This window comes from Struthio camelus, chromosome 1 (genome assembly GCF_040807025.1).
Source record: "Struthio camelus isolate bStrCam1 chromosome 1, bStrCam1.hap1, whole genome shotgun sequence".
NCBI lineage: Eukaryota > Metazoa > Chordata > Aves > Struthioniformes > Struthionidae > Struthio > Struthio camelus.
Genome location: NC_090942.1, coordinates 31,132,847 through 31,204,764, shown reverse-complemented (window position 1 = coordinate 31,204,764; position 71,918 = coordinate 31,132,847). Strand labels below are relative to the sequence as shown.

Here is a 71,918-nt window from a genome sequence, read left to right as displayed (position 1 = left end):
AATTACACAAGACTGTAACTTCATATATGTTGTCTAACAACTCTTTCTCAGTCCTAGTCCTACTAGTTATCGGAGGAGTTTCTGAGGAGGAATAACCCCATGCACCAACACAGGCTTTCAGCCAACTGGCTGGAGAGCAGCTTTGCAGAGAAGGACCTGGGGGTCCTGGAGGAAAACAAGCCAACGACATGCCCTTGTGGCAATGAGGGTCAAGGGCCTCCTGGGCTGCCCTAGGAGCACCATCACCAGCAGGTGGAAGGTGAGGTGATCGTTCCCCTCTCCTCAGCACTGGGAGGCCACAGCTGAAGTGCTGGACCCAGGCCTGGGTTCCCCAGGGCAGGAGAGACATGGACCTACTGGAGCGTGTGCAGCGAAGGGCCAGGAAGATGGTTAGGGGCTTGGAGCAACTGCCCTGCGCAGAGAGACTGTGAGAGCTGGGCCTGTTCAGCCTGGAGAAGAGACAGCTCCCGGGAGGATCTTATCGGTGTGTAAAAATACTTGATGGAGGGAGTAAGGAAGATGGAGCCAGACTCTCCTCAGTGGTGCCAAGGGAAAGGACAAGAGGCAATGGGCACAAACTGACATACAGATAATTCCATCTGAACAAAAGGAAACACTTTTTTTACCGTAAGAGTGATCGAATACTAGAACAGGTTACCCAGATAGGTTGTGGAGTCTTCATCCTTGAAGATATTCAAAAGCCCACTGGAGCAGCCTGCTCTGGTGGACCCTGCTCTGAGCAGGAGGGTTGGACTGGACAATCTCCAGAGATGCCTGCCAGCCTCAGCCCTTCTGCGGTTCTGTGCTCCGGGTTCTGCTGCTGCCTGCTCACGAGGGACTTCACAGTCATTGCAGAGATTAGGAGGTGGCCTTTACGACCTTGCACGTTCATTTGCTTGCTCCCACGCTGCAGACCACCCCCCATCCACAACGAACAATCAGAGATCCTGCTGTTGCCTTGTCTTTATTTAATCAGATTTGGCCTGAATGACTAACCCTTGCCTACAATAACCATCAATTTTAGGTTCTAACTCAGCGATGCAAGGCTACATAGGATAAAAATGAGTGCCTGAAGGCTACCATCAGGTTATAGTCTCTTCTGGGTTAGCACCTTAAGGGAATGGCTTTTAGGAAGTTCAGCTGGTGACACAATGCTATTTTAAAAGTTGCTGACTGTGATATTTTAACTAACTCTGCCGCATTGTAATGATATCAGCATGGACTTTGAGATAGGATTGTTATTTTTTTCAGCTTGAGACATGAGTTTCAGTGAGGCTTTGTCTCATTACTTAAATGGAATTTAAACTAGAATGCAATACAAAATGTACGTGTTTGAGCATCCAAAAGTCCACTTCTCACATAAGCTTGTGATGTGGGATGATATGGTGTGACTTAATGCAATACATGAGAATAAATCAAAGTTGAATTGCTCCAAAGAAGGAAGAATGGGGCAGGATGGGAGGGATGAGGGAATAGCCCCTGCTGAGAATTGGTTGCCATTGATGCCTAAGGCAGCTTTGTTAGGTGTCATATGGCAGCTCTTCCCACAACTAACATCGTAAACCATTTGGGTCACACATTTTAGGGACCAGTAGGGTTGTTAATTGATGGAGTCAGGAGTTTCTTTTAGTTTCGTTTACTAATAAGATCATCTTTTTCCTGACCCTCCCTCCCCAGGAGATTTTCTCTGCTCACAGTTCCACATCTGTTTCTAAACTATGTATAGACCACCAGTTTCAATGGCTTTCTCTCATACTCATATTGCTTCTCTGGCTGAGGCCCTTTCCTTCCTTCTTGCGCGCACACGGCTCCACCACTGAAGGCTTGTCCCCGCATTGGTCATCAGTGCCTGGGGAAACCCCTTGGGGATTCAGATTTTCTTGGCAGGCTGCATTGCTGCATTTTGGGTAAGGCTCCTACTAACGCAGCTCTTGGTCTGTCACCAAGATCAAGATCTGTCAGCAGATCTGCTCTGAACGCCGGGCAGCTTCCCATGAACCGCCTTTGGAGGGTTTAACCCAGCCTGCCAGCGTGGTTTGTGCCAGCCACGCAAAAGTTGCGGTTTTCTAAAGCCTGACAGAGCTCCGTGCTTCCTGTAAAGGCACAAGCCTCGCCTCAAAGACCGTATGTTTAATTCCTGATTTCTGTGAGAAACCTCAGCGTTTTCTTGCTCTCGTTTTCTCTAGCAAGCGCTTGCGTGTAGCCCCCAGCGAGAACCCGCTTTACCCACCAGCCGTTTGTCACGGAGAGGAAGCGAAAGCCGCCCTTGCCTCAGGCACGCGGCGGTGAGGGGAGAGCCAAACGCCGGGCGCCGGGCCCCTGGCAGCGCGCCGCTGGGAATCGTTAAAAGTGATGCACAAAGCAAGCTCGGGGAGCAATAAGGCCACAGGCGTCAGCCCAGCCTTCTGTGTCAGCCATTTACATGGCCAGAGGGGGCAAAGCGAAATAAGTGCAAGGTAGAGCGACCCTGGGCAGGTTCAACCTCTGCGAGCAGGAAATGTTTCTCTGTCCAGCCTGCTGCCCCAAAAGCACTCGCTGGTTGGGACCAGGACCATTTTTCAGCGTGGTCTCCTCGGCTCTCGCAGCTCTCGGGCCGCTGCCAGCCCTGCGGTTCGAGGCTGGCGTGCACGGCACAGCCGGCGGGTGACTCCTTCCTGCTCCGTGGCCCGCGGGGAGGTGTCCCCCAGCGGGCTGCCGTGCCGCGGCAAGGTCTGTGCATGCCCCTCGCCTCACGATTTCCATCCGTCCATCTCCCCGCCGCCGCGCGCGTTGCAAAAGCTGAGCACAGCCAGACGCTCCTCGAGAAGTCACTCCTGCCGCAGCCGGAGCAGAGCGAGACAGCTCCCCTTGCCTTGCACAATGAAGAGCCAGATATAATTTTACGTGTTCAAGCGCTATGAGGCAGCTCAGGGCGGAGCATCGCTGCCCTAACGGAGCCACGCACAGGAGGTGGCGCGGGACTTCTCCTCGCGGGGTTGCAGCTGATCACGGTGTCGCTTTTGAATTCAAAGTCTATCTATTTTGAGGGAAAGCTTTACAAAGGTGAATGCCGACTAACGCTGGGTAGTTAGGTGGCTGGTAGCGAACCCTTGACTCTGTTGTTGTATGTTATCTATTTCTGTGCCCTGCCAAACACAGAATTCACTGGGTTCAGACTAAGGGTAACAGCAGGTATCCAAAGTATGTATTGTGAAAAGGCGACCCACACAATAAAAACACAAAAAAAACAGAGCTTCTGTGAAACTCCCCAGCTCCAGCTGGCTCCCACTTTAGTGGACATTAAACCTCAGCAATAGTCTCCATTATCTCGGGGATAGATTATGGGCAGAGCCGAACAATGATTGCGCAGATTTGAGGAGTGTTTAATGGGCTACGAGCCTGCCAAACCTTCAACATAGGAACATAATATTCCCAAGAGTGGAAATGATGATCCAGCATCATATTTCTTCCCTACTCCTTTCAAAAAAGACAAGAGGAATTTTAATTTTCATGTGAATAGCCACATGAAGCAGGCAAATTTGATGTATATCCTGCAGGATAGTGGCCATAAATATTGCCATAGTTCAAACCACTGAGAATGGGATTACTCATATCTATTTTCAGTGTTTTTCTTTTATTCATCTTAGTTAGATGTTTAATATTGCCTTTTCTTCCTATGTGAGCTAATCTCGATCTTTCTGCTCTCCGTGTGACATATATGTGTATCAATCGTTTACCTTACTGCTCAAACTAACAAGAAAGAAAATTTAACTGTATTAAGCTGATCCATTATTTTAAGGTCTCTCTCTCTCTCCCCCCAGGCACTGAATATTAAGGTCAGATTTCAATCGCTCCATCTTGCTTCAAGCCACCCTGGAGATGCTATTAGTGCATGATGAACACAACCTTTCCTGCTTTCTTATTTCATTATAACCATTGCCGCCACCTCAGTGCAGCCAGCCAGCGGGTGACCTTCTCTGATCAGCTTGCAGATTTGTAAGCAAATCTGGACCGGCGCTGGCGTTGTTAAGAAGTCAGGGTTTCTTTCACCGCATGGCATTTATATTTTCCTGCTTGAGCGGAGTCAGCAGAGTTGGCAGAGCGCGTGGCGCCCGGGAGCTGTCGTTGCTGGGCTCGCGCTGGCGGGCAGGGCAGTTTTGCTCAGGATCTGCTGCTCGGAGAGCGGAGAGAGGCACGCTCCCTCCTGCGAGCCCTGGCCAAAAACTCCAGGGCGGCAGATGTGGGGAGGTGGCCTGGCACGCTTCAGTGTCAGGAGGTCACGACAGCAAAAATCTGTCAGGGAAAAACAGCAGCTGGGGAAGAGGTCAAGGAGCAGTTTTCAGCACTTTCAATCATCGTGAAGTTTAAGTCTACTGGCTCCAAGTACCAGACTTTTAGAGCAATTTTGTGAAATGAGATTGCTGTAAGGAATTAATTTAGTCAAAACCAGTATATTTCTCTCAATTTTTACTTTTGTATCACTATAATGGGAAAAACAGAGCAAAAATGCCTCTCTTGCCCCATGGACCTTGCAGTCTAAATTGAGGCTGAGAGGCAAGAGAAGGATGCTGATAGATGGATGAGAGGTGACAGTGAAACAGCGAGGCAATGTTGGCACCTGACTCCAGCTCTTTAGGCTCCAGTTTCCAATATAATTCATTTTTAGGTTGATTTCCTAAGGAATTGGAGCTACGTAATTGCAGTGGCTGCCTATCTGTCTTCCTGTCTGCCTCTCCACCCCCTAAAGCCTCTTGAACCTGTTGGCCTATTTTTACCAAATATGCCAGAGAAGTAGAAGTCTCAAAGATATTTTAACTCCTGCAAGCATCATAAAATATCAGTGGCTGTGCAGAACAGAGCGTAGCAAAGGGTTGCCCCCGAGGAGTGGAGGAAAGGGCAGCTCAGCCCTCCTCCAGTCCGAGTGGCAGCGCTCAGCGGCTGAGCAGCACGTGCGCGCTGGCACGTTAGCACGCTTGCAGCTCGCAGCCTGCCAGAGCATATGTTGCCTCTCGGTCTGCCAAAAATGTAGAGGCGTAAGAGGAAGATGAAGCCCTGCAGCGAGGAATCAGGGAAAACACAAGAAGCAGCTGAAGGAATTGTGGAAAAGAGTAAGGGCAATGGAGACCTGGGCAGTTACATTAGAGGGGACGCAGAGCCTAGGAGGAGGCAACTGGGATTATTGCAGTGTGGGAGGATGCAGGGAGATGTGTGAAGTGATCTGTGAGAAACCAGACCATCCACAAAGCAACTAAGGATCTTATGTTTGCATGACATAGTTGTGTGCTAGACTGAAACACATGGCAACTAAGGTCTCTGATTTAGGCAGAGAAGAGACACAACTGAGTCAACAGCAAATCATCGGCCCCATTTGTAGGAAATATCTTTAAGGAAAGGTGAATACACCATTCACCAAACGTCTCAATCTTCTACTTCTTTGCTGGGCTCAATAATAGAACTGCTAAACAGCATAACTGTAGCAGAAATATTTTGGAAACTCTGTTTTGAGCTGTATCTGCAGAGCCATTAGAGAAGACTATGCTTCCAGTATTCCTGTTTCTGCAAACACATATACACATATCTAACTGAAATGTTTCATTCAGGCCATGCTTCACTTGTAAATGCTCACAGGCTGAGAAATAGTTAACCATCTTTTTTTGCTTCTGCTAAAGATAAAGGGAATGTTCTCACCAGGCAGATATGTCACTCACATACAGTAGTTATGAAAAGACAAATAAGCCAGAAATATTTTATGTTGTCTTCTGTGCACTTTCATTCTCATCCGTTCTATAAGAAAGCTGAGTCTGATGTCCATTGCTGTAAGTTGTCTTGAATCATATTAGACGCCTGCCTGCCACCACTGCTACCACTGGAGTGTCACTGTGCCGTTATTTCTGTTCGTCGTGTTGTACTACGTGAGCAGATTAGACCATACTTGTCTCTGATAAGTGCTAATTCCTTTTCTTTTTGCATACCCTTTAAAAGTGTCCCATTAATGTGACACGTGAATTAAGGAAGCCATATAAACAGCAAAGAGAAAGGCATCTTGGGGTAGCTTATTCTGTACAGCAGTGATAACATATACAAAAAGAAGTCCAAATTCTGATCTCAGGGTTTCTTTGGGCAATTTTATTAGAGTCAGTTGTATTTCACAAGAGTAACTGCGAGTGGGATTGGCCAACAGAGAATGATAGATAAAGCTTAATTCATTCCATGGGGTAGGTCAGAGGATCATACACAATGTTTTATTCAAGACTATTACTTTACTCCCCCATGCAAGAAAAAATAGCTTTTCCTAAGATCATGTTTTACTTTTCCGGGATTTGAATTCATTGTTGTATGCAAAAAAATTTGCTGGGCATAAACTGCTATGCACCAGAGAGTGCTGTCAACTGCTAAATCATTCCCAATCCCACAATAATTTAATCATACGGATCATATGGAAACCATGCTGAACTCAAGCAACATGGGTAGGAGATTGGCAGGTGGCCAGGCAGCATAAACCAAAGGCTTTCTGTCCTTGGGGTGGGAAAGGTACATTGTTGGCATGAGCTCTAAAAAAGTCAGCATCAGGAAGTATCCTGGCCAAGAGGAACTTGGCACAGCATTATCTTAGTTTTGCTGAGGGACTGTGTATGCCCATTGAACTCGTAACATCTGTGGAGGAAGGGTAGAGTGCGCAGATACAATGCCGTTTTATCGCAGCCCTGCTGAGTCAGGGAAAGTGAATCCAAAGTGAACCGATGCAGCCAGCTGGCTTTCGGATGAGTGTAATTGTGGAAGAGATCAAAAAGCTAACTAGTGCTCTGTCTTCTTGGATGACAGTAGTGATACGAATTTCTGAGTATTAGTGAAGCTTGCAGCTGAAGTACATAGGTGTCATTTTAGCAAACACTGAGCACTTTTTGGATTCTTAATCATTACTCTTAATGATTCATGACAGCAATGAATCATGACAGCAAGGGATAACAACTCCGCAAAAATGAATTTGCTGTCTACAAAAGTCTCCTGAGCAGGCCAATGCAATGACAAAGGTTTGAACAGAAGAATCTGAAATTCAGCATGCATGAATGGAATAAAGACATAGTACTGTGCTTTTCTTCACAAAATGAGGACAGAAATTACACGTTTTTTATCAGAATGATGGATCCCCATTGGATTCAGTTGTGCACCTCATGGTGTTACTCTCTGTGCAGTGCAGAACAAAGGCTAGTGCTTGCTCTGAAATGTGGTGTGGTGTGCCGTGGAAATGCTCATTAATGATATTTAATTATTATTGCTCAGGTTATTGCATTTTTTATTCTGCCTTTACTGAACTTTAGGAAATAAAATTCATTCTCTGAAATGGGTCAGTACTGCATTTCTGTAAACGCTATGTTTACTGCAGTTACTAGAATCAGAGTAACAGTAGAGACATTGCCAACTGACCAATTTCTAAAAAGTAAATTAAGGTAATTGCTAACACTGCACCACTCTCTGAATTTCCCTGGGTAATTCTCATTGTTTTCCAGATACTGTCTAAAAGCAAAAATGTTCTTCCTTTCTCTTTTCCACTCTTTGAATGAGCTATAAAAACAGCGAGGAAATGACTTTAGCAAAACTAAAGAATTGACTGCAGAGCCACTGTATCAAATGCCCTCCAAAACACAGAGAAATAGATCTTTTCTAACGTCTTTTAATAAGATCATTGTTGTTATATTGGTATTGCAGCAACGGGCAAGAAAATTCTAGAGAGACTTGCAATTTCCAGTTGGCAATGGTCCTTCTGGTGTGTGTTACCTTTAATGCTTCTCCGGCACCTAACAGCTGCCTTCAGGAAGATTTATATGGCATTTTAGTTTGTTTAATTTCTCTGCATTGTTAATGTGTCTTTGTTATTGCTGCATGGAGTTCATTAAATGACCCAGAAGATGGCAGCAACACAAACTACTTTTGTGCCCTCCATTCATAAATTACATTTCATGATGAGCACGGCAATCAGCGATGGGATGATATCAGTCAGTGTTTGAAAATTGTTTTTAAAATCAGAAAAATTGTTTTAAGAGCAGCAGGCTAGATGACATCACTTTCACTGCTGTAGATGCTGAAACATGTTAAGATGTAAAGTGTAGAAAGGACTTTGTTCCGTTCTTCGGATTTAATGGTCATTTTTTTCAGTGCCTAAGTTACAAAGATCAGGGTTAGAGGGGTAAATAAATAAACAACTCTGTTGAATGGCATGATTTTCCCAGGTTACCATGGCTGACGTAGTTCCAAGTAGTCTTAATGCATTGACCTTTATAGCATGCAGCAAGTAGCACTTGATTCTTGAGCTGAGGAAGATGGAGATTCTGCATAGGAATCATAAAGATCGTAAGTACATTTTGGGGCCGCTAGATTTTGACATGCATTACTGGTTAGGTGAGAAGAGGCACCAAGAGTGAGCTGTTTGTATAGCTGTGTTTATAAAACATGTGAAGGAGCACGTAGAGCCATGGAGAGTGTTTCCTTAGGAGCCAGCGTTTACACTGGCAAATTAACATACATATTTCCCACAGGACAAAAGGATTATAAGGTGTGTTATAAGCTTTGGCAGCAACCACCGAGGAAGAAGACTCTTATTTACCCTTCTAAATATGGACCAGCCTTTGGGGCAATGCTGCTATTAAACTTCACTGACTTTGGCGCTTGTGTAACAGTCAGGATTTATCGCGCAGGATAAATGCAAAAGTGTCTTTGAGAGCCTTCAGTGCCAAGCTGCCGCTCCCAGCCTAAGCATGTTATTGCCCAAAATAAAGGGCACATGTGGGAAACACGACTGTCCCCGCTGGATATTGTTCTGTGTTTGGGTGAAAAAGAGCGAGAGATCAGAGAAGCTGAGGGACCAGACAACCCGTGATGCTGCGCCGAGCCGTGCTGCCTGCCGCGCAGCGCGGCATGGGCAGAGTTAGCTCAGGGACCAGGGCAGCCCGGCTCTCCCAGCCACTCTGACCTCTCTGGTCACTTGTCACATATCTTGCTGAATTCAGGGACTTATGTTTTCTTTCCTTCTTTGTAAATGGAAAGGAACTCCCATCCCGAGGAAGCAGCTGCCTTCATAATCAATTTATCCTCACAGAAAAGTCTAACACCAAAAGTTGTGGTTAACTGCTTGTTTTAATGAGATAACATAGCAAATCACATTCACAGAATTAAATCTCTTTTAATTCCTGAGAAATTAGTTGTGACTACTGGAAGCAAATGATGCTATGAGTTTTTATGAGGCCTTCTTGAGTTAGAAATGCGAGTATTTCCAGAACAAATAGAGGGTTTTTTTTAGCTACTAGCCATTCCAGTCACAGTAGATATTCCTGAGAATTTTTTTCTTCTAAAAACTAAAGATACACAACCGATGTCTGGGTATAATGATCTCCATTGCATGAAAATCTCACTAACACTGCTTGGAGATGCAGCCAGGTCACTGATTAGGTTGATATAAAGCACCTTGATCTAAAAGAACAACAGATCAAAAGCAGCCTACCTGAGTTATACAAAAACCTGGATCTATGAAGTTACTTAATTTGCAAAACAAAAGATCGCAGCCTCTGAGTTTGTTCAAAGTTTAATCATTCTGTGTCTGAGAGCACACAAGCATGAGGAAAAGGGACTTCTGTGTCTTTAATTGTTGCTGTGGTCGGTCTGTATGAGAAGGGCGTTCGCTTAAGCACCTCACGCGTCATTACGTGCTATTACTACCTGTGTCAAAAATGTTGTTACAAGCTGCAGCGAGGCGTCATCCTACTGGGGTCCATAATAGTTTAGTAGGTAAAGCTGTCTCTCTTCCTTATTTCTAGCCACGCCGCTGCATCAAAAGGCAGCCAGAATTACATTTTCAGCACGTCACCCTATGGCTCCTGTCGCGTTTTCCAATCTAAAGCGGAAGGGATGTTACTTACAAACCAGCAGGAATGCTCTTACTCTACAGGGCATTCCTCTTTCCCCCGGCCCTCTGTATAAAGCACATAAATAGACCAGAGAGATTTAAAGAGATTTGAACAGTCCTAGACGAAAGCATGAAGAGACAAATTCTGCGACGCGAGACGAGGGAAAAAGCGTCTAACTGTCCTCCGAGGACGTTTTCCGAACAGCGGCAGAAGGGCCGGGCAGGCACGTGGCTGCCTCCCACACACGTGCAGGGGTGCTGGGTGGCAGCAGCACCCGCGCGGTGCCCATCGCTCCGAGTTTTTTGCTCCCAAGGGCCGTGCAGGCAGGAGCGGGGGGTGAAGGGGTTGCTTGGTGGCCTCGGAGCACCAGCCCTCTCCCAGCCGCGAGCTGGGCGCCAGGAGCTTCTGCAAGTTGCAGCACAGACCTTTATCGTGAGCCTTTTTGAAAAATGCGATAACCTGTGAAAAGGCTGAATTTAAATGCAGCTTTGTTGCTCAGACCGGAAGACTGGTCAGCTCCCTCCAGTGCCAGCAGGCAAAAGGGATCTTTCCCTGTACTAAGCAGTGAAATCTCAAAAAAAACCCAAAACAAAACAAAAAAACCCACAGAAATGAAAAATAAACCCCAAAGCACTTTTTGTCTTCCCTTGTCTCTTGACCAACCTAACGCTCTCCTAACAATGGCAGACGTTTGGCTGTACAATATCTTCTCTTCTTCGTTCTCGCCGTAACCCCGTTTGGTCCGGAGCCAACAGGTCTGAGCAGGGTTTTGCTGCTGACTCCCTTGGGCGGAGGATTCGGCTTTCAGCGACGCTGCTGGAGGGAGGTGTGGCGAGATGCTGGCACCGCTCCGGCCTGGGCTGCTGAGGTGAAGGCGGAAGCAGCCTGGCTGCGCGGCACGTTGTTATTACCGCGTTTAATGACCCGGTTTATGAGGCACTGCATTTCCCTTGTGTCTCTGCTATGCTATTCCTGACTGTCCCCATTAGAGCTGCAGTTACTGAGTAGTTCAAACCTCCTCAGGAATGCCGGGCAGTTCCCCTGTCGGTGCCTGAGAACGTGTCTGCCGACTGCAGTTAGAAACTATCAAAGGGAATTGCGTGGCCAACGCAGGCGGCTTTGTGAGCCTGCAGACAGGCCGGCTGCCTGAGAGATGCCATTTTCACGTTCCCTTGTGCACGGCGACTGCCTGGCAGGCAGCATTTTCAGCAGGCCATGCCGTGCGTGAGGAATGAGCCACTGGGCAGCAGAGATGGCCAGGGTGCATCCAAACACTCAATATGAAACTGATACAGGGACGTGTATTTCCCTCTCTTCTTTTCTTCTCTATAGTTTCCTATTCCCCTTTCTTTCTTAAGATCCTCTTGCTGAGCATATTCGAATAGCAGGAAGATAGTGTATCCTTCCCACAGACCTGGCCCCAAGTATGGTTATGAATTTCCAGAGGCATGTAAGGTGCAACGTAAGGTAGTATATTTTCCAACAGTTTCTTTTGGGGATGGGCATTTACGCAACACTTTTCATGATAAAATTCTGTTTTTCTCCTGTTTTTCTGCAAAAATTGCTTGCAGGCTAAAGAAAAACCCTGTAAGGACAGGGAGACCACTATGGCAAAGAGTTTGTGCTTCAGTGTCCTCAAGGCTTAAACCCATTTGAGAGCTGATGAGAGTTTGAGGCAACTGCGCTGATCGGTGCCTGGGTGCTGAGGCTGGCCCTAAGAAAGCTCTAACTAAGAAGTTAACAGAGTTCTCCTAACTAAGAAGTTAACAGAGTTGCGACAGGCAGCAGAGGCTACTGACCTGGCAGAAGTATTGTGGCTTGTCACGTGTCACTGAGCAGTTGGTTGTGAAAGACACTGTTTAAACAAAACGGTTGTGTACATTTCCATTCTAGTACCAGTCTGCCCAGATTCTTATTTTCAAAGTGCATACTTGAACGAGTCATTCCTGCTGGCTAGCATCGAGACCAGTTGGAAATCCTAAGCACGATTGCCCTGCACATCACTTGCACAGGGGATTTCTGTATGGGTTGCATCCTGTTTCTGCTCCATTCACACTCTCTTTTCCCAGTTTTCATCTGAGAGTACTCCTGGCACAAAGGGTCCTGCAGGGTTCCTGTAGGACATATATATTCCTCCCCTCGGAGCAAAAGCATCTCTGTCTAGGTGCTTATTGAGCAAATATGAACTACTTTCCAGATTAATTAATTTACAGAATATTGGGGGAATGTTACAGACATCCTTGGGCAGAAACTGCTTGGTTTTGAGGACAATCAACCAGAAAGGGATGGTCAGAGCCCCTAGTTAGCATATCAAGCAGTTTCAACAATATTTGGAATTGTCTACTGCTCAAAATATAAATTGATAAAATCTTCCAGCCTAAAAAAGTACTCAGCTCTTCTCAGTGTAAGTTCAAAGTGTTTAAATAACTCCAAGAGAGAGAAAGGGAAAAGGATGAGACAGGGGATTCGCAGTGGCCATGGTGCAGGGAAAAGGAAATGGGGGACACAGAAGCCCTTGAAGGAAGAGAAGTGTACCCAGATGCAAGGCAACACGGACGCTTTGGCATGAGGGGGTACTTGGAGACCGTGAATCCTTTAAATAGGCAGGGATGGGAAGGGCGCACACAGTCATCTTGCAGGGAAGACGAATGCAGGAATGCTGTAGGTATCTGGGATGTGTCAGGGCTTTCGCTTGAAGGTACAACAAGGTGTACAACCTGTTACTAAATGATGTTTGCTTATCTTGACTTGGGCCATGTAGCTATCAGATCCCTTGATACAACATAAAGACATCAACTCTCCCTTCTTTGGAAAAGACCTTTGTCCCTCCTCTCCCTGTCTTGCTCAATCAGCACTCTGTAAGCCAGCAGCTGAAACAATCTTCCCCCGGCAACAATCTTCCCCGGCAACTCTTGATATTTCCAGTCTTTGGTGCAAAGGGAAGTATGAAGTCTGAATATTATTCAGGCTGCAGAGCAGGGGCTTTCACGGGTCCCAGCGTTGTGCTGCCACTTGCAGTGACAAATCATCTTTCACATAAGCAGCAATAATGCCAGTGACTGAAGGATGATAGGGCTGTAATTACATGATAGCTGATATCAGTTTTATTATTACATTTCCCTCTATTTCCAGAACAAATGTACAATTAAGAAATGATACCTTTCCACATTCGCTTTTTTGGCAGCCTGGCAAATGTATAGGCAACAAGTGGGTGACTATCCAACACAAAACAAGGACATTCGACAGAAATTTCTTGTTTTGGGGAGCAAGTACACTAATATTGCCACTAACAATGAGTACACAAAAAACCAAGTGGGTATTAATGAAATTTAAAATTGCCATTTAAAGTAGGAGGCAATCTTTGTGAAGGAGGTTTTAAAATATTGCCCAGAATGACCATGAAGTCTAGGATGCAAAAATGAAGTAAAATCTAATAATACAAAGTGAAAGGTCATGGACTTCAGTATTCACATGAATTTCAGATCTAAACTAGGGGCTTAGCGAACTGTAAATCATGGGGAGGAGAGAAACAGAGTATAGGATTCAGGCCTGTTAAAAGTAAATATGAGGGCAAAATATGTCAGACAGTATATTTCCAATTGATAAAGAAGTAGGAGACCTATTTATAAGACAGTGATGAGACTTCATGTGGAGTACTGGTCACCTATATTAAAGACAGATAAATTTATATTGGAATCAGTGCAGAGGCAGACTTCCAGACGGGTCAGGAGATAAAGAGCAATGGCAGCCCAGATTCATACTGCCCAACTTCAGGTACTTCACTAAGATATCTGAAATTATGAGCAGAGTCACCTGGGGCTGCCATAGTCAATGGAAAGAGATGGGCATCTCCAGAGAATCATTCAGCCTACCTAAGGTCTGACTAGGCTCCTAGATTAGATGTTTTATTTCAACACTTTAAGCTAGGTAAAAAGAATATTGCCCTAGGGAATTTGTGTGGTGCCCTAAAAACAGAGGTTAAGAAAGGAAACAGCTGCTCTCGGAAAAGTAAGCACCACAGAAGGGGCGAAGGACAGGGTTATCCTAAGGACAAGTAAATAAATATTGGCCATGAATAAATTCCAGCAAGAAATCAAAATTTTCTAGTAAGCAGAAGGGTGAGCTTTGGAAATAGCCTTCCATATATAGATGGAGGAACAAGAAACGTGACTAGAAGTAAATCGCAGCTCAATGGGTTAATGGAAGAGGTTATATGAAGGAGATGCCTGGAATAGCAAACATATGGATAGGCACAAAAGGGACAAAGGGACAAAAGGTCCCTTCCAATACTTTGTGCTATATTTTTTATTTAGATGTTTGCTACTGAAGGCAAACGGGACTAATCTTTTATATCTGCATTAAAAGTGATGTCTTGCAAAACTGGATGTGTTCTGGCAAAGAATTAATGGAACGTGCTGCTGCCTTATCATTGCTCATCTGCATCACGCAGAGGGAGAGGAAAGGACAGCAAAACCAACTTCCTAGAATCAGAATTGCTCAAGAGGAGAGCAACCAAGAAGAGCGACAGTGCTGAGTTTCTGAGTTACCCCTGTTCTGTTACACAGTATATCCCCACAAACTGAATAAAACACTTGTGCCCTCCCAGAGGAGGGAGGACTACTCCAAGCAATAGGCAAATGCATCACAAGGTACTATTTAGAAGGAACTGAAATGCTAGGAATATGCTTCCAGTTGTGACTAGTATAAGAAGTGTGTGCAGCACTGTATACAGCTGACAGCAAATTAGTTGAGTCTTGCTTCATGACTGTTGCAACAGTGCAAAATCACAGTCCATGGATTAGCCCCATATGCAAGCCTGAAGTAGCTGGAATATGCAGTTAAAAGTTTCCCAGAAAATACAAACATGGACTATTGATTGCTGCTGTGTGTCTCCAAATGAGGCAACAGAGCACAGCCAAGTACCTGGCAAACAGCTAGAAAAGGACTTGGGGGTCAACAAGCAGTGGTTTTGTTTAAAGCACTGGTAGAAATGAGATCTGGAGAACTGTCTCCTGCTATTTAATCCTTAACAATTTTTAATGGAATGAGCTTCTGTAGGCATTGCTTCAAAATAACGGGACAGAATCAGAGACGTACCTGGCTCCCTGAGAAATGGCACAGAATATTGGTTTACTACTTTGGTCAAAGTGTTATGCTGCAACAGAAATAGGTTTGCTAAGGGGACCAAGATGTGTACTCCTGATTATCGTATCACATGATAGGGGAAGGGCTGTGTCGCAGTCCTCCAATTCCATCCAGCCCTGGTACTTTGAAATTTATTTTGGGGGATGGAAGTTGTTAACAATTTTAGGTTTAAACATGGGCCTGGATCTAAAAAAATGATTCAAAAAATTTACTTCTTTTTAGAATAGCAGAAAGTTGATGGTTTTCCTCAGTAACACTTAGTATCAGAGTGGCTGATATTAGGAAACGCAATAGTTTGCAAAACAGGCTGAAGAACAAAGTGAAGTAAGACACACTGACAACATACAAGCTCTTAAGAGGCGCGAAATTCTTGCTTTTACAACACAGCTTTACAACAGCACCAGGGTTTATTACTCAAAGTTGTTTGTTCACTAAAGCCCCACAAGAAACAACAAATCTAGAGTTCCATACAAAATTTTTTTTTCATTTGTTCACCCCACTCTAACAAAATCTTACTAGTGGCAGCAAAATGTTGTTTGCAAGGGCTTCAAGTCTGGCAAGGAGTCTTTTCTTGCTTTTTCCATTAGGGGGACAGTTGCACTGCAACACTTATCGTTAGCGAGAATGTTTGTGGTCAGTTGCTATCGATTGTGATAGTCTAAGTTCAGAAGTCCAAATTTAGACATGAAATTAATAACAGCATATGTACCAGAGAGCTTAATTATGCATTGTTTCTTCATGACTTCCCAGGAAAAATTCCTACTGAGGTCTGAGAAAATTTGGCATGACTAAGTCGTAAATACGGAGTGAAGAACGTGCCTCAAGAAAAGCAAGTAAGTGTCAGTATAAAATGGACAAAATCAGCCAAAATGTCTGGACTAGGATTCTGAACCTGAACCTCGCTGCCTCGGAAAATCAGGATATTGCATGACTGAGGATGTGCTCAACTGAAATATGCAGTGTTTGATAAAGTGCACGTGTATTGTACTGCAGAAATTGTTTATTTAACTAGGATTGTAAATTTGGAAGAGCATGATCTGTCTTTCTTTCATCTACGGATGTTGCCTCTAGCACTGTCTATAAACCATAAACAACAAAAAGGTTCTGAGAGGATGGTATCTGTGATCATTAACTGCTGAACTGATTTGTATGGTCATGTTTCTAAGCAGGCAGACATGGATATCTCTGCTGGACTTACTAAATCCATCCCTTCATCATAAACAATTGAACTTATTTCCTGATTAATTGCCTTGTTTCCCTTCAAAATGTCCTCTGTATCCATACCCACAGTGCTGCTGAAAGTAGGGAAAAGACCAAGGGTTGCTTTTGCCTTATCTTACAGTACTGGACTTCAGTAAGAGAACATTTAGGCCCAGGTATCGCTTTCTGCAGCCAGCTGTGGACATCAGGAACTTCTTTCAGTATTTGAAGTTACTTCTTTGGCTAATGCTTGAAAACTCCCTCAGGCTCTAACTATAGTTACTCCTGCAGTTAGCTTGCCTGCACATTTCGTTTTATTCTGGACTTGAGGTTCTTATACGTTTGATCAAAACCGGTCAGGCTTCCAAAACCTTAAACTGAAAGCACCTTCAATCTGGTTACTGCATAACCTTTGCTGTAATGTAATACCCCTGAAACATTATAGCAGGACCTGTTTAGCCCTGAAATATGCATCCTAGCATACAAAGATGCAAAAACCAAAGCTCTTTGCTCTCCATCTATTTTTATTTGAAGCTTCTATCTTACTGTTGCACGTTACTGATTTGTTTCACTTGTGATCACTAGCTCAGACATTTCACTAATCACTCTGTAAGAACTAACCAGATATATTTTGCATATATACCTGGAAGTAGATGTGCATATCTGTTCTTTGCTCTGCCTTCATGCAGACCGCGCCTAGGCTGCGTCCTCGTGTTGGGCACCTTCAGAATGAAGACCTGACAAAAGCCTTCCCTTCCACATCTTAATATTTCTCATTAGGTATCAGACCACGTGCCCTACCTATATGAAGCAAAAGAACGGTTGACTTTGCTTACAGAGTCCAGTTAAGTCGCAATCAAGTATACCACTGTAGTGACTGCAGGCAGAAAGGAGGGGGATTGTGGCTATAACTAGTTGTGGGCAGATTTATTTTGGGCACTGAGGCCACACATCAACACGGAGAACATTATTTTAGAGCAGTAAGTGTTCCAGAGTGATGAATGTGGCAGTGTTAACGGGTTTGCATTCTAAAAACCTGTCAGCATTGGTGGGTCATTTCTGAAAGCCTGCTAGTTAACAAAGAAATACAGTGTAAAACAGGTATTTTGGAGTACTTCCCTCAGAGACTGCCTTGGTTTGGCCTGTGGCCCAGCTTTGTACCCCTTTCTTGGTTCTGGGATCTTTCATAATTCTGAGAAAGCTGATTGTGCAATACAAGGCAACAACTACAAGTCTGGCACTCTCTTTTGTGTTTAAGAGAGTCCCAATCTAAGGAACAGCAGAAAGAAAAAAAACCAAGGGATTTTGTTTGCAAAGACAGCAGAACCATCACTTGAAAAGGAGAAGAAAACATGCCCTCGTGAACTGAGGACTCACATAATTCCTAGAATTTCTAGTTCCTCTCCTTCATTTCTGACTTCTTTACAGCATTTAATGGTGTAAACAGAGTATGCTTGGCTATGGCTATGCCTCTCAGTCGTTCATTATACGAGGACAATTTACACGTCTCTAGAGTAAACTCTGACATATACTTACCAAGTCACATATACTGACTCAGCCACAAATATATCTCCTTCTATTGGGCTGGAGTTCTTCATTACACCTTTTCTCAGGGCTCTTGTCAGGGTTAAGCTGGCTGTGCTCAAGGCCAGCTCTGCTATGGTGCAGCTGTGTGGCCTTGGATCAGATATTGCTATGTGAGAAAGGGCTGTGAGAAGCAGGCACCCTTCACCTGCACTGGAGAGCTGCGTATAAGCTGACGCACTCACCCTTCATACTTGCTTGAGCTACGTTACAGATATACCAATGCTTGGCCATGCTCCTGCTGATCCAGACCCTGGACACCACCTGGCTTGACTCACATCTGCCTCGTCACTCCAGGCTCATCTGATGATCCTGGCCTGTTGCTGCCCCTGGTTACTGTCACCGGACCCGATTCTGACCTGGACTTGCTGCCTTCATTTCCTGCCTTGACCTCACACCTGCCTCACCACTGCGGTGACTTGGGCTGTCAGGGGATCTGGACTCTCAGCTGAACTGGCTACCACCACCAGATCTGCTCTGTTCTTCTTTGTTGAGTGCTGTGGGACCGCGCCGGCTTGTTTCAAGGTTGCTGGCCCTGCCTGCCTTGCTATCAGCCTTGGTTTCTGCCTTGCCTTCCCTTGCAGAGCTGCCTGCCCTTGCTGCTCCCTGAAACACTTTTCCCCAAAGCATGCTAACTCTCACCTAATGCTGCTGTCATTGGCACCACTTTTTCTGTGACACCCTTCATACTTGTTGTTCCACCATAAGCCAGACAATAGGTACACCCATTTCTGACACCACGTGACTCTCCTTGTAGTCAAACATTTTTGCTAAAAAGTCATCTTGAACCAGCTCACAGGCAAGATGTGGTGTTGCCAAAATTATAAATCTGGACGGTGTGCAAGAAGTCTGTCCTGTGACAGACAAACTGTGCAAAATTAAGCAGTGCTATGCAGTAACGTTTGTAAGATCTCATTAACCTGTTGGTCAGATACCCAGGGAATCTTGGTAATCCGGAGAGAGTGTATTTCAGAGGTCCCAGCAGATCCAGCTCTTTCAAATTCAAAGTAGTCACAGATTCCTTATTCTTGTCACCTTTTTTGACTTAGTTCAGATGCCTGAGTCTGATAACACTGCCTTGTACCTTTGCAGTTGCTTTTCCAACCTCAGCTGCAACGTTCTTTCCTCTACCTCTCCAAGGGCTTTATCTCTACCTATCCTGGTTAGACCATCTTCAATCACATAACGGCTGCAACTCCTCCCTCATTCCACTATGAGTTACTAACGTTAACTGTTGCTACTGCCAGCTACAGGAAACCCGGACTACAATGTGTACATGCACAGTTCTGCATGTGCCGCAGGCTCGGTCACACCTGCAGTGACTTCAGCGTTAAACCTAATCCATGTTGGCAGCTTAAGACAGCACTGCTGTGAGACCTGGGTATCAGCAAGAAGGCAACAACAATTTTACTTAAGGCTAGGCAAAATGGATCAGCCTGTGCCTCTGAGACACATTAGATTTATAGACTATGAAGGCAAGGATACAGGAAGATGCATGTGGTTGATTGTACTGAAATCATGTTAGTGTCTTGCATCTTAAATACCTCAATTATTCAAGTTTCCACTGCCGTTATGAAGAATTCTAGTTTATCCAGTACTGCTCACTTCTACTATTGAGTCTTGTGCCTGGGGTACAGTCATGTCTTCCATATTTAATTACGACTTCTCAGCCAGGAGCCATCTTGGAGCAGAGAAACTGATTACCTCGGAGACACTCTGCTGGTATTGTCCTGTATATATTTATACACATAGTGTATATACATACATACTATATATATTTACTCAATGTTGTGTCTTTTTTGTTCTTCTTTAATAGGATGCTAAAAGCATTGATTAGACCTTTTAAGAAAACTGGGTCTCATACACCCAAGGAGCTGTTTTCAAAGAGGCTCACAAAGCCCAGCAGCGCAAAAGAATGGCTCCTACCAGTACCCACAAGTATCACAATTGATAGCCACCATTTTTCTAGAAAAAGACACCAAAGTTACTAGCATTTGCTTACTAAGCATACACATATGGCTCACTAAACCCCTTTTCTTTCCTTTTTCATTTAGCGTTTATGTACAGTGGTTTGGATGTCTTTCTTTAAATTATAGTGTAAATGTATTTTGTATGTAAACTCAAATAATACCATTATTATACCATGCAGTCTTGCATCACTTTTTAACTTGCATCACTACAATTCTGATCTTCCTTGCCCAAATACTACAGCACTGTTATGCCACATGAGTAGTGATATTTTACAAATATCCATATTTTAGTATTCAAAAATACTGTAATCCAATCTCTTTTTTTTGGTGGAAAGGAATGCTACTATCCTCTTTTTCTTTTCTTGAAGTTCAGTACAAAATCGAAAAAAAAAGGTTGGATCAAATACAAAGCCTTATACATTTACAGCACCAGTCTCTAAATTGCAAGTTACAACTGGTTTTTCTAATACATGAGAAAGACTCCTGAGTGGTTAGTATGAAACAAAGAAGAAATCTTTCTTGCAACCATCAAAAAGGTTTTTGTTGCAAGGCATCTCATTTCTGATGAGGAAAAACAACCTCCTTCCCAACATATCTTTGTGGAATAAAATCTGTTGTAAAGAAGTTATACAACTTGTATTTATCCGTAAGCGACAGGTAAACAGTTAAACCCTTCCGGCATTTCCCAAGAGCTGTATATTGCAACTGGTGCAGAAGATTCTCTCCATAAACCAACAGCATTTAAAACCACAGCTAATTGAAAATATTTTCAATTAAAAATACGCTCAGCTGCCAGCTGTGACCCAGCGACAAGCACAGCATGTGGCCCGACTTAAAACAGACTGGCGTGTAAAAGCCCCCCAGGGGCATAATAACCACGCTCCTCCCCTCGCCCGCCCTGCGTGGCCTGAGGTAAACCCTGCACGCCGCCTTCACTCAAGTTTCCTTCCCCCGCTGTAACGACGCCCGCACGGTGCACTAAAACGTTAATTCCTTCCCGCAGCTCCGCAGACAGGCCCGGCCCGGCCCTCCCAGTCCTCCCGCGGCCCCGTGCGCAGATAGCCAGGGCTCAAGTATTTTTAGCCGGCTTTAAAGAGGCGCCCTCCGCCTCGCTCGGTGCCGCGGAGACCGGCGTCACCCACGCCGCGGGCCCGCTGCCAGCGCCAGGCCGCAGCGGCCGCCCGAGGCCCCGGCCGGGCGGGGCGGGGCGGGGCGCGGCGCGGCGCGGCGGGTCAGCCCAGGCCACGGCCGCGCCGCTCGCGCCGCTCCCAGGGTGCAGCGCGGCACGGCGCCGATGACGTGTGAGCCGCCAGAGCCCCGCCCAGGTGGCGCTGCCCGGCTCGGCTCGGCTCGCCGCCCCCAGGGCCCTTCCCTTCGCCGGCAGCGTCGCGCGTCACGACTCCGCGCGCGCCTGAGTCACCCGCTCGCTGACGCGACGCTCAGCTATTGGCCGCGGCAAGGGCGCGTCGCTAGGCCCCGCCCCCGCAGCCCGGCTGGCCATAAAAGCCGCGTCGGCGCCTCCTCTGCGCCTTTAGCTCCAGGTGTCTGAGAGGAGAAAGATGCATCGATTCCGCTCACGGGCCTTCACGGGGATTTCTGCCTTCGCCACCGATTCGTCCTTCGCCTGCTTTCGCCAATCACCTCCGCTGCCTCGGTCCGGGAAGTCAGCCTCGCAGAGACGTTGTAGTAAAAAGCGATCCTGCTCTTCTATCGGCTGATTGTCGCTGATACCCGGGCGGGGGGGAGCAGAGAGACCAAGACCCGGAGAGGGAACCGAGGGACCCGAGCCAAGCGCCGCTGCGACCATGCCCAAGTCCAAGAAGCGGGGGAGCAACCACCAGCGCGGAGCCGGTGAGAGCGCGGCTGGGGCCGGCCGGCTGGCGGGGCTCCGCGCATGCGCGGGGCTTGTGGGGCGCGTAGTTCGCGGCCCGCGGCGCGCCCGGCCGGCGCCTGCACAGGCGGCGGCGGCGGGAGACTACGTTTCCCGTGATGCCTCGCGTCCTCGGAGAAGGCGGCCTTGGCGAGCTGAGCCGCCGCCCTGTCTGGCGGCGCCTCGGCCCCACGCTGGGGACGTGCGGAGCCGGCCGTGGCTAATGGGGAAGCGGACAGGCGTGGCCGGCGGGCTCCCCGCTGGGGCCGCGGCGCCGGGCTGGAGCCCGAGCCGGACGCTGGCTGGAGGCCGCCGCCGCCGACGGGAGCCTGGCTCCGAAATCGCCAGCTCACGCTGCTCGCGCGCATGCGCGGGGCGGGCGGGGCAGGGCCGGGGCGCGCGAGGCGGCGGCGGCCGGGCCGGCAGCGCCCGGGGGTCCCAGCGCCGCCGCCGCAGCGGGACCCTCGGGCGGTGTGGGCCCTGGGGGGCTGCCGCCGCCGGGGTAGCCGTGTGTGCAGATTCTGCCCCACTTGCGATCAGATATTGGGGAAGCGAGCAGTTCACGAGGTCTTTGTGCAACTGCTGTAGTTCCAGCTTGTGCTGAGCTGGCTGTCGCTCTTGCCACTTTCCCGTTGAAGTTCCCCCGCTTGACGTTATTAGAAGACAAAAGTGGCCATGCCAGGGCTCCGACGTCCCAAGTTTCTCGGTCCACGTGCTGGCTGGTGTCTCTCATTTGTAGCTATAGAAAACAAAAGCATGACAAGTGCTTAAAACGAATGGTTTTATGGCCAAGAGCTTCAAAATCTATGAAGTGTCCAATAAATTAAAAAAAGGAAAATTACTTTATTTAAAAGTTGTAGAAAACATTTGGACGGTGATCAGCTCAATGTTAATTCCTCCTAGATAAAAATGTTGTATTGGTTTCTTGGTAGTTAGGAAGTCTTTCTGAAGTGGTGAGCATGCAGGTACTGGCTTCCTAAATAGTTTAGACTCAGTTGTACTACACAATAAAAACAGAAGGGCAGAATTCCAAGTCCTGTAAACAAAATTTAGGTGCCGTGGAGAAATGCCATTGAGACTAATCTTTTATTATAGTTTAGATCACTGTCTACTAAAATGTTTATATCACTTTTAATGCAATAACAATAAGGTGCAGGAATAAAGAATTATTCCTTTTTATTTATAAATATCTGTAAATAAGATACAAGAATAAATATAGGAAAAGATGGTCATCTCTGGAACTTTTTATTCCTGTATTAGTGGGGAAAAAAGCTGCTGTTATCAAAGACTGAAGTTTTGGAAAAGAAGCTATTTAGAATGTCTTGTTGGCAGTATTTGATTGCCACCATGACTAGGAACAGTAGAAATAGATGAAATGGAGATCTTTCTACCCAACCATTTTAATCTGATATACAGAAACAAAAAAGCTTAGGAAGGAGAAACAGGGGTTGAAGGCACTGGTTCTTGATGCAGGTTATAGCCGTAGGAGTCAGGTGTGACTTAGTGGGCCAATTAAAAATGGAGCCTAGCATGTCTGCACCAATCCTTTGCATCTTAGTGTTTCCCACACCCGTCTTGTACACTCATTCCAGAAACATTTTTGTGCAGCTAAATCCTACTGCTTACAATGTTCTGTAAGCAGCATGTAATTTTTGAGTTGAGTGCTTTTCAGTGTTGAATTTCTAGGATACGTAGGCTATGAGTGTTCACAGCTACGTTATAATTTCTCCAACCCTTTTTTCTGCGCAGTCCTAAGAGGAAAACTTTTTCCTGTCAAGAGCATTTGATGCTTTGGTTTGTGCTAGTAATTCAGTATTCAAATTGAGATAATGTTCCAGACTACCTACTGGTACCGATTGCCTACAGTATTAAGATTAAATGCTGGAAGAGTTGATGAGAGCATAAGGTTGTATGGTGCTGATGATGCACATACTACACTTAATCCAGTCACTTGTGCACTGAACTGTGTGATGTATGTTTGCTTAAATGTGTAATTTATGCTGACTTAAAAGACCCCCAAATTAAAAAAAAAAAAAAAGCTGAACAATCTTTTAAGTAGCTAGTTCTAATGGTTAAATTAACACCAAGCTATTTTTAAAGAATTAGACGTTCTACCAATGCTTAGAAAACTAGGCGAGTTCCTCCTTACCATCACTGTCATAAAAGATCTTCTAGAATGGAGCCATGAAGTAGAGTCATCAGAACAGGTGGGAGTAAAGGAAATAGCGGAGAAAGGAAGTGGTAATATGTGCCTGGTCGGGGAGGTGAATTGGGTGGGATGGATCTACTCCTGGAATTCAGGTCTTCCTTTTCTCTGTGAAAATGACCAAACTATTGTATTCATCTCTTTCTTTAAGGTGGTCAGCCCAGAAATGTGCAGCCTTTTAGTGATGAAGATGCATCAATCGAAACTATGAGCCACTGCAGTGGCTTCAGTGATCCTGCTAGCTTCACTGAGGATGGTATATTCTTTAATTTTGACCTGTTGCTGAAAACATAAAATGTGAATTTAAGTGCAACGTTACAGCTCTGTTTAAGTATTAGACTGCAAGAATCTTCTAGGTGATAAAATAATGGCGTTTGATTAATGACTATGACTGTTAAATCTAATGTGTCTCCTTTTGTATTTGAAGTACATAGGGTAAGAACATGCTCCAGGCTTCATGAAAGAAGCCTGATAATTTTCAGAGTAGCTCAATTACTCAGTGCTGACTTCGAGACAAAAAGAATTTTAAGATGCATTACAAGATGCTGATTTTGATACCACTTAGTTAAGGTAATAGTAACCACAAAAGAACTTGAGGTGTGAGTCACATCTGCCTATTTTGAACTAGACTGGTACTTCAGGAAACTCCTCTATGGAAGCAGTATCCTATCTCCAGTTCCATCTCTGCAACCTGGGCAGTTGCCAGATGTCATTCTGTTGCGGTGAGGGGACCTGACAGCCTGTTACTGCCGCAGAAGGATATGGGTGCAAGGCTTCGCTGTGAATACTTGCAATTCTTAACTGAGCTGCAGTTGCAGAGACAGCTATGAAGTGATGTTGGATAGGACAGCCTGTCTAGGTAGTACTCACTGCATGAACAGTGAGGATTCCAGGTATGGGTATAGTGGACTGGATGAAAATATTTTGCTGACAGGATTGGTGTATGGCCTTTCAGTTGTGTCAAAATTTATCTAACACCTGGCTAGCTTCTGCATTTATTCTCAGCACATGTAAGGAGTAGGTATAGAAACAGCACAGACACAATCACTGATCAGGGTTTTTAAAAGTATTCTTAAGGGGCAGTTACTTGTCCGAGGCTGAACAATATTCTGTTGCTGTTATACTGAACAATTCTTTTGCCGTTGTCTGATACGTTACTTTCTTAGATAAACCTTTAAAAACTTCAGTGTTTGATACTACTCTAGCTGCTAATAAAATGTATCATCTCAGTTGGATTAAATCTTTTCTTATGGATTAGGGCCTGAAGTTGATGAAGAAGCAACTCAAGAAGACTTAGAATACAAATTGAAGGGATTTATTGATCTTACATTGGACAAGAGGTATAGTATACTTTGAAGAAACACATGCATATGTTTTTTGCTTTCTCTGATGTAATAAGGAAAATCTGTATCAAACTTGTCTATATGAAAAGAAAGTACAGCTTCCAAAATCACAATTATTTCATTGCTGCGGAGGCTTGCTTTAATTCTGGATTTGAAACTACCTTTCTCCTTCCACCGAGCTTTTGGATAAGTGAAACTAAGGCTTTCCTTTCCTAATAACGAAGGCGAAGGGATTTTTTCTTAGCTGGTGTGCTATCATGAGCTTTGCAATGCATAAGCAGGCTACAACTTTGATTCTCTATCCTTGAGCGAAGGAGGCAATTGGTAGCACTTAATACTTCACGATGCTAGTGTATGTTAATCATCTGATGGGACTAGATAAGGATAGACTACCATAAAAACGGGGCTAAACTTTAACTGGAGTTGATTTCAAAAAGTTGTCGTCTTTCTTCTAACAGCGCGAAGACAAGACAAGCAGCTCTTGAAAGTCTGAAAAATGCTTTTTCTTCTAAAATATTATATGAATTTATCATGGAAAGGAGAATGACACTAACTGATAGCATTGAACGCTGTGTAAAGAAAGGTAATTAACATGCTTGCTTTTTAAAAAAAAAAAAAAAAACCCTATGAAATGGCTCGTTGTTTAAGAGGAATTAAGACTGTGAGGCTTCCTTAGTACTTTACAGCGCATGTAATAAATTAGTTATATTAGCAACTTTTAATTTAGGTGTCATACTTTTTTAACTGACCTAGAAAATTAACTGAAATTATATCCTGTCTAAACTTTCTCTTAACTTGTAATAAAAACGAGGGAAGGTGTGTTTCTTGCTGAATTTCCACTTGCAAGTTTTCAAACTTACAGCTTTCAAGTTCTGTGAAGGAATGCACAAGGCAATCACTCATCATAGTATGTTAATGTCTAGGTAAGAGTGATGAACAGTGTGCAGCTGCAGGACTCGCATGTCTTCTGTGTGTGCAGCTGGGGTCAGGAATTGAAAGTGAAGAGATTTTTAAGACCCTTGGACCAGTTCTGAAGAAGATTGTTTGTGATGGAGCAGCGAGTATCCAAGCTAGACAGGCTGTAAGTGTAAAAAATTCCCTGTTCTGCTTGTCAGGGAGGGACAAAGGGCGGCTTTAGACCATCTCACTATTATGTAATACAGAACTGTATCTTTCCAGTGAGGCATAGCAGTTATCACTGACTTGAAAAGCTTCCTACTGAACCGAAAGGTTGAACGTTGTTCTCACCTTCAGCCTGGGGGGTTCAGTCAGGAGCTGTTAAATCTGGTATTTCACCAAAAAGTATTTTGTGAAGTGTTTTAGCTCTCGCTGTACTGCAGTCTCCTTATTCCAGTTCTGAGGGCCATGGGACAGGTTTACAGGTTGTTGATTCTTTCATGCCAAAAATAAAGCACTTAGCTTTATTTCTGGGCATTTTTGGACTGTTGAAGTCCTATGGAAAAACATAATAGTTTTCCCCACTGACTGCTGTGACTTCCAGTTAAGTTCTAACTTTTGTAACAGCAGCAGAATATTTATACAAATATATTTCTATATGATTAAATTTTATATAGCAGGTCTAGAATTACATACTTCATAGTTAAACGCGTTCTTATTACCAAAAGTATTTTTGCCTAGTCATTTTTACCTAGTATTTCCTAGTTTTATCTAGTATTTTTACCTAGTCATTTCCTCTGTAGTTTGGCTAATATTTTGGCTATACATCTACAAAAAATGACTGTACATCAGTATATGCTAAAATGCTGGCTGAAACTAATTTAAAGCTTTTGCCCAGTAACTTTGTTTAAGACTTTTGAGTTTAACTGATATTCCTCCACTCACATTTACTCATAAATAGCTAGTTACTTCTATTCTGCAGGCTCTATTACAGTAGATATTACCAGCTGTAAGAGGAAGTCATATTAGTTGAACAGGGATTTAGAAAGGCTGTTCAAGTCAGTGGTTTTAATGCCATTTAATTGTAATACTGTGCAGAGAGAGGGAGAAATATTTCCCACAGCTGTGAATAAGCATCAGCTGTCTGTTGTTATTTACCAGCCTATTTTCTGCTAGTGATTTCTAGTGGGATTTAAAATAATTGCATGAAAAGAATGCTACATGTGGCTTTTCAGAAGGGCTTTTTAAGTTGAATGAAATAATACTGCATGAAAAGCAAATGCCTTGGAGTAGCCTGTGTAATAAAGTCCTCTTGAGAGTAAACAAACTGAAAGGTAACTATTTTGAAGTAGCTGAATTAAACGGTGATGAATAGTTTTATTCTGCTGAGGTCTTAATCTTGGGTTTCCATTACTCCAGCTGTTAAATATCAAAGGTTCGAGCTTAGGAATTTTGTCAACATAATTAATGTCAAATACTGACACTCTTTTCTTCCGTGTCTAGTGTGCAACCTGCTTAGGGATTTGCTGTTTCATTGTCACTGATGACATTACGGTAAGGATAATTAAGACATATATATATTTTCTTATATATGTTACGTATACTTTTTAAAATCAACAATATGAAAAATATGTACATCTTCAGCCATGTCTATGATCTTGGATTTTTTCCTATTCAGGAACTGTACTCTACTATGGAATGCCTTGAAAACATCTTCACAAAAGCTTATCAGAAAGATAGAGACACTAACGGTGTATCGAGTACACATAATACCGTCCTTCACATCAGTGCTCTCTTAGCGTGGACGCTGTTGCTGACCATTTGTCCAATGAATGAAGTGAAGAAGAAAATTGAAATGTGAGTACCTTTCTGGAAAGCAAATGTTAGGATTGGGTAGTCTTTTTATATTTCAGTGAAGCAGCATCAACGAAATGTACACATTGATGAAATGTGGCTAACCCTTTTAGGCACTTACATAAGCTTCCAAGTCTGCTGTCTTGTGATGATGTCAACATGAGAATAGCTGCTGGAGAAACACTAGCTCTTCTGTTTGAACTGGCACGTGAAACAGATGCTGTAAGTATTAGTCAGCAGTTAAATTTTCTTCCGTTGGGGTGATGACAAGATAAACTTCTTAACCTGTGTTACATAGCATCCTTGTTCTCCACAAGAGACAGATAATCCACTGGATATGTTCTTTGTAGCGAGACTGCCCCAATTTAATTGGGCGTGGCAACGTTTTGTAGCAACCTGGTTAATGTTTGCACACTAGCTTAAGTGGTACAAAACATGGCCAATCTAATAAAACGTTAAATGATACATCAGGACACGCTAGAAATGCAGTTTGTGAGCTTTAATATCCAAATCCAACACAAACTTTTTAAAAAGAAAATATTTTTTTCTTAGAGATGTTCCAAGATGAAACATTACTGTAGTTGGAGCACTCGTTAGATACCTCATTTTTTCTACAGAGAAGTTCCAGTCATTGCCAGTCTGCAGAATCCTCCTCTCACAGCTGATGCCTACCCTTGAACAGTATTGCATGACACTTTCACAGCATTTGTGACTGTTTTAGAGCAAATTGTAATTTAAGAGGGAGTTTTGAAGGGAGTTAATTATGTACAGATACCAATCTTGCTAGGTTTAGTGAGATTTACTGGGGCTTGATTTTTTTTTTTTTTTAAGATTAATTAAAAAAGCTTATTGGTATTAGCTCATACACGGCTAAACTTGACTTTACATTTTTTTATTATGCCTTATTAATTTCTGAACTGTTTTCTTGACAGCACTGAAGAAAGTAGTCGCCACTTACCCAAGGCACAGTTTGGGAGAACTGCCTGAATGGCTGGTAGCTTGATCAAGGCTGCTGTGCTTTGCCAGAACACTGTCCAAAAAGAAAGGATAACTCCAATTGAGTCAGGATACACAACATGCTAACATGGTGTAATTTGAAACAATATGCTGAGACTTCTGTTTAATTTTAAACAGTGGGGATTTGAGTCTTGGCTATGAAAGCCATCTTTGAAAGAAAGGAAAATTATCCCAGAACTTGATTCTTCACTTGGTCAAAGTGACTGCAAGTGACTGAAAACTTAAAATGCATTAAGGAATAAGACTATACTTACTAAAAACCTCCTGTTAAATTAATTCTGTTTAACCATAATTGTAAATTAGAAAAATATTTATTTTGCCTTTAGTTCTGCATTTGAACAGTTTCTTTCAAAAATCGTACAGTAAACAACTTAATCGACAAAGACAAAATGTTCAGATAAGGTACTTTTTTTTTTTTTAAATGTAAGTGGCTTACTATTTCAGGTAAACTACCACTGAATTAGTAAATGGAGGAGAGACAGTATTGCCTGTTCAACATTTATGCACTAAACTTTATTTGGAGTTGATCTTCTGTTAGAATGCATTTGTTTTAAAAGCATGTTTAATTTGCCGCCCCATACAAAATTATGACAAAATACTCTTTACTGTCAGTCTAATGGTGTCTCTCAGCCATCTCCAAAGCTTGAATTCTGTGCTAATAACCAGCTTGTTCCTTCAAAGTGCTCTCAGCTTGTCAACAGGACTGACAGCAAGGTTCAACAGATTGGTTAGGCAGTTTGAGCCCCTTAGAATTACAGAGCAGAACAGACTGCCAGGTATGTATGCACACTGAGGGAGCTCTGCTGTGTTTCACGTGGCTCTACCTACCAGCATAGATTATATAACATAGTATCCATCTTGGGTAAATGGATCCTGTGACTTCATTCTTACTGGTTTAAGCGTACTGCAGCTGGAACTACAGAAAGTCGCTCACGCTATCTCTTTAAATAACAATATGAAAGGTCACTAAGTTGTGGAGATCTATATGCCCAGAGTTTGGAGAGAGATCAGTTTTTCCACTTGCAAGGAAGGGTGTTAAGTCCAGAAACTAAAAAGTGTTCTTTTTTTGGACTAGGATTTCTTTTATGAAGATATGGAACTTCTAACAGAGAAACTAAGAGCTCTAGCTACTGATGGAAACAAGCACCGAGCCAAAGTAGATAAAAGAAAGCAGCGATCAGTCTTCAGAGATGTTTTACGAGCTGTTGAGGTGATTCTGATGTCTGTCTGTGACTACATTGATTGTGACTATGTAGTGTACAATTGTATGAGAACTTTTGTCTTATATAGAACTACTGTTTTTGTTAAGGCAGCAGAATTTTTAAAAATCTACTTTAAATAAGTGAGACTTCAGATTATTCTGATTGCTAATCCTCTAACTGTACTTTTTTGAATATAGAGCAAACATTTAAGAAGTCAAACTTTTTTCCTGTAGTCCAAGCTTGACTTTCACATTGAAGAAGACTTTTCTTTCAAAAGTCCAAATATTACAGTATAAACAGCAGATTATTCCCGTTTTGTACAAAATAAGCCTGCTTATGGTAAACTTTGTATGGTGTCCAGATTAGCTTCCTGAATTTTGAAAAGGTTTATTTAAAAGAACAAACAAACAAACAAAACCTCCACTAGACTCCTGTGCAAAATAAACAAAGCAACTTGGTAGTATCCTGTTGATAAGAGCTGCAATTTGGAAAGATATCTTATTATCGGGGCTGAAGAACTGTTTGTGTGGGTTTCTTTTTTTCCCCCCCCCCCCGTAATAATGCTTGTGCAGTAATCCTGTAGTTCTCAAAATCCAGATTAACAGACGCATTAAAAAAAGTACTTTAAAAGATTTGGATGATGACATGACTTCTCTATAGCGAAGCTTCTGTAAGACAAAGTCGAACTTCTGTTGCATTAATGGATTATTTATTATCTTACTGAATGAGCTAGATTCTTGCCTTGTCAGATACTCTTATCCATAGGGCAAGATAAAAATTAAGTAACTAAATACTAGATGACAGAGCAGGTTAACATCTTGGAGAAGCCAAAAAGAAGGCCTTGGAGTGATTTGAATTCACACTTTGAGTCATGAACAGTTGTTACGTTACATTGTCACAAATGTAGCTTGCTTTGGAGTACAGAACTTGAAAGGCATGGGCTAAATTTGATGTACAGACTGACTAAAAAGTGAATCTTGCACTCAAAACTGATTTTTCTGGAGTCTAATTCTTATACTCAAGTTCAAGATGAAAGAAAGTTGTATGTTTGTTTTTGTGTGTGTTTTTTTTAATCAGTACAAATAAACCCCTTCTGACTTCAAGAATGTCAACTGTCTCTTGGGGATGAGATGTATACTTAAGGTATACACCAGCTTATGAACAAATGCTATCTTTAAAATGTGTGTGTTAGTTGGGAGGTTTTGGGTTTTTGAAATAATCTCAGGCAAAATAAAGCTCTTAAGATTTTATTTGCAGATCCTAATGCAGAAAACGATTTTAAATTAAAATCATATGTGTTGCTTCCTTTAATTTTGCACAGGAGCGTGACTTTCCTACAGAGACAGTTAAATTTGGACCAGAGCGCATGTATATTGACTGCTGGGTTAAAAAACAGACCTATGATACCTTCAAGGAGATTCTGGGGTCAGGGATGCAATATCATTTGCAGGTGAGCTGCTGTTTGAAACATGCTGTTTGTTACATATTCAGACTGTGTTAGTAACAAGAGACTCCTTCCCTGTTTAGTTTCTTGGTAGTAATTCAGACTATGAAGTGTGAAATCATTAGTGGAACTTTAAATAATCATTTCTGTATTAGAAGCATTAAAGACAGCACTTCCTAAAATTAGTAAGAGTCTGTTAAAACACTTGCACACCTACTTGAGTTTGGAAAATAAAAGCCATATCTGCATTGTAGAAGATGTGTTGTAACACTCTGAGAGGAAAAAAGTGAAAAGGAAGAACTTAGACTGAGCTGGAAGAACTGTCCTGGTGAGCTGGCTTTGAGTTGTAGCCTGGGTGCCCTGGGTCAGCAGGAAGCGAGCGGACTTCTCCAAGAAATAAAGAACTTTGCTGATACCTCTGTAGCTTCAGCTTTTCTTCTGAATCATCATGCTCTCTTCAGCTTAGTCATCAGGGTGTGCTCCATCCTTCCTGTTCAAACTTTAAGAAGGAATGCAAATTCTGAGTCAAAAATGATGAGCGTGATTGCAGCCCAGTGATGACAGTGCTTAAGAAGGGCAGGAATAAGTCTGCATCTCTGCTCTGGGAACTCTTGTTCACTAGTCATCTAGTTAAATATGTTTTGGGAGCAGGAACTGTAGCTTAGGAATATGTGCTCCCATAATACTATGATGATCACTGCATTAAAACCTTCAGTCCAGTGTGAGTTGTATTCCTATACATGGCTAAGGGGAGCCTAGGCATGTAACAGCTTTCTTATAGACAACTGGTTGTAGAAGCACTATTTAAGTTAGTGTGGTGTGAAACCACATGGATCTGGGTCCAGCTGCCTGATTTTGTGTAAAGGATGTAACAGAATGGTGTCTCACTTGTTGGGGCAGACAAAATAAATGGAGTGACCCTCTCGGTTTCCTTGAGAGGGACTTCCTAGCCTTATTCTGATTCAAACAAGGTGGGTTTCCTGGTTTAATAACAAATGATATTGGGAGTCATGTCAAACTGCTGCTATTACTTATTATTGAATGCTTCTTGATATTTGATAGTAGTCACCTCTGGAGGCTACTCAGAATAGAAACTGATTATTTGTTTATTGTTACTCAGTCAAATGACTTTCTTCGGAATGTGTTCGAGCTTGGTCCGCCTGTAATGCTAGATGCTGCAACTCTTAAAACAATGAAGATATCCCGTTTTGAAAGGGTAGGTTATTGCTTTTGTTACACTATACCCTTCACAAGATCTACCAGGTTCTATGAAAATGGTATGTTCAGCTGTTTCTTAGATGATATTTAAAAAAAAATCTCTGGGACATAACATTGCATAACATATTTCAAACATAACATTTTGAACATTCATGAGCTTAATTTCTCCTTTTATTTTGTAGCACTTGTACAACTCTGCAGCATTCAAGGCTCGGACAAAGGCTAGAAGTAAATGTCGTGATAAAAGAGCAGATGTGGGTGAATTTTTCTGATTCCTTTTTTATGGCACTTGGTTTTAAGGCTTGCGTAATTAAAATATATTTATCACTGTTTAAGTGAGTTTTTAACTTTCCGTAGTCACAGCTTGCACTTGTACACTGGGATAATGTATAATATTTGTAAATATAATGCATGTTGTTGCTTAGTTGCTTGTGTATTGTATATAGATTGGTAAGATGGAGGGCAGGGGTAAATTGTAACACTTACATGCAACTTGCTCCAAACTTGAATATATTGTAACACAACTGTTAAATGGTGGGGATAAATGTATTGAATTGCCATGTGTCAGATTTGATTCCTTAATCTGTATTAAGGAAAACTAAATTAATTTGACCAAGTGTTTTTTGGTAGGAATGTGTTAATATGGAATTGAACTTGTTCATGTGACAAAATTTTAGTAACTTTTTTAACTCTTAACTGGCAGATGGATGAAGAAAACTCTACATAGTATGACTTTATGCCAAATGGGACTATGAAGTTCAATTACCTTCGCTTATAGTGAAGTAGTAAATGACAATACTTGTATCAATGTAAAATAAAACCAAGATTCATGTGATCTGAAACTGCATATTAAGTTTTTGGAATAAAGATTTTTCTGTTTTCTGTCTGTCTGAAAGTAATCACTACCTGAATGAAAAGCTTAAATGCTAGAAAAGCCTAAGGGTTAAAACTGATGGGTTTATTTCATGCAAAACTACACTTACTTATTTGCCTGGACATAGGAGTGAGTTAGTATCAATTCTTTAGCAGACACTACAATGAAACTGTACCGTATTGTTTTTGTAAGGTGTGTGTATATATATATATATATTTTTTTTTTTAACTCATGATCGGCTGCGCTTCAGCCTACCCATGATTTGTGACAGCAGTTTGTGTTATAAATGGTCAAACTTGTGCATTAAGAGTCACATGTTTCTCTTGGTTTTGGTATGCAAAACACCTCGTCCCTTTATTGTACAGGGAACACTCTAGACACCCTGTTTATCATCCTGAAAACTACTCTCATACCCTCAGTTTTAGTCTCCAGATGACTGGAATGTGTCAATAAGTGGGGAAAATACTTCCTTAGGATGATCTATTGTAAAGGCAATAGATCTTTAGGTAGCTGGAGCTTCTGAACCAAAGCAGAATTGCCTGTTAGAATAAATGTTCTTAAAACTGAAGGTCACATTATCTGCGAAAGAAGTCAACTTTGAACAAACAAACAAAAAAAACCTACTATTGCCTCTGTTAAAGCCTCCACTCAAACATACAGTATTTTCTTTGTTTTTTTTAGGTTCAGGTTTCTTTTCTGTAGCAGAAACAAAATGGGATTACAGCACAGTGTATTCCAGTAAAAATGATGTAGAGCAGCAAAAGCCATCATTGCGAAGATTTTTGTCAGTGTATTTCAATTTGGACTTCCGTGTTTGATTGGGGGGAAGGGAAGCATGCTAATTAGGTTGTGTTTTCTCTGTTTTAACAGACAGACCTCTTTAAAAGAGTAAGAATTAAAGTTGTAAACATTTCTGTAGGTTTAAGGGGACATGCTGAAAAGGAATATGGACTATACAGTGAGAAGAAATTAGAACTGAATCCAGAACGTGTAACATACCGGTTTATGCCTATATCTAATTGAGTTGCCCTCTTGGAAGCAGGCCAGGCCAGGCCAGGCCATGCTGTGCTCAGCATGAAGAGGAGAAAGGTTGTTTTGCTGCCTGCTGGGATTTGTGATAGGTTTGTAGACCTCCTCAATTTTAGAACTGGAGAGTTTTGGATCCTTGTCTTAACAACTAGGATGGTGTCAGGAATGTTTCAGGGATACACAGAGAATTTTTCTTGCTTGCGCCTCCTTGTATGGAGGGCTTCTAAGGGACCTGTGCAGCTTAAGGTGTGTGTGTTATGGCCCAGCTACTGAGAGTGGGCTGCTTCAGAGCCTATCAGCTTGGGGTGGAAAACTATACAGTCAGTAGATGTATCCTCTGGTGTTTCCTGAAAAAAGGAATATATTTTTTTATCCATTTAAGGTCACTCAGTGTAGGATTCAGTAGCCTATAATGAGTATAAGATTGCTTCAGGGAGGATTTGTTGCTTGGGCCCATGTCCCCTTTGTGTTAACCTAACCGCCTGTGTCATTACAATGTGCTGTAACATTACATATGGCAATGCTGGCAACAACAGAATAATAAAAAAACTTTTTGTGCAAGGAACAATCATCAGTACTTAACAATCACTGCATCAGAATTTATTTTTTAAACCACTAAGGATGCTATACAAATTCGTCCGTCCCGTATCATATCCCACTTGATTTTGTAAAAGCATGTGGAAGAACGAGGAAAATAACCCTGTTTCTTCAGTATATGCCTCGAAGGTACTCATAATTACAATACTGTAGATAAGACTCTCCTGCATAGCAAACTAGTTTAAAAAAGGCATCACAGAGAAAAAAGTTAGCAAAGTATTTGCCACTAGAAACAAATTTTCCAGTTTTCCACTATAGGATATTATAGTGATTCCAATATAATAAAGAAGAGCTGTGTGTGTGCTGATTTTTTTTAAACAGATCAATATTTAGAAGCCTGTCTACTTAGCCAAGATGAACACTAAATATAGACTGAAAGGGACAGTCTGTTTCATAGCTGCGTTCATGGGTTGTGCAGGAGTTGACGGGTTCTCATGGGTCTAAAAGTGGAGAAAGAGCAGCACGCGTTTTCCTCTGGTGATTGTCACTGGCTGATATTTTCCATACTGGCAAATTAGCTCAGCGTGGTTATGTTGTAAGTAACATTTCATTCTCTTGTTTTTTAACTCCTTTTAGACTTGATCATCATCATCTTTTCTGTTTGACTTCTTACACAAAGTGCTAATTTAATTTAAGTACAACAGTTTAAGGAGAAATTTAAAAGTCGGATGGGGAAATGGTCTTTAAGCAAGGTTACAGTAGAGGATGGAACGGCTTAAAAAGCACAATGTTTAGATCAGTTTGTTGGGAAGCTAATGTAGACTTGGCCAGTGACACCAGTGGCTGTGTCCTCTCTCATTTGTCCTGGGACACCAGTGGAAAAAAGAAAATCCAAACAAACTTAAAATAGACTTTGTTCAATCAGTACTGATTTTCTTCACTGCAATTACATGCACAGTGAGGAAACTGGTTTTAAATATTTAATAATGAACCCAGAAATATATAAATTCAATTCCTAATATTAATGGATCAAAGGTACTCACGTTTATTACAGCTAAAGTTGTTAAGAAGAGTCTTCCTAGAACTTGCAGGGAGGTACTAGTCAAAATGCCCAAGAGAAACAACTGTTCTGAAGCTAAAAATAACCAGTCTGTGTGTGAGGTGGTGACTTTTAGCATGCTGTTGCTGAAATACAGGGCTCCATAACGACTGCAGCTGGCCACGAGTTTGCTTGTATGGAGATACCAGAGATAGCGCTGGTGATGATGCCACCAGCAAAAGTTGCTGTCTTGCACCATGTGACATTCCACGGGGATGAAAGTGGATCCAACCATCTGTCCTGAAATTACTGCTGCACATCTAAAAATCTTACGGGGTTATCAGGGTAATAAGGGTAATAAGGGTTAATAAGTCTATAAGGGCTATAATCACTACAGTTCTAGCTTTTCTACCTTATTTTTGTGCTTTACAGCAGCAATTCTGAAAGAGAAAAAATAAGCTGTAATTGTTTCCATGTTGGGCTCTGTTAAATTTAAGTAAAAAAGCATACAAGTAGGCCTGTCAATCTCCACTCTTCACTGGGAGAACTAGTCCTTTTTCAGAAGTGATTAAAGCACTTTGTCTTTGCAGTTGTATTGAGACGCAGTGAATAGTTATTTGGCTCTGTGCTCAAATTTGGGGGAGAAAACATCCCAATGGACAAATTATGACAGTTTTCTCCTGAATCTGGTTTGATGGGGGAAAAAATAGGTCTTTTTTGCAAACATTTAGGCTTGTATTGCTCATACTTCAGGTTTTCAATTGAAATGGTAAGTTAGGAATCTGGTCATACTACCTTCTCTCTATTTCTTGGAGAAGAAGAGAGAGGGAGAGGCATGTCAAGGGGGCAATTTCGACCCATTTAGGGTTCAGAAATCACCCTTAGGTGCCTAACTCCCTCCATGAAGAGGAGGCTTGTATAGTGTGGAGTGCAGGTGCGTAAATTGTATATGATAGATCTGATAAAATACTAACTGGGTGCAATGTAAATGACCCCCAAGTCTAAGCTAGTCTCTGTGAGCTCCCCTGTTACATTGCCAAGCAAAGAAAAGGTACCTCTAGACTGCAATACTAAGGTCTAAAAAGAGCTACCTTAAAATAGGAGGAACACAACTCTGGAAGCACCTGATTTTTCTTCCTGATTATAGAGGGAGTTAGCCACAATCAGTGTAGTTGTCTAAGATGCCTAGTTAGAGCAACTGCATCTCCTCATGACTCAAACAGTAGTATGTTTCTAGAATACATTTTTGGAGTCAGGATAACATAAAGAAAACGGAAAGAAGACTGTTAAGAAATAATGTGCACCCCGTGTGGGAGCCTACTTAGGTATTGCTTCTTCTTTATATAGGAAATCTTTCCTCATAACTGGATATATTTATACAACCATTAACTCAGTTTGTGCATGCAGCCTTGGCAGAGAAGCTGTTTTTATTGATTGGGCCCCATCCAGTGGGCAGGGTATTTTCCGAAGAAAAGATCTGCTACCAGGCTTTAATTTGTCCAGAACTAGCCTGTACATCAAGTAGAACCATACTAGGAAAAGAGTATTTTTTGCTCCATTTTTCACAGGTAGATAATAATTTCACACTGACATTGCAACGTGCATAAGCAAACCTGTATTCTTGCTGCTTATCTCCCATGTCCATACCAGCTTTCTGGCTTTCTTTCTCATCTCTGAGTTGTTTGATGCTTAAAGCAGAGGACCTGAGTGATATCCTTTCTGGTGAGGTTAGTAAATGTTTTGCTTTCACTAGGGTCAGGATATCAACCTCTAATTTACCAAGTACCCACCGAAATAAAAGGGTTATATAACTAAGCAATTAATGTTCAAATCAACATTGGAGCGAGTGACATAGACTCTCTAAATAGGTATATATACCTATATAATGCATGCACAAGTATTATGTGGAAATGAAATTTTAGACTTGTCAAAGATCTCCAAGAATAAAGAACAAGTGCTACAAACCGAGTGACCCTTTCTTTCAAGATCTAGTAAGTGTGTTGGTCTTTCGAATCTCTTTATTTTACGAGTTGTTAGGGCTGCCTGGCATTTCCTCAGATCAGGATATCTACTGTTACCAGTTATTTTGCATATCCATGTTTTAACTTTCTTTTTTTACTATTTTGCTTAGATATAATGGAGAGGCCTTCTTTGGAAATTAACCTGCCCAATACTCCTGAAGAGGGAAAACTTTATGTAGTTGATTCCTTAAATAACCTAAACAAACTAAATGTTTGTCCAGAAGAATCCCAACATGTGCTAGGTACGTATGATAAATGATGCTTAGTGGTATTCCTGCACACACAGAAGGTCATAAAAAAGACTTTGTGTAGCATTTGAAAAGGCTAACCAAGACTGCAAATGGCATCGTTGACACACAACAGCCGGAAGCTGCCATAGCTAAATGAGAGTAATGGTTTAGCTACTCCTGTTGACTGCTACTGGTATTAAATTCTTGGCAAGCCCTACATTTGGCTGAACTTGTCCTTCATTTCTATTTAGATCCATCAGGTGATCCTTTGCAGGAAAATTTCGTTAGTACTGCCCAAAATACACCTGCTGCATGAATAACATCATGACTCTTCACAAGCACTAAAATTCCCATGTGGCAATAGTGTGAACCAGTGAACTTCTGTTGATTCTTTTACGACACATCTCCTAAGGACTCAAACCAGTTATCTGAAATACTCTGTGAAACGTTAAATGATTTTAATTCACAGATCTCTTTACTTACAGTTTCAGATATGGGCTCTCCCAGTTCTACTGGTTTTATGTGGTTTTTATCTTTGCTTGTGGCAACAAGAATATTTTTAGCTAGTGATAGTTAAGATATACTTGAGATTTTTGTGATCTGAAAGCATCTTAAAAGCTGGAGTTCTTTGGCAGCATTCCACATGACAAGATTTGAATCTGTTTTTATTTCCCTTACTTTAATGGCAAATTTTGAAATTTGACTGAAGAAAATATACAGAAAAACAGCTATGTTGAAATGAGTTTCAAATGGCCATAACTTAATCATCCTTTCAGTCGGTCATAGGACTTGAATGCCTTTCTATCACTTCTGCTTCTGATTCCTCTCATTTTTCCTAATGCAAGTAACTTAGAGCAGTGCCACTTTCTACCTTCAACACAAAGATGTTAGATATCAACTACTTTATATTCATATGTAATTATTATCTCGATCTTCTTACTTCAACAACTACAAAAAAATACAGAGGATAAATCAGTTCTGATGTCAAAGAAACTTTGTGTAGCGTGGCCATCTTGCTTCCTGTCGTAGTTTTGATAGGACAGTGTTTACTTTCCAAGTAAATTTCATGTAATCATGTAGGGTTCCGTGAAATAATCATGTGCTTTCTCCTCACTCATCAGTACATAAAGGTAGCCTAAGATGTAGTTTACACATCCATTTGTAAAGTCCTTTGGGTCCTTGTAGGATGAGTCTTTTTAACATACATATTTTTTAATTCTTCTAAAGCTTGGAGATTCTGTAGGTATCTTATCCTACCAGTAAAATATATCCTACCAGTAAAAATGAATTTTTCACAGTCCTTAGCTGTCCTATTCAGCAGTGTATATACAATTCTGATTCTCTTGCCAGAAAATCAATGGGATCTGTGGAGTATTTTTCACTTTCTGATAAATACTAAATAATTGTGGATGATCTATTAGTTGCTATGGCAGATGCCCAGTGTGGTTTAGAACCGATGTTTCAAGTGTTGCAGTACACACAGCACTGCTTTTGTTCAGTAGCTTATTATGACCTGGCATAATCAAACACACTAGCAATCATGTTAAAAGGTGTTTAAAATGTAAAGACCTTTTGATTAGTTTGATTGGAGCCATGCAGCAATTTATGTATGTTTCAGATCCTAAAACGGTCTTGCTCTTTGCAGCTTGGCAAGAATCTGTGTTCAATGATTCATTACTGTATGATTCAATACTGTAGTCTGGCACGTTTAGCCAGTCGCGTAGTAAGAAGTGTTCATTAGGCAGAGCGAGCGTGGAGCATTTTTGAGAACTCCATTGACAGCTCACTGGAGAGACTGTAGCAGCACCTCCCCTCCCTTACTATTCTGACTGAAGCAATATTGGTGCAGGCACTTAGTACATTATGCATTTGTTATGAATGCTGTGGGAATAAAAACAAAACCCCAAACCCAAATATTAAAAGGATTTAGTTTACCTGCTGGCAGGAGCATGATAAATCCAATAAAGAAAAGCAAAGATATTCCCAGAGACCTCCTACTAGTTCAGTGAATTGCTCAGCCCCAGGTTTGTTCATTATTGAAGTCCTGTTAGGGCATATGCATGGTTCCCTCAGCTTTATCACTGCAGGCTCAGTTGCAAAGATCTAAAAGACTTCTACCAGATAAAACCAGAGTACAATCTAGAAATACATTTTTCATAGATGCACGTGCTACTTTCCCTTTCAGAATGGCAAGAGAGCGATTACAGAAGAATTTACAGTTAATCTGGTTTTGCATGTAACTCGAACATCATTTTAGCATGTATAAGACCAACGTCAAAATGAAATGACATTAGCTCCTTGCTCCCCCCAAAAGAATAAATAAAACTAAACCTTTGGAAATAGTTAAAGTTGTGTGCAAAACTGGGATTAAAGAACTCTGGCTCAAGTAGGGCCACAAAGATAATTAAGGGATTGGAGCATTTCTCTCATATGGAGAGGCTGAGAGAGCTGTGACTGTTTAGCCTGGAGCAGAGAAGGCTCCAGGGGATCTTATCAATATTTAAAAAGATCTGATTGTGTGAGTGTAAAGAAGATGGGGCCAGACTCTCCTCAGTGGTGCCCAGTGACAGAACAAAAGGCAGTGGGCACAAACAAGAAAACGCTTCTTCACTGTGAAGGTCGTTGAAGACTGGAACAGGTTGCCCAGCGAGGTTATGGAGTCTCCATCCTTGGAGAAGTTCAGAACCCAACTGGACATGCTCCTGGGCGAGCTGCTCAAGGTGATGCTGTTTGAGCAGGGTGGTTGGACTAGGTGAGCTTCACAGGTCCTGCCAACCTCAACCATTCTGTGGTTCTGTGAAGTATAAACTTACTTGATACTCAAATGAACCTTTTCAAAGTGTTCACTAAACTTTCCCCCATTACCTTTAGGGCTCATTGCCACCTTTCATTTGATTGCAACTATTTTTATGAGAAAACCTGCTGACTTTCCCTTTATGCAACACATTCTTAAAAGAGCAGTAAACTGGCTTGCAACTCAAATTTGAGGAAAGCATAACTACTACTTGTTTTTTCCCCTCATTCTTCATGTGCTTGAAGTACAATATACATAGTCCATGCGAGAGTCTGTTCCACTTTGTGAGAAATCTGGACGATATATACCTCATTTTTTGTTGGAATGAAACTCACAAAACCTTTAGAAGGTTTTCGGTGAAGAAGAAGAACATACAAAACATTTAAGATAAAAAAGTTCAAACTTGCATTCATCTTATCCAACATTAGGAGCTTAACTGAGGCACTTAATTTGGGAATTTGGTCATCTCAGGGATATTTCTACCATCAAATAGATAAGTAACCAGCCTAGAGGAGGAATGTGCGGGATGAATCTGTACCAGGCTTTCAGTAATACTTTTTTACTCTCTTCTTTTTTGAAAAGGTCAAGTCCATTCAGGCCCTTAGAAAGCTTTCTGATGAAAATTTCATTGGAATCAGTAGATCTTTATAAAACTGTTCAGCTTCAATAAAACAGTACGTTTCGACAATAAAAAATATTTTTATTAATATAGTCCAACAGCTATACTTTCTATACTTCCAAATTCAAGCTGGGCTCATAAAGTCGGTTTCTTCACTTCTCAGGCAATATCAAAGGAATTAAAGTGTGTTGGCCAAAATTAGGATCTATTTTGGATGGTATCTGCTTGGAGCCAGAAGCATTTTGTCACGTTTGTTCTAACCACTCTTAACGTATTTTATCACAAAATGATTTGTCATCTCATAACAGATGAGGAAGATGAGAACACTGGTGGTACCGCAGAATACACGGCATGGAGCAACATAAGAAACCAATGTTTGTTCTTCGTCACCTTGATTCTGACTTTGATTGTCAGTTTGGCACTTGTTTCATTCGTAATATCTTTAATAAGTAAGTAAAACAATGGTTCTTAAAAATATAGGGCCCGATGAAAGAAGAACTTGTCAAAAAGTATTGTTCTACCTTATAATATGCTATTGCTGTCTTCGTTCGGTCGAAGGCTTTAAATGGTTATCGATGCCAGGTCTTGGTCCTGGGTCCAGGCCTCTACTCCCTGAGCTAAAATGTGCCACTTTGTTGTTAGTGCAAAGGCTTTGTGAGCTTAAACAGCTATCAAGATGAGGGCGTTGTGTATAAGGGCAGAGTATATGATTGTGAAATAATTTTTAATACTCTCTTTTACCCTTTGGGCTTATACTCAGTGCAGCTTCTACCTCACAGGCTGGAGAGCCAAAAGAAAAAAACAGATAGCTCCCAAAATACACAGTGGCACATATTTAGTGGGTAGAGCTCAGGTTTGATATATATTACAGGGAACTTATTTGATCTGCTCCCTCAACCACAGAAAAATATCGTTTCTCTATAGTGCTGTGCCGATATTAACCTAACACCCATTCCCTCATAGACTTTTATCAGTTGAGCCCAGATTCAAGACAGCAACATAATCTACACCTAAAAGGAAGGCTTTAAGCAACCTGCATTTAATCGTGAGGCGATAAGAACACAAACTTAGCTCAGCAAGGTTAAACTGTGTTTCTGAAAACATCGACTGGAAATTAAATGTTTGTACATGCCTAGAAATTGTTTGGAACTAAGAAAACTTGAAACAAAAGAAAAAAAAGCAGATAAGATATATCAAAATTGGCAAGTAGCATTAAGTCTGTAGATATAATTACTGGTCCACCTGAGTTGGGCTGGTTGGGCTGGCTTAGCGGAGACTGCTAAGCACGTGGCTGCAGGTGACCTTGGCTTATGGAGCTCTTGCCACCTTGGGATTTTCTGTCCTAACTTTATTGAACAGAGCATGAGGTGAATTATTTTAAAATATGAGTCCATTTTTAAAGAAATGGAATCCATGTGAAATCAAGATTTCTTCCCCTCTACTAGGATATTCACTGGAGCATAGCAGAGATACTTTCCCTTTTAAACAGGAAATCCTAACCCCTGACTGATGCTGTTCACAAGCTCCCAAAGGACAGAACATCAGAAAAGTAAAGAGCACAAAGGAAATCTTAAGTGGCATGACTGTAAAACTTGAATAAAAATATCTCATACTTGTACTCCAGATACGCTTGACTGGGAGCTGCTGAAAGTGCAGCTCTGGTATAAATGAATGAGTAATGTGCCCCTCTAGTGGAAAAATGTTAAAGTAATAGTGGATATGCTGCTGATAGGGATTAAAGGAGTTTGCTTGGGCTCAGGTTGGTAGAGGCCTGTGTTTTTAGGAACTGCATTTCCAGTAGTGTTTATCTCAGATTACGTTTGCAATCCATAGTCATAAACTCATTTTGTATTAGCACTATTAGACTTAAGCTTTTGCCAGCTTCAAGCCCATGCGTAAATTTTGTAAACTTCAGAAGGCCAGAATAAAATTGGCTCCAAATGTGTACGTGACTGATACTGTTTACTGATGTTACGGAGGAAACGGACCTCTTAATGCTAATATCTGCAAGAATTCTCCTTTAATCTACACATGCTTTAGGAAATCAAGTGGTAGTCTTAGGTCTCGGTGAGTGTTTTACTAATTATACTTTTAGAAAAATACAGATGTATACTGTTCAGAAATAGCATCTTGGAGTCCCCAAGTAAGCTATTTTCCTGCGGACGCTAATGGAATGGATACGTCCATGAAGACTGCAGAACCTGTCTGAGCCAGTGTATTTGATTGTATTACTCCGCACTACACTGAGTAAAACAGAAAATAAGCAGACAAAGAATCTGGTGAGCAGTAGTACCAGATGCATAACTTTTTATTATCAGGTTCTGCAGTTGTTTTCATTGTTTTGTTTTTACCCATCATAATTTCCCTACAAACTCCCACAGGGATGCAAGAGAGGACAGCAATGCTTTTGACTTAAACGTTGGCAATGTAATGATGTGGTGCATTTTCCTTTTCAAGTTCAAACTAGGAACAGGATGGACCAACTATCAAACAGACTAATATTTGAAAAGAAGAATATAGAAGAGCTTAAGAAAATGAACAATATGATATTGAAGCATCTAAATCAATCAGGAATTAAGGAAAAGGAGAGAGACTTCTTCACACCAGCTCCTGATCCTCATGATCACTTATTCACCCATGCTGAGCTGAAAATCCCTGGAGAATAGATTTTCTTCAGAAAGAAATTCAATGTCACTGTATTCATGCACCCAGATATTTTCACACATGACAAAACAGGTTACTTAAACATTCTGATGTGGTCACAGGAACAGCAGAAAAGATATGTGAATAGAAAAAAATTAGAAAATAATATTTGATCCTGTTTTATGTGAATACAGATTTCCAAAACTAAGCCCTCATCATTTACATTGACAAGTGGATCGTCAAAAAATTTTCAGGAGAGTTCCAGATTCCCTGTATATCATAAATTGCAGGGTTAGGGACTTAGTTTTCCTTTGATGAAAGTGAATGATCACATAAAATAGTGATTTTAATTCAAATGATTCCAGCAAGACCTCATTCGCTTAATCATTCTCCTTTTTCTTAGGAACAAGTCGTGTTTGCTTGTTTATTATTTGTATTTAAGGGTAACTGAGGATTCCATAACTTATAAATAAATAGAGTTTTGCAATGGAGCTTGGTAGTTTGCCTTACTACATGTCTAAATATATTGACTTACTTCTTAAGAAAAAACAAACTTGACTAAAACCAAACCTGTTCATAACATGTCATATTCAGCCCAAACCAGTCTTGACTGAAAGCAGGTGTCATATTGTCTTAAATGGGAAATGGGTTTGGAGGACTCAGTCTGGTAATACCCATCTCACAACAACATAAATATGCTGTACTCAGTTTTTATTGGCAGTTTCTAGGGGAAGGCCAAGGGTTTTTATAAGGTGATGTGGGATCACATATTCTTGTTCTCTTCTCAACATCTACTCTTAGCCACCGTTAGAGATAGTGTATGGGCCAGATGAAGTCTGGTCTGAGCCTTCATGTTCTTAAGATGATGCAGTGCCTCAGACGGTGAAAGCAGGACCTGATGCTTTCTCACTCTGACTTGACTCAGTTGTGGAGACTGACACCCAGAAATACAACCACACAAGGTACTGGTGGGTAGCATCATCATTTTAGCCTTCGGATCCTTCTGTTAGTATGCACATGAAGAAGCCACTTCAGTTACCAATAAACAAATGGGTTACTCCTGTCAAAACAGCACAATGGTAGCTGACACCGTTTTGAGTATGTCCAGGACCTGCTGATTTACTTTGGCCTCTCCTCTTTTTCATCCAATGCTTTCTTCTCATATCTTCGGGATAATTTTACAAAGATGTCACCAAACTCCACAGTTTGCATTGCAATCTATCTCCTTTGTTAGAATGAATGACAATGAAGAACTAGCTCCAGGAATCTTTTCTGGTATGACTCTATTTGTATTTGCCGTGATTCAGTTGGACGAACCTGCCAACAGGAATACTTTGCTTTACACCTATGTTTTACAACAGCTTCTTTCTACTTCTTGAGCCCTAGTTTTCTTTCTTTTCTTGCTATATTGCTATCAAGTCATTCACATGAAAACTGTAAGGTATGAGTTTATTACTTCTGCTGTTAATTCCCAGCTGGAGTCATAATTAGTTCCTCTGAACATCACAAGTAGTTGTTACAAAGATGACTTTAATATTGCTAACAGAGAAGGACGAAAGTAAGTGTAGAGCATGCTGTAAGGAAACAAACCCTAAAAGCCCCAAACGAATGTCTTTTGGTAAATGCTGTTAGTGGTAAAGGATGAAAGAAAAAATATCCTAAGACTAAAAACGTGACACTCGCAGAGTTGTTTCTCTGTTCTTCCCTGAGCTGTCAGCTGCTTTTAATGACAGCATTAAGTTCTCATCTCTCCCACTCATCTTGTAGCTACCGTATTTGCTTTCAAGCTCCTGTCTCACACTGACACACATCCATACTTGTTAGTCAGAGAAAAACAACTGTAGTATTTGGCATTCAATGCTTATCAAACATTTGGATTTGTCACATCCTGCGTTGCAACTGCACCTATCAGAGCCGTCTGTGGTTCACTAGAAACTGACACCAGTAGTCTATAGATTTTTCTGGCGGGAGATAGTGTAAATAAAATCTGTGCTACAGCAACTGCCCCCAAAGAAGTTAAAGTGTCCTCATTTCTCTGACCTTGTCCTCAATTACTCTTAAGCTAGTTATTCAATCAATAATCACAATAAATTCACTTTTTGTATCTCTGTATCTCTCCAAGTGTTGGGTTTTTTTTCCCTCCAGCATCTGATCCTGAGAAGTGCTGAGTACCTTTGGCTTAACAATGTGCAGGAGTGCTAGGATCGCACAGGACTGAGCCCCCAAATCACCCTTTTCATATTTAATTGCTTCTTTACTTGGCAATGATCAAGATCAGTGATCAAAAAAGTGCAAAGATCCAAGGAATTCTTGAAGCCCATCCTGTCAGCACTACTGAAGCACATCCACTGCTGGAGCCAGTGCATACAAGGGAAACACGGGGCAGCGTTGCATACAGCTGCTTATGACTGCTCAGCTCAAGTTACCGATATCCATTTACCGTTGGGAGAGTTTCCACATGAAATCAAAGCAAGGTTTGAGATGGCTGCCCCGATAGCAGAGAGCTATAACCACTCCACTAGCACTTTCTGGAGTACTCCCTATAAACAGAAGCAAGTACTGGCTCCTTTAGGGGAACATTTCTGTCAAATCTGCTGATGAAACGATGAAATAATCCAAAATAAACTTGACTCTTACCAATTTTTACAAACTTGACCCTGAAGTGAACTTCAGCTCATTCCAGAGCTCCAGCATCCTGATCCTGAATAAATGACCAAGTGACTAGTAAACCCTGAGCTCCAACAGCATGTGACATAACCAACGTCCTACAGATCTCACAATCTATCTCCCATAGACATGGGTAAGATCTCCATGCTTGTATGACTGCATCTCTCCAGGAGCCTTTAAAATGTCTGGTAGTATGACAAAGTCCTATCAGTGCAGAAGGGTGATCTGGCAGTAATAGATAGCCTCATCTTAGAGTGGTCACAGTTATTCTCCTCACTAGTGCAGCTTCTTTCTGTTTTTCTCTCACTCACAGGGTTTTAGAGGGATCTGTCCAAAGTCACCGGCTTTTCAGTCACTGAAAAGCTGAGTCCACTGTACAAGCAAATGACACGCAAAGGGTTCAGACAGATTTAACAATATGCCACAGACACCCATCTCCCTCTCTTTTTCAGCAGCTACCCCTCTCTTTTTCAGCAGCTACAAGTACTGTCATTACTGGAATGACAACCTGACTTCAGGAAATTTGCCACTGAATGAAACTGCACAATATTAGAAGGATTTCTGGTAAGCAAGGAGAAACACTTAAGAGTTAGCCAAGAAATTGTCTTCTGCTTCCATCAAAGGCACAATTGTGCCAGTTTCTGGAATGTTTAGCTTGCTAAGAAATTTACTCTGTTGTTCCTGACATCCACCATGGTCCATGACTTTGTTAACCCAAGCCTGCGTTACTATATGAAACAAAATGTGGAGATAATATTCAGTAATAGATAGTATAGGGCCAGCTAGTGCAAAACGCATTTGCTTGCCTTCCTCAGGGTCATGCTGCCATGAGCACATCAGCTTGTATTTGGTCAGCTTCAAATGCAATTTCAGGTCTTGGTTTTATGCTCCTCTAGAAGGAAACAGATCTCAGCATGTAGAAGCAGCGTGTATGAGCTGAGGACAAAACACTCTTTCCAGAGGGATCTGTCCAGGAAGCAGTCAGAGGTTAAGTAAATCCAGATAGGCGGCACCATCACGAGATAAAGAAACACAAACAGTAAAGAAGCGACTTTGAAAGGTATTCAAATCCGTCCTTTTGACTGATAGCAGAATCAGATGTACTTAAACCATTCCTGACAAATGCTTATCCATTCCCACTGTAAATATACAAATGATGACGCCACCACAAGCCTCCTGCTCTAACTGTGCTACTAGTGCTTAACTAATTACACAATTAAAAAGTTTTTCCTAAAGTCTAACTGAAATCTTTCCCACTGAAATGTAAGTCATTGCTTGTGAACATGAAAAATAGTTTGTTACCTTCCAATTTTTCAGTTACTTTATGTTATATTAACTCTGCAAGGCAATTTTACTCTTGAAAAAGCTATATTACCGTATGAGACACTTTGAATTTTAATACCCCATTTATTCTTAAACCTTACATGAGTTCAGTTTTGATCTGGAAAAGGAGAGCTGTCAAAGATTTGGTGAAGAGGACTAACAGATTCATAGCTACTACTGATTTAGGGAGAAAGCTTCAGATGCTTTGTTCGCTTATATCAATACAAAGCTGAACATGGGTAAAAATAATGATGACGTGTGTAGTCTGAATCTGGAGGGAGAGGAGAAAATTGCAGAAGCAACAGGAGTATTGTCACAAGTTTTGTTAAACCAGTGACCTGAACCACGTGCTCTTACAGGTGAAGTGCTTTGTACTGCACGCAATCCAAACTATTCAGGAACACTAAATGAGGTGTCAAGGTATTTGCAAAATGAGTACAGTGGAACAATGTTCAGCAGTGCAGAAGCAGTATTGTGGAACTTGAACTATCTGAACAACAAAAATGCTATTTCATGGCACCTTTTGAACTTCTAATATTTATTTTCATTCTACCAAAGTAAAATCTTGTAAAATTTTACATCAAGTTGTCTGCAAATATTCATTTTTAGATAAAAAATTCCAAATTTTCTTGTTTATTTCACCTAGTCTTAGTGGAGTTCTGCTCTCAAATTCAGAAATTTTTCCAAAGCAGCATGCTCCACAAAAGCTTTTGTATTTTGAAAATGCATTTTCTGCCAAATAAAATTGCAACTAGCTCTAATTAGAACTCTCACCAAGCAATGTCTGGATAAAACAAACGCCACATAGCAAGTAACAACTGAATTCATGTTTTGACAAATAACTGAAAATCATCTGATGTTTATTTGTCCCAGAAGGTGTTTAACTTGATCTTCTTGTAGCTTGCTGGTATACTTTATCTTGGAAGATGTTGGCAAATACTAAAAGCTCAATCAAATCCTTAGATCGCAGCCCAGTGCTATTGGGATTTAGGGAACTGTTCTCTTCGACTGAGAAAAAAGAACATTCAGTCCATTACATGCTAGTGTTCTTATTTTCCTGACAGATTAACAAGAATACAGAGATTCAGAGAGAAGGGCAGAGAGGATGAATGTACTGTCACTTCGTAGGAAATGCATGAGAAATAGTAATACTATGGCCAAAGAGGCTGCACTAATTTGGGAACCTTATCAATCTCAGAATTCAAGAAGAGGTTTTTATAGACTCTGTTTTCTGTCCCTTCTCTGGTTTCTAGGCCACACTTCAACAATTGAAATGCTGTCCACGATTCACTGATGAGCCAGCAAAACCTCTGAATGGTAATGAGAACCTTCCAGGGGAAACAGCCTCAGCACAGTACGGCTGCTAATTTATCACTGTGCGGCAAACCAAGTTACACAGAAGGGTGAAAGGACAATTTAAAAATCCATTGCCTGCCAATTTAAAAATCTATTAATAATTATGGGTTTGTTTTCCAAGTTCTGCACCACTCATTTAATCTTAATATCTTTTTCACTACATAACTGACTTTGAAAAACATTGCTTGTCTACAAGGTGACATGAGATGTTGAAATGCACGGAAAGCCTTTGCTCCTCAGCAAAAGCCAGTGGCTAATTTATTAACTTCCAACAATTAATGAATGCTTTATTTTTTTCCTGAAAGGAACACTGAAACATCTTCTTGAGAAAACCTCCCCTGGATTCTCAAAGTCTATCTATGGATAGATAGATACATAGGTGATAAAAATAACATTTTTATAGATTTTTAAACAGAAAGGGTGACATAGTTTCTAGCTCTTTTTGTGCCTCATCAGTGAAATTACACTAATTTTAACCCATGAAACAATGGAAATTGAAGAGCTGATGCAGATGCTTTATTTTGGTCAGCAGAACCTTAACTTGTGATCATAAGCAAGAAAGAATCCAGACTGACTTTTGCATCCTGGAATAGGCTTAAACAGCTAGATAATGGAGGAGAAGTTTGCTACCGGTAAACCTATTAAAAAAACAATAGCAGACTTTCATATTATTTTCATAGAATTTTAAGTGTAGTGGGAATTTTTAAAGACAGTATCAACCAATCTATTGTTGTGGACAGCAAGCTTGCTGAAGAGTGCTTCTTGTACAAGCTCACCCATAAGCTTTTGCTCTGAGTGGTTTGCCTCGACACTTGGACCCCAGGCAGATTCGGGGTTGGACTTCTTGCTTGGCACTGGATATTGTAGGTGAAAGTATCCCAACGAATTAAAGAGAGCTTCCTGAGCTGCGACTGTTTTGAGGCTGTTCTGGAGCACGCACAAAGATCAGAATAAATGCCGGTGATGTCCCAGCTGAGCTACCGACAGCGCGTGAGTCAGCCTGTCACAGCGCACAGCGAGCAAACGAAATCTAGTGAAATGATTCAGCGAGTGCAAACAAACACCTGCTGACTCATTTAGGCCTCTTCCTTGCGGCACAGCGGTCTTAACGAGAAATCGGGATAAACTAATAAAACGGCAAACAGCCATCTGAGCTTCAAAGCCCTTCCTTAATGCCCTCAGCATCGCCACCTCTTCCCTGAAGCGCCCTGTCCTCGCTTTGAGCGCTGTCACAAGGAGAAGCGGAAACGCTGAGCACTTCATGGTGGACGTCCCCCCCCCACCCCAGTCCCTTGGCTGGCCTATGGGTAACAAGTCACCCTTCTATTTATAGCTTTGCGTGCGCAGGCCCTGGGAACGGCGGCTGGTTTTGGCTGCTAAGGCTCTTCCATGTATTAAAACTTAGGGGCTTTCCACAGCAGTAGGAAACCTGATGAAAAACAAGCCAGGGAGAACCTGGCCGTTCCTGTAAGCCACAGTTTCATCCCGCCGGCGTTGCGCACTGCGGCCCCCACAGGGCGCCGCCGCGGCGCAGGGGACGGGCGGCAGCGGGAAGGCCAAGCCCGGCCCGCGCCCTCTCAGCAGCTAAGAGACAGGGCGGTTCCTCCCCGCGGGCGCGCGGCCAACGGCTGCGCCGGCCGAGGGAGACCCCTGGCGGCCGCTGGCGCCGCGCGCAGCCGGCCGAGGAGCCCGCGCGCCCGCCGCGTGCAGGGGCTGCGCCCAACGGCTGCCAACGGCTGCCCGGGGCGCTGCGGCAGGACCCGGGAGCCCTAAAAACCGCCGCGGTGCCGGCTGCGGTCCTCGGAGGGCGCGCGGGGGCGGGGGGGGGGAGGACGAGCTGTGCCGCAGCTGAGTGACCCAAATTTAGCCTGAGCGCCTCCGCCCTGCGCCGCTCCCGGGGCGTGAGGTCGTGCCCAAGTAGTGAGCGCGGATATAAATGAAATTTGGGGCAAAAGGGCGCGGCTTTCTGGCGTCTGCTCTCGGGGACAGCCTCGTTTGCTTCAGTGGCTTTCTTTTGGATTTTTTTCCCCCCTAAGGTGGATTGGCAAGGCGATATTAATGAGTTTTTAGATGTTCTCTGCCATTTCCATGGAAATCGTCAAGTCATGTACTTGACAGGTTTATGCATACAGTAAGAGCAGGGAAGTTTGGTGGAAGTTTGGGAAAAGTTGGGCTGATCAAAAAATCTTAAAAAAAAATAGAAACGCAGTGTGTATTAAATGTAAATTTTTCTTTTACTATTTGCAATCTAGTTACTACTGACTTCATTATCCCAAGCCTGTGAAGGTCTTCTGCTACTGCTGTACACACCCAGAGGCTCATCATCAAACAAGTCTAAAGAGGAGTTAAACAACATAAGCGTCTTCTCAAATGTCCCTGAACTTTTAAACATTCCCTTTCAATGTAAACACTGCGGCCTTTCAGGAGAAGGAGGTAGGAGGATCTACTGCCAAGGGACATCTCCAGGCCCGTCCCGCTGTGGGGAAGGAGATAAGGAGCGAGAATTGGGCAGGCCTGGACCATAGGATAAAAAGGAGGGGGGGGGGGTCGGGTGGGGGAGCCACAGGAGCTGTGGAGTATCTGCTGCACAGATGTGTGGGACGGAGCTGGAGTGGGGTCTGGGGCAGGAGGAACCGCAGTCCACGCTGGAGGCGGGGCGCAGGCATTTTGAGGGGCTCCTGACCGCAAGCCGGCTGACCAGCTGAGCCTGTTGTGTGCAGTCCTGGGAAAGAAGAGCACTGTCAGTGGCCGCTGCGCGTATGTGAAACGTAGCCCTGCCTGTGGGGGAGATGATGCAGGAGCTTCACTGAATCCTATACCCAGCACGTGGCATTTGCCAAGCCTGGAAGCTGGGGTAGGATTTCTTCGGTCACGGGGTATGGGAAGAGCATAGTGGTGGCTGCTGCTGTGGACAGCCTCACTGTGCAGAGGCTACATTGCAGCCATGAAGGGGTAGTGTTTTCTGTGAGCAATGGTTAGCTAGGATCCCTCTATTCCATTTAGCAGCTTTTTTCTTTCTTCAGTTCTGTGATAGAAAGACATGTTGCCACTGACCAGAATGGCCATTCTAATGGGAAAACGTGCTACTAAACCTATTAGACAGTTGTTGACATCGATGCACATACTTAAATCATTACTTTGACAAGGGTTACGCATATGCATTGATTTTGGGGAGATGCAGGCCCACTTGAAAATGATTATAATGTGAGGTGTAATTTTGTATCAGTGACCTCTCCACTTGTTTTGAGATGGAGAATTTCTTATGCCACTTAATACTCTGCAGAGCTAGGAAAGCTGAGGCCGTTTCATTCAATAAACCTCCTTAAAGAAACAGTATATAGTTGACACTATTATACTTCATAGACCAACCTTTCCCTTTCTATCAGGGTCTGGGATTAGCAGTTTGAATTTCTCTCATCCTACTGAAATAGCTACACTAATGGCCAATTTATGGGCCTGTCATCCCAAAGTAGCTAGCAAAATAGCTCCTTCTGCTTTTGCTAGGAGATCTCAAATTTCCCAGAGTGAGCTGGGTCAACTCAAAATGGGTTAGACCTCTCATTACTGAGAGATTTCCTTCTGGGGAACTTCTGGTCTAGGTTCAGTCCTGTCAGGGTAGCTGTAGTCTGATGGATTTCTCTGTCCTGGGGGATCATAACTTCTTACATTCTAAGACATTTCAAAGCAAACTCTCCCTTGCCTCCTAAAAGCTGTCATTCCTATATATAAGGAATTTTGACTGGTATTTATAGTCTATGTAAGTATTCATCATGACAGAAAGTGAAGTATCTTTATTTGTAACAGATGTCATGATTCTGTGCATGGGCAAGGTCCTGTTTCTGTGTGAAGGACTGCAGGCTCCACATTTTTACAACCACGAAGGTATTACATAGGCCAGTTGGAATGGCAACACACTCTTCCCAAACAGTCGATCCAATCTCCAACCCTTTACTTAGGTGCTTTCACTAGAAACATTACCTGGCATGCATAAACTACTGGGAAGACTTTGCATCCAGGTTCTTCTTTCCAACACCAGGTGTCTTTGACAAGTGTGTGTCAGTAAAAAGTCTTTGTGGTAGTTTCCAGTGATTCACGTTGCCTAGCTTAGTTCTTTGTTAGGTATCTAGAAAAGCAATGGGGTTTCTCATTTCTAATTCATCTGTGTCTTTAAGGGATTCTTTTATGAGTACCACAGACTGTACTTTTCACCTGCTGTTAATTTCTTGCCACCTACTAATGCATTGTGTTTTCATATACTTCCTGCAAAAACACATTTCATATGATGGTCCTAACTACTGATACAGAGTTACTTGAAATGTTCCCTCTCTCAAATGTATTTTTTTCTGCATGTAAATGGAACAGCTTTAACAGGAGTCACTGAGAGCTCCATTTAAAAGCCCTGTAATTTGGGGCCTCATCTGGGAAATAGTCCTCAGCTGGAAAACAGGAAACGCTAGCTGGAATCTCCTTTGGCCTGCCACATGAGCAGTTTGCCCATTAAGCTACTGGGCAAAGGAGGAGAGGCCACAGTAGCACTGGCATTGCCTTCTTTTATCCCACATAAAGCATGATTCATCAGATGTGCTCTGCAAAAATTGAGCAGATTGGGCACTGTAGGAGAGAGACGTGCAAACAGCTCATTTCTGAATCCTGGCAGATCTTAGCTGTGAACTAGATGCTAACTGATCAGTATTGCCAAGAGAGGGTATTTTTTTCTTTTTGCTGCAGAGTTGTTTTTAGGTGCCTGCAATGTTATATGGCAAGTTAGATGGAGTCTTGAAGTTCTCAATTTTGAGCTTAGATGGATAAAGTGTCAGTTAGGTGGAAATAAGGAGCCTACAGCTGTACTCTGGAACACCTTCCAGAGGATTAGGAAGACATGAAACAGAAGGGGAATCTTTGATGCCTTGTGGCACTCAAACCCTGGTAGTTCTTCACAGAGGTGACTAGCTGCACCTCAGAATGATGGCCTTTTGCAAATCTATACCTTAATCTCCTTGAGCTATACAGCTCCAGAGGTGAATGGCGGGTAGTAGTTTTTTCCTACTTCAAAGGGGTAGTATGGGGATAAATGCACTAAATACTGTGAGGCATCTAACGAGAAGAACCAGATCATGGTATTTTTTTTTTTTCTAGTTAAAGCAATAGCAAAAATCCTTCTGGATTCAACAGGGACAGGATTTTCCTTGGACTCAGTATCACAATATTGCACTTGGATGAAGTGGAGAGAAAGGAGCTTCTTAACCCTATTACTGTTACCTCTAGCAGGTCACACTCAGAGCTGGATCTGAAAAGTAGTTCCTTCTCCTCTGAGGCCAAAGGAGGTATCTTGCTTACTTTGGGATGGGTGGGAAGGGAGAGGATGCTCCATAGGTATGGAGGAGCTAGAGATTTTCCTGACAGTAATAATAAGAAGTTACAATGGCATTACTAGTATTTGTCTTTCTTTTCTTTAACTCTCTCCTCTCTGGAAATTTTTGCCTGATTCCATTTGGCATTTCAGCCTCAGTACCCCAAGTGCAGAACATCCCGATGCAGAACATGGCCCAGATGAGTATGGTGTTTTTAGCATGGTTTGCGCTGGAGCTTGCACCCAAGTGGGGATGAGGTGAAGCAGCAAAGCCAGGGGGCTTCAGGCAACCAGCAAACCTCTTTGGTAGAGCTTACGCCATTCTTAAGCATTCAAATTTTCCTCTTACCTTATAAATCACTGAATTAAAAAAAAAAACAAAAACTTACGATTGCTGTACTTTGAGACATATGGTCTGTGGAATATATAATGTTCTAGCACCGTCAAGGACTTCTGTGTGCCTCTGGGCATATTCACAAGTGGCTGGAAAAAAGAAAGCTTCTTATTAGATAAGGACTGTTGACAGCAGGGAACTTGCAAAGGGCACGTCTAAAAACAATGCTAGAGAGAAATCTGAACAAAGCTTTTCAGGAGACGATACAGACTTTTTCCGCTAGGTGGTGGAAATCTGCCACCATCCAGAGTTTTTAAAAAACGGGAAAAAAATCACATAATTATGAAGGGCAGGCTGAATTAAGACAGAAAATAGCTGTAATAATAGCTTACGATGTATCGATTAAAATGAGTTCTCTGCCTGTCGAAGAGACAATCATAGAAAATTATTCTTAATACTGTCCCTGACACAAAGGCAAAAATGTCAGTTAGGGAGGTTCTCTGATGTTTTAGAAAGGGAAATGAAAGGATAATTTAATCTAAATGAATTCTCTCACCCTCTACAGAAGGACTGTCATCTGTAATTTCAGACCATAGGAACTCAGAAAACAAATCTCTCATGCATTTATTTATCTTCAACTGACAAAATATATATTTTAAATTAGTAATTTTAATTAACATGCTTCATAGATCTCACACAGCCCAAGGCTTGTTGCCATGTAAGCATTGTTTCTAGAGGTGTCCTGATGGTGGCAGCAAAACTATCAATTATTGAACACAACAACAGATTTGAAAATTACAGAACTTTCTGTTGTTCTTGGCATCATTCAGTCGTGGCTGAAATGGCAGAGGCAAAGCACATGTTACAGGATAACATCACAGAAGGAAACAAAGATTTGCAATGCCACTTGCTTCTTCTAAAACAGCGCTAGACAACCACTAATGACTTTACTCCACCCTTCTTCCTGCAAAGCTACTCTCAAGCCATTTCTGACATGGTATAATTCATGTTTTCAGATGAAAGCAACTGTCATGGAGACAGTTTTCAAGGATATTGAGAACCTGTCCTTTTCGCTGAAATTCGTGGATATTGTCTCAATGGCCTTTACAATTCACATGTCTCGCAGAATCAAGTCAACAGACCAGCATGGTGAAACGAATGCAATTGTAAGATACCTTGTTTAAAGAAACTCTGCCATTTAGATTGTAGGCTTGCCCCTCATTTGTTTGACAGGCTACAATAAATCGTGTTCTTGATAATATCATTCAGAGCATGCTGGGTTCATTTCCTGATCCATTTTTGTTCAAAAAATATTGCGCACGTGAAATCTGATAAATTATAATCTATGTTACCTCTTGTGTCCTGGTTTCAGACCTGAACTCAGCCTGAATATCCTTCCAGCCAGTGTTATTACCAATCTTGAGTTCTGTTCATCACACAAATATCCTTCTCCGTTTATGCATGGGCAGGCCTTAATCTTGCTGTTGAATTCCTTGATTTCTTCTTGGCATCTGTCATAAAGGAAAAGTGGCTCATACTGAGCCTAAAAGGCTGAACTCTGACAGGACCTGTGATGGGCCTTCAGTTGATGGGTTACAGCTGATCCACACTCTTCTGCTCTTGTCAGCAAGGGTCACACCAACTCTACTTTCATGCTTCATGTCATCACCGGAGAATTTGATGTTGCCAACTGATCCCTCTCCTTGGTCTGCCTGATCTCTGAGCAGCCTACATGTTACATGAGCACCCCACTGATCTGCACAACAGGAGTGATACTCACTCTTTTTGCCAAAGAGATCTTGCCTTCCTAAGTATGATCAGCAAGGTTTATTTTGCAGTCTTCAGAAATACCTTTCTCTGTACCATTCCCCTTCTTATCTACCTCTCTTCTTTCTTTGCAGAGTGAGACACTGACAGCTAATTTCAGTTATGCAGTGACATTGTCATAAGCAGGGAAGTTGTGCAGATTTAGGCTAGCTTCATCCCCAATAACTTTACAGCCAGAGAGTGCCAGCAGGGCTGGCACTCCAGATTGGTATTTTTATTTGAGCACTTTTCTTAACTGGGTTCTTGGGCTTAATTAGTTGTGACACTATCAGTCATCTTTCTGCTGCTTCTCTTCACCTTCTGCATCCAAACAGGGATTAGCTTCAAATCAACCCTATGTAAAGATCTTGACTAAGATATAGTAGTTAGATCGTTCCCCTAAATTATGATTTCTGTTATATTTGTCATTTCCATAACATCAGAGCGTTCCTTTTCCTACTCTTCCAATCTTCTATAGCTATATCCCATTCAATTAAAATTTGCCTTCAACATCACTGTTGACAGGATGTGGGGACTGAAGATAGTATAATGACAAACTTGTCTGCCTATCACTGTCCTCAGTAGGATGGAATGAGATTTTTTCATGCTTCCTGTTAAAATGCTAACAGGTCATTTTACCTCTGCTGTACTTCTACTGTTAGAGGCATGCACAGGAAACAGCCACAAGCAAGTTGTGTCCTTGTTCTCCCCACAAAGCTCCTGATATTCATGCTGTGCAGCAGAGTGGAATCTGTGAAGTTCCTAGCTGGCTGAGTAGTTGAATATATACATATATAAGCATGTGTGTGTGTGTGTGTATAAATGCTAGAAATAACAGGAAATTTTAAAGAAATTAAAGAAATTTTTATTTCTTTAAAATATATTTTTCGAAGTAAAGGTCATTTTGTTGCCTTGGTCATACTTGGTGAATTAAAAAATGAAGCTCTACTATGTGGTTAATGTGGTTTGGTTTGGTTGTGCTATGTGATTTGGTAGTGTCAGGAGAATTTTGAAAAAGAAATTTACAGCTAAGTGGAAAACAAAACAGAAGACATTAATACTCTTCTGGAGAATGATCATGAACTCAAACAGTAGTAGTGGTAAACTGTTGTGAGCCATTCATGTGCCTGGGTGATCGCAGAAGTGAGTATGCTTTTTCTTTTTCCCTTTTTTAATGAATGGTTGGTCACTGCTCAACTGAAATCTAACCAACCAAGTATACTTTGTTGATCCATATGAATACCTATGCATTACAATGGGAAATCCAGATCAGAATTTAAATGCAGTGCTGCAGTGATGAGTAACAGAAAATCTCAAATTAGCTAGCAGTACTTAGACAGACATGTCCATAATTAGTTTACTTTTCTTCTGTTAATTAACAGCTTTGTTCTTTTCATTTGATGTTGTTTACAGACTGCTGTTAAACACAGCAAACAATACTGCAGCAGAAATGCTAATAAAGGAGGTAATTGTTTCCTTTTTATTTGATTTCTGAAGTATCACTCAAAAAGTTAAGTTTGAGGAACTGAAGAGCGTTTCTTTCCTGTCCTGCCTAAATATAAGGATTAGAAGCTCTGCATTCCACAGACACTCTCTAATAACTTCCAGAAATCCATTATTCATTAAATGTTACATCTAATTTTAGGTCTCTCCTTTTATAATGTTATCTTTCACCCTCAGAAACTCAGTATCACTTACAGAAGGTTTATTTTAGAGTCTCCTATTGTACAGAATCACATTAGCAATCCAAACTATTTCTTCCCTGTGCACAGATTTTCAGCTAGGACAATATTATTAAAATACAGAAGTTACAGTACTTCTCTTCATCTTTGACTATTAATAATCCTAGTAAAGTACAGTTTTATTTGTGGATGTTTCCTATCATGAGGATAGAATATGTTAAATTGTCTTATTGAGCTGGCTTGGGTACCGGTGATGTTACCGTTGCAGCAACATCTAACTCTGACTGTATTGCACACCCAAGAACACAGTAAGTACTACAGGGCCAAGCCTGTGCCAAATGCCATTTTGTAACAGCCACGTTTCTGTCAGGACCCACACTAGTTAGTTTTAAGTTAGGGTTCACACAACTTTACAAATCGGACATTTGGCTGCAGAAGAGACAGAAGTCAGAGTCTATGATACTGTTTGCCATGGCATGATTATAAATGTCAGGATTCAGGGCAAAATAAAGTCTCAGTAACAACATTATACTTACACAGTTCACAGATTCTTTTCTAAATTAGTGGGCATATATGAAAACACTGAGTTAAGAACCCACCTTTTGCAATATTTATAGTATAACTTCTTTGTAAAGTTTAACGAAAGATCACATCTAGATGCTGCATGCAGTCTCCCCGCCCCCCCAAGAAGGGTATTCATTAAGTGGGGTTAGTTCAGCAGAAGTCCACCAAACTGGTTGAGGACTGGAGCACTTGCCCTGTGAGGACAGGCTGAAGGATTGGGTCTCCTTCAGCCTGGAGAAGAGGCGTCTTCAGAAGGACCTAACAGCAGCCTGCCAGTACCCACAGGGAAGTCATCAAGAAGACAGAGCCAGGCTCTACACACCAGTGCATGGCAGGGGGACAAGAGACAACAGACATAAATTGAAACAGGAGAGGCTTTAACTGGGTATAAGGAAAACTTTTTCACCATAAGGACAGTCAGGCAGTGGAACAGGTTGCCTGGAGAGGTTATGCAGCCCTGGAGGCTATCAGGAACCAACTGAATAATTCCCTGCATAACCTGGTCTGATCTCACAGCTGACCCTGCTTTCAGCAGAAGGTTGGACTGGAGACTTCCTGAGGTTTCTTACAACCTGAATTATCCTATGTTCCTATTTGTTCACATCTGTTGAAATTATTAATGCCTATGTGTACTGTAAGACAGGTTTTCAGTGAAGTGGTCATTTGGCTGAGCCACCGCTGAGAGGCACCCCTGCTAGCCAATAACCCTGGTGGCCCAAGGTCTGTTTGGCCAGGATGGAAGATTGGCAGTGTGATAGCTCCAGGAACAACTGATGGATGGGACATAATCTCATCACTGAATGCATCATCGCATTAGATGGTTTGCTGGAAAGTCTTTTTAGGGGTTCCTCTAGCACACAGTACTGTAACGTTGGAGATGCTCTCCAAGACGTCGGAGATGCTCTCCAAGGACAAGGAAGCACAGCAATAGCAATCTAAAGAATTTTTTTTTTTAATCTATTCTTGCTTGTCTAATGGAATAAGGTGACTCCCAGTGCAAAGCATTTTCTCAAGCAATTGACTTGCAGATGATACGTACCTTCCCTTTCTAGTGTCTATTTTTAGTGCAAGCTCTTTGAAGTAGAGGCCATCTGCTCTCTTGGGTGTGTTCTGTCTAGAACAAGGGAATATCAAATTCATTTGGTCTTAGGCACCATAATAAACACAACGAATAATAACATTCAAGACAGGAGGGGCTACAACAAGCCAATGTATCAGTGGTAGTTGATCCTGTTGGAATTCCCTCAATGCAAGAAGATGAAGGAGATCAAGGTAAGTGAGATATTTAGGGGGACAAGGCACTTCATATATTAGAGCACTATAAAGCCAAACACCCAGACAGGCTGCTTCAGTCCTGTGTTCTTTTAAAATAGGTACCACTATCACAGAAAAGAACTTCACCCCTGAGCTATGAACTGGGGAGAGGATCGAGGTAGAGAGTGAGAAGGATGGAGGAATAACTGTACTCTCCTGATTCCTAATCCAAACGGTCATTCACATTTGAAATCGAAAATGTTTACCCCTCTTCTTCAAATAAGAGTATGAATGTAGAATGGAAGATAAAAGTATGAAGTTGGTCAATAATAATAATGATACAGCTATATTGCTTTGTGTGTGTGTGTGTCTTTTGAGAGGCTGACAGTAAAGAGTTACCATATACATGAATGGAATTACTATTCATATGTATATGTGTCTGCGTATAGCATTCTGAGGAGCTGCAAAAACAGCATTTAAAAAGAAGTGGAAAAGTATCGTGTGGTATAGTATTAATTCTAAATAAGGGAGCCAATGATGGTGCGCTAGCAGCTTTAATTCTAACGCTTTCTAACTTCTGAATGCCTGATTTGCAACCTGAATATTCTTTTGCTGTAGGCTTTTTTATATTGCACACAGATACATGCATGTGTATATGCACACATGCAAAATATATTAAATTCACATACATCCAAACACATAAAATAAAAAAAATGTTATTGCTTCTCCAGAATGCCTCTGGTCTTACAGACACAGTAGCAGAAACAGATAAAAAAAAAAAAAAGGGAAGAGTAATTTAGTATAGATGTAACGTTTAATTTAAACTTATACTTTTTTAGGAGAAGTGATCACATTTCATTTTTATTAAAAATACAGCTTCTATCCAGTAGGGACAATTTTACACTTGTCTGAAAGGTTGCTTGGTAAGCATGAGACAAATTCTAAGTGTTAACTATTATGTCTGACACTGAATTTAATACACGATGGGAAACTGCAGACTGAACATGTTACAGGACCAATTTTCTTATATTTCAAGGTTCAAAATCCCATAAATCTCTTATCAGTCTCCCTAAATTAATGATTACAAGAAATGGATTCACCTGCTTTTATACTGAAAATAGTTCTTCCAATTTCTATCAGTTTTCCTGCTACCATGAAGCCAACTTGAATAACCTTTTTTTTTTTTTTTTTTTTTTTTTTGCAATTTAATATCCCGCCTGGTCTTAATCTCGCCCCAGGAATGAAGAAAAACACCTGTACCTTCAGAGAGTGAGGCCAGCTTTAGCCTATCTTCAGGTAAGTCAGTGGGTTCCCTGGTTGGTTTTATCAGTTCTCAACCAGTACCAATGATAATTTGAAACTTTTTTTGTATAGATTCCTGTCGTGAGTAAGATGACAGCCATGTCATGCAGTGTCAGAACAGACGTGGCTCCTGGTGATATCAGTTGTTTAAATACTGAGTGTAAGATTGCATCAAGCTTTCTGTGGATTTACATGGTGATGAGAATTCTTGCATCGTTACATCGGAGTTAGTAAAAACTAGTGCTCATCTGAGCAGAATGACTCCTTCAGTTAATGTTTGACCATAATGGATACAATGGCAGTTTTGCCACTGGGTTCAGAAATTTTCTGTCTCTGTGCCTAGAACTAGGTGCAGATCTACCCATGCAGGATCTAGGAAACTACCCCAGTGACTAAAACTGCATCTGTTCTCCCTGTGGCTCCTGGGAATGTTTGTACTACCTGAAATACTGCATTGACTAAATGGTATTGGTTTGAGTACATGGGAAATTGTAAAGACTTTATTAGGAGAATGGACTTAGGCCTGGATCTTCTAACTCTAACTCATGTTAGAGTGCACTAGGTTGTTTCTTAGACCCCATTAAGCCAAAGAGCTTAATTTGGGTTTGGACCCCTGCCTCTTCATTTCCTGGGGGAGTGCACAGTCGCTGTGGGGAGGAGCCTCTGCACCTTGGGGATGGGCACCTGGATGATTGCTCTGCCCCAAATCAGGGCTTCTCTGGGTAACACCAGAGGGTAGTGTTCCTAGGGTTACCCCATAAACCTCACATCTCACAGCTGCTAAGGGAGGGTAAAAATAGTTTGCTGGATCACTGTCCTCAGCAGGCACAATTTCTTAAGTTACCCTATAGCACGAGTGCTATTTTGGGTGTCACGCATTAAAAAAGAAATGAAGAACTGTGTTAGAGGGAAAGGACAAAGAAAGTGGGCCCAGTAGAAAAGATGACATGAAGAATATGACTGCATTCCTGGGACAGGTACATGAAGATAGTCGGACAGAGGAATTGTGTTGCAGTCCAAATTGTTTTATGCATTTTCAGGTGTATGTCAGCCCTCATCTAGGATATGAGCACTCTTCACTCTTCAGAAGAAAACTAGGGAAAACAAGAGGTTTCACCATGTGAACTAACTTAAAATAAACTTTACAGTACTTTCTCTGTGCACCTAATCATCTATTAAAAATATTTTGCTAAGGCTCTAAGTCCTGGAAGAACTCCAAGTCACTTTTGATGTGATTTTTGGGAAAGTTTTAATAATAAAAAATATTTTGATCATATAAATAAAATCTCTCTTCAGATCTGAAGACTGAACCTTTGCCCTTTTTCTGCTGTTTTGAAATCCAGAGACTGTTAAAAATATATTAAAATGTTCAGTGCTGTGGAGAATATTTTAGCATCTTAATATCTCACTTGGGAGTGCAGTTTCAGGCTTTCATTCTATTGATATTTTGCCAGAAATTATTTCATAAAGTTTTTTAAAGGTTTGGAATATCCAACTCCATATATTAATGAGATGTATATTGAAAGTCCTGGAAATTATATGAAGCACTGTTAGTCAAATTTAAGACAATTTCAAGGCTGCCTGAAATGGAACCTACTTTTTCAAATCCACTTTAAAAAAATTGCTATTTGGTACTATGGGATTTTTATCCAAACCTGCATTATACTTTATTTGCTGCAAATGATGAAGTGTATTTATATTAGAATAGGACATTGAGTCAGCCAGAGTATGTGAACTGTTACAAAAGAGAGAAAATGAGTACATTAAGACCAGCTTAGCTGCAAGTTATTGCTTAACAGTACTTTTCCATCTATGCCTTCTTATGTAGAAATAACTAAGGAGTTCAATCACTGTAAGCCTAGGAAAGCCTTTAGAATTCTAGGCAGCAAACAAACAAAAACAGCTGATCCAGTTTTGTATTTTTATTATTTTTCCACACCACGTTTTTCTAAACTGGCAGTTCGAAGGGTCTGCAAATGTCATGCATATCCAGCATCCTGACCAACCTCAGTCTGGGTGCAAATGGCATAATTTTATGGAAATTACGTATTTTGTATCACTTCCTGCTCCCTATTAGTTCTAAGGAAAGACTGTCCCTTAACACTAGAGCCGCTTCCTTTCTGACGTGTTCTCTGACTTGACTGGCAGTTAGATGGTAACTGTCCAGGCCAAAGTTGCTCTTCCTCAAGCACTTTCATTGCGTACAGTTTGTACAAGGCAGTCAGGGAGGCGTATTAAATTCCTCAGAATATTACTGGATGAAAGAGTTACATCCATGGAAACTGTCACTTTGGAAAGACAAAACAGATGTAAAACCTGCCTACCTCCCAGTTAAATAGGGTTCAGTAATGATTTGTGTCATCACAGTGACATAAACTGGAAAGATCTGCTCTGTCTTATCCAATATAAAGCACTGGGCTCTATTCACTTTACACAAGCAATACCCAGTGTCATTCCACTTTTATAGGCTGAATTACTGGAGTTACACTGAAACGAGATGAGAGAAACAGAAGTGAATTGGGCATTGTGCTTTTAGTGTCTGTGGAAAGACTAGATTTGGACAGAGAGGCTACAGCCAAAAGATGTAACTGCCTATTAAGAAATGTGTTTGTTTTCATTTTAGAAAAGCTGGGAAGGGCTTAATTGTGTATAATATTTTTCACTGCCCTATGTAAACTGTAGTCATTTTGCTAGTACAAAATGGTTGTAGATTGTTTCCATTTAGACTTGTTACCATTTTATGCTGACTGTATTTTACACAGCATACAGGTCACCTTGGGCAATTCTGAGTTGGAGAGAGTAATGCAGATAAGGTAAAATATGTAAGAAGTAGGGAAAAGGGAAGGTCCTATAATAAAGGAAACATTTTCATATTATATATATTTTTGAAGTTCAGTTTTGCCATTCTTTCTGAGGAAAGCATCCATGTCAATCCCATTTTTGTAAAGAAGAAGGGTAAATAGGACCCTCCATATATATATGTGTGTGTGTGTGTGTGTGTGTGTGTGTGTGTGTGTGTGTGTGTGTGTGTATATTTATTGGATACTTAACTGTTAATCTTAGGCTTTGATCTCTGGTCATCTCACAGTGCCCTTTTTAGTCCTCTGTTCATAGAATAAGGTTATTCTGGAAAAAAAATAGAAATCCAGTATTTTTTTGCTAGAGTTCTGCAGTGTTTATTCACATTAGGAAATCCATTAAAATTCATGGCCATCTTAGCAGATGTATAGATAACAGTTGCTGTCCCCCACACTTCTCAGATCTGTGCTAGAAAAAGAGAAGTCTATTTAGTAGCAAGCAATGGTTATTATGCTGACATTTTTTCTATTTGGAGCTAGGTTCTTTTTCTGCTAAAATCTTCCTGTGGCTGTGCAATTAGAAGCTGAATTCACTCATTTTCCTAGTTGTATGTAAAGATTAATTTTATATGGTTACATTTTATAGGATACATAAATTTTATTCATAAAATATTAGGAATGCTTGAGAAATTGGTACTCTTTTTCAATTTTTGTGTTGCTTATTTTCGTATGTGAAAAAAGCGTGTCTTTGAAGTATATGTACAGATCAGGTTAAACACTCCTCTGTCTGTGGATTCCTAGGGAACAAGGTGCAATGCCTGGTTTGTCCGCAGTGAACAAATCTTCATGGTATCGCAGAGGAAACAGTTTTCAGTACCAAGAAAACTTTGTTGCATTGTGCTCTAAGCCACTAGCTGTAAGTCAAAGTGTTCAATAACGTGAATATTTTGCCTTTGAAAGACAGAAGTATCTGGCAACATTATATTAAAGCAGCATCTCAATAATCGTTCCTCCTCTTTTCTTCTCTCAATTAAGCCATAAAAGAAATATCTATCCTGCTGGAAAGGATGCACTCCAGTGGCCCCAGCTCAGCTTCAGAAACTGGTATAATGTGGTAACAGCAGCTGCATCACCTCCTTCGCCGAGTGCAGTCACTCCTTTACTGGGCCTCTTTGGAGCCAAATACTGATTCAAGGAGTTCTAAAACACAAATACAGGAAAGAAAATAGTCGTCTTATTTTTTACTCTTCTAACATAGTCTGAACCAGCTTCCAAATTATTCAGAAATATCTTCTCAGTCAGTCCCTTGCTTAAGACAAAATTATATGTCTTTTTGGCCACTTGCATTGGCAGACTGCATCTTAACCCAAGAACATGTAAGATAGTCTTCTACTAACTAAGACTCTTTTTGAGTTTTGTCTTTGCCTGGCTGGGTAGGAGTTACATGTGTCATGCTGGACACTGCTACTAGAACTCAGGGAGGACAACAGCAACTGCAATGGTTCGAGCTCCGGTACAAAACACAGGGCAAAGCCAGATGCTTCTGATCCATATCCAGAAGACCCATACTCACCTGGGTAGTTCAGAAAGCAGAGTTAGGAAACAGCATTTGTCTTCAAATCTCAGGAAGGCACTGCAGACAGGAATTGCTATCAGAGGCACAATCCAATACTGTAGAAAGGTTATTAAGACCTGGTACTGCAGCACTGAGAACCGATCAGTACCTGAACCAAAAGCTTCAGATTGTCTTAGCTCTTCTCTCCTGTTTTGTACATACTTGTTTTGGTTTATCTTCACCAAATAAAAATAGATTGCAATAGCAAGAGCAGTAACAGCAGCTGCAGTCTTGTTGACTTTTTCTGTTTGCTCTTCAAATAGGACAACCACTGCCCTCCAAAAGGCAACTAAAAAGAAAGCATGTGATTAATGCTTCATGCTTTCAGTTTCTTGTGCTTTCATTTCTCCCCTTCGCCTTCTGTCTTTGATAAAGAGAACAAAAGATTTTTAATGGTAATTGACAGTAAGCAGCCTCAGTACTAGAAATGACAAATTATATGCAACTATTGAATTTCATATTTTGACAGAGCTGCTTTAATGCTTTTAATTCTGAAAGTCTGTGTACTGCATCAAAATGAACTCAACCGCTCCTGAGGACAAACATACCCAACACTGGAAAGGAGTTTTGGCCAATGGACTTCAGTAATATTCTGATTATCACCAAAGCTAATTTTTGAGTGCTTTGCCACCTGATAGACTCTGCTGTCTTGACTTGTGCTCCTGTGCTCCCCACATATCCCGCCACAATAGTAGTACTGTTAGAGTTAAACAAGGTTTGCAAGGAGAGCTGATATCTTTTAATAGACCAGCTAATACAGTTGGGAGAGCTCAGAGTGCCACAGCTGAATCTACAAAAGCCAGTGTGCAGGGCTGAGGGCGCTTGAGGGCACTTAAACAGAGAGGTGACTTAGCCAACCTTTAGGAAAAACTGAGCACCATCAATGGCTTTGATGATGAGTGATGCCCTCCTCCGCTATTAATCCACACAAAGAAGAGTTTTATCTGGGAGCTAGGTACTTAAGTCCTCTCTATGGTATGGAGAAAAAGCCCATATTGGTGTCCCACATCTCAAAAGTGGGATCAGCCCACTTAAGTGTTGTATCTTGGTAAAAGATGTTCACTAAGTCAGTCCTATGGACAGCATAGGAAAAGAAATGCCTGGTCTCAGGACAGTGGAGCTTCTCAGCCCTGTCAAAATTCATGCACATCTGAACTGTTCAGAAACAGATATTTAAGACCTAGGAGACATTACTGTAGAAACCTTTGTGTTTATAATGTTATGCCTGAAATAGTAACTGCAACAACATTAAGAAAAGAAGTCATCACACATCCTCCTATTCTTGATCCTGAACCATAAAACATAGTTTTTCTGTTTTTAAATACGTCTTTGCAAAATATTGAAATAAATAGCTAGTGAACAGTATTGTTCAAAGACTAATTTGCCACTGAGATTGTTTATGCAAGCTATATCTTCTGTTGAATACTTTAATGTTTTAGTGAGTCATATTGCAATTACATTTTCCCCCTCAGTTAGATGACAGTAATTAGCTATGCTACAGGAAATTGCTTAAATGGAAAATTTTATGTAGGCTTCCTGCAAATTTATAGAATGTATCATGGAAATAGTTTTCCTGTGCGGCTGGGGGACAGAAGTCTTCTTTCTCACCCCAGTTTTACACTGTTTTACATCTACTGACTTCAGGAGAGTTATGCATGGTTTACCCAAAAATGGCTTTTATCTCTAAATGAGAACAGAATCTGGTTCCTGGTTATGTATCAGAATGAGTAATGAAGGCACCATGTTGCTTTCTTTGTTCTTTAAAAAAAATATTAGCAGAGTGACTTGTGACTGAGTAGAATGAAAGCATTAGCAAATACAGGGTTGAATCTACCATCCCTACCTGGGATTGTATCTATTTAGTCCATTGAGGTTTATTGTGTGCATTTACTTATCCTAGACTTTTAGATATAGCTGTTAAAGTATTTTTATTTGTAGATACAAACACACATACAAATGCGTATATACGAATTTCTGAACACACCCTTGAAAGGAGGAGGGAAACATTTGCATGTATTTAAGTCTGTTTTGGGGCATATATTAACAGGGCCAAACAATTTGTACTGCTTTTGGAATACACAGACAAGACATTTACAAAAAATGATAATAATTTAACTTATTGCAATCTGATTTTTTTCAAATAAAGTCTATTTACAAGATTTCTGTGGATTAAAACTATATGTAAACTCTGGGTCGTGGCTGTACTGCTGTTTTATGCAGCACAAAAGCAGTCTGAAATGGATGGAATATCTCTTAATGGATCCATATTCAATTATTTTTTACTCAGGAAGCAAATGATGGATTACTTTCTAAATCCTCAGAACATGCAAACTGCTCAAAAAGTAAGGGCTACAGGTCTAGTGAGTCAATGGCACATTTTTATACATATATATATGTATATATATATATATTTTTTTTTTTTAAAGGAAATATGGTTGAATCCCTGTTTTAGATTAACAAAAAGAAAGTCATTGAGTATGGTGACCAGAGCATATATAGCACAAACGCTATAGCTGCTAGTGTAGTCAGTGGATGCAGAAAGGCTAAAACACTCAATCTGACAGCTAATTAAAACTCCTACAGAGGAGTTCAAAATGGAAAGATGGCTACAGGAAGTATAAGATAATGACTTGAGCATCAGGTCAGAAACGAGGGAACTCATATCGTGTTTTTATGAATAATGTTGTGGATTCTGGGGCAGATCAGTGCAGAGAAAGCTAAAATATAATGATATGGGCTCTGTTTACCTTTAAATCATGCCACTTCTTTCTCCTTCTTAATATCCATCCATGCAACATATTTGTAGGAGTGAAATTTCCCCTTTGTTTTCTTTTTAGCTATGTTTTCGGAACGCACTGTGGATATAACATTCTGAATCTGTTCTGAACATTTACTTAATGTTGCCTCTGCTGTTGTTTCAGCCACAGGATTTTTTTGTGTTTAGTACATCCACTTTAAAGTTACTGTTTTTTACATTTTGTCTCAGGTCAAAGTACTTGTATTCTGTTACAAAGATTATTAGAGTTTGAAGAATATATACTTACACTAGTAACCATCACATTTCATCAACAAAAACTTTCCATCATCTCAACGGTAAAAAGGTCCCGAAGTGTTAGCGTGAGGTTCTACTGTATGTGGTCATTTTGAGATACATAATGGGATCACATTTTATTTAAAGATAAGTATTGTTATTCTTATTTTAATAAAGGCCGCCTAGTGCTGATAATCTTGCAACTAGGCCTCTCCTAGTAGAAGATGATTGTTGTATAATGTATCAATCTTTTAATAAGGAAAGCAGTCCTTACAGCTTACTGTTTTCTGAGGAATAAATTACAATACCTTGATTAGGGAGTGTGACTTTTTACAATTTTCAGCAGTGTCTTGTACATTACCGCTGAAAACAATATCCGCTGTGAAGTTACCATTTTTATGACGCACAGACGTGCTTTGAGCCTTGTTTAGTATCCCTGACTTTATTAATTGCATTCATTCTGCAATGCCATGTCATATTATCTACATGTTTTCCCATGTTCACTACATGTCCATGATTTTTAATAAAGCTACCCCAGTGTGAGAGCACAATTTGTAATTACCCTTTAGCACAGTATATTTTAATTCTTGTATAGGCTGCCATGCAATTCATAAACATGTTCTTGTTTCCTGTTCTGGGATAGTGAGTGCTAGCTCTAAATTCTGTCTGGATAGGTGCATGAGAAATAGCCGAATACTCTTCATAAATACATATACCAGCTCCTATCTGTGAGGGCTACATATTAGTTTACCTTACATTTTGGTAATTTCTTACTGGGGAACATAAATATATGTGTTCTAAGAGACTGTATTTCCATCTGCTGCCTAAAATGATTATCTGATTTGCTTTTGTTTACACACAATGTATTTTTTGTGGATCTGGCTGTATCTTAATTTGTTTTGAGAAACTTAAAATATTAAATGTGCATTTAGAAGTAGACTAAAAGGAGACAAGCAACATTTTTTAAATGATCAAATTCTGCTATTTGGAGACTGCTCACAGGAGAGGATATAGAGCTTTAGCTGTGTGGTTTGCTGGTTACAAAACATCCATCTATTTTTATATTGTCCAGCCCAAGTACAATATTGCAGCCTAGCAAGAGATTAAATGATTTATGAGAAGAAAATGAGTCAATGAAAGCCGACCTTTAAACATAACCCCATTGCTGAAAACAACAGTGATACAGGTCAGTGAATTGCTGCAGAAATGTGAGCACATTGGAAAGATAAACTGCATTCTTCTCTTGGGAGAACAGCTTTCTTAAAACAATAGCAACTGTTTTATCAGTGGATAGAGGAGTGTAAAATTGCCTTGTTTAGCTCCTGGCTAGGGCTAAATGTTATCTATCTCATATCACATATTGTTATAATAATCGGGGAGAAAGATTACATAGAAGACAGAAAAATATCTTTATGTAGCTCTTTTTGGTGAGTGGCATCTGTTTGAACAAATTATGATTTTGGAATATAATTCGTAGTGACGGAGAGATTTTGGTGTGACAAATTACACAGAGTTGGTAGCAGTGCCAGTGCCAGTGCAAGTACCATAACTATATGGTACTTTCAGGGTTAAGATCCAAATTTTGTTTGCTCATAGCTTTGCCAAAATTTTCCTGCTGGATGTCTGTTTCACACAGGATTTTCTCTCTCCCTGCTCCATCCCCCTTTTCTTCAAAGTTTCATCTGTTTCTGAGAATGAGACTAAGGGTCAAGATGTCATTCTGCTAAGTTAAAAAAAGATTTTGACAGCCTTTTCTTCTGGGCAAATCTTGCATTCTTAAGTTTTGAGCAGGACTTGAAATTTGACAATAAGTAGTATTTGTGGCCAGAATGGCCTTGTGCAGTGAAATGGTACTCCAGACTGGTCATACTTTTGAAAAGGCTCGGTTTGTACACACTCAGCAAAAACTTAGGGTAAGAGGCAAAAGGTGCCAAGAGAACAAACAACACAAATCCTGTCCGATAGAGTCCAGAAGCACCTAAGTTTACCTGTAAATTTCTCTAGCCTGAATTTATGTTTCTGCACATTATCAGTCTGAGAGAACTGGGATACACAAACTACATGTCATCATGACTAATCCCTATGGGAGACAGAGTTTCATGGTCCAGTCTCTGCCCCAAAACCTGTTTGCATAATTTTACAATGACAACATAAAGGCGTATGTGTCCCCAGCAGCCTGATCCTCCTCCCTGCGATACAGAGCTGGCTGCCCACCAGGAAAG

General features: G+C 41.3%; 2 protein-coding genes across 3 annotated transcripts; both read left to right on the top strand.

The window, feature by feature from the left end:
• The first annotated feature begins 21,304 nt into the window (after window positions 1-21,304).
• On the top strand, window positions 21,305-33,714 carry IFRD1 (interferon related developmental regulator 1). The gene is made up of 13 exons (XM_068933089.1): window positions 21,305-21,628; window positions 24,005-24,109; window positions 25,112-25,193; window positions 25,655-25,779; window positions 26,120-26,277; window positions 27,597-27,647; window positions 27,772-27,950; window positions 28,061-28,169; window positions 30,040-30,174; window positions 31,488-31,616; window positions 32,731-32,826; window positions 33,011-33,082; window positions 33,532-33,714. The coding sequence occupies exons 1-13, from the start codon at window positions 21,583-21,585 to the stop codon at window positions 33,553-33,555; spliced, it is 1,311 nt and encodes a 436-aa protein (XP_068789190.1). The 5' UTR covers window positions 21,305-21,582; the 3' UTR covers window positions 33,556-33,714.
• Window positions 33,715-35,686: 1,972 nt separating this feature from the next.
• LSMEM1 (leucine rich single-pass membrane protein 1) lies at window positions 35,687-44,977 on the top strand. 2 transcript variants are annotated; one of them, XM_068931183.1, is made up of 5 exons: window positions 35,687-35,863; window positions 36,465-36,661; window positions 38,439-38,570; window positions 42,280-42,420; window positions 44,429-44,977. In XM_068931183.1, exons 2-5 carry the CDS (start codon window positions 36,583-36,585, stop codon window positions 44,635-44,637), a joined length of 561 nt encoding a protein of 186 aa, XP_068787284.1. In that variant the 5' UTR covers window positions 35,687-35,863; window positions 36,465-36,582; the 3' UTR covers window positions 44,638-44,977. The 2 variants fall into 2 exon arrangements, with proteins under 2 accessions (XP_068787284.1, XP_009687812.1); XM_009689517.2 differs by lacking the exon at window positions 36,465-36,661.
• The last annotated feature ends 26,941 nt before the right edge of the window (window positions 44,978-71,918 follow it).

Coding starts and splice junctions, on each gene's coding strand:
- LSMEM1 (XM_068931183.1), top strand. CDS start 36,583: ATGAAAGTGGATCCAACCATCTGTCCTGAAATTACTGCTGCACATCTA. Junction 36,662..38,438: donor GGGTTATCAGGGTAATAAGG/GTAATAAGGGTT, acceptor TATTTTGCTTAG/ATATAATGGAGAGGCCTTCT. Junction 42,421..44,428: donor ATTCGTAATATCTTTAATAA/GTAAGTAAAACA, acceptor TTCCTTTTCAAG/TTCAAACTAGGAACAGGATG.
- IFRD1 (XM_068933089.1), top strand. CDS start 21,583: ATGCCCAAGTCCAAGAAGCGGGGGAGCAACCACCAGCGCGGAGCCG. Junction 24,110..25,111: donor TGCTAGCTTCACTGAGGATG/GTATATTCTTTA, acceptor CTTATGGATTAG/GGCCTGAAGTTGATGAAGAA. Junction 30,175..31,487: donor ATGTTTTACGAGCTGTTGAG/GTGATTCTGATG, acceptor AATTTTGCACAG/GAGCGTGACTTTCCTACAGA.